The sequence below is a fragment of the Cantharellus anzutake genome (assembly GCF_015039405.1).
Source record: "Cantharellus anzutake strain C23 chromosome Unknown EI90scaffold_175, whole genome shotgun sequence".
Classification (NCBI taxonomy): Eukaryota; Fungi; Basidiomycota; class Agaricomycetes; order Cantharellales; family Hydnaceae; genus Cantharellus; species Cantharellus anzutake.
The window spans coordinates 61,309-133,049 of NW_024067125.1; the positions used below are offsets into that span (position 1 = coordinate 61,309).

Sequence of the window (71,741 nt, forward strand, 5' to 3'; positions counted from 1 at the left end):
GGTGAAGGGGCACGAAGGGTGCGGGGGGCACTTCTGAGAGATTCCTTTTTGAGACCCTAAAGTTGTTTTGGGGTTTGCCAGCAGGCATCACCACTGCCAAAGTGAACCAGTTGTTGTAGCGAAGTGTCGCACACTGGGTTCTCAGAGTAGATGATTGGACATGAAACTCCTTAACCCTGTTACATGTGACTAATTATTTATATTGAAACTGTATCATTGATTGCGGATTCCCCCGGAAAACGTGATTTTTGAATTGTAATACAAAGGGAACTTAGTTGTTTTCTAACATTGTGCAGTGCATGTCCACGAAGCGGAGACGGCTGGGTTTGAGTCTGATCCATGTGTGGTTGTAGTGATTGAGATGATTGAGAGTAGTCAATTGGGCAGATTGGGCAGATTGAGTGGTTGAATTGCTCTCAACCATTTCAATTGGCCTCAGGGGTTTCCTGATGTTGGTGTGACACTAGCCACAGTGGTGCTGGAAATGTCCAACTAGCAAATTTTCTTGTTGATACATTTTACACCAAAAAAACTACTTCCTTGCAGACAGCTTTTGTTTTCAATTTAATTCGATTCCACACAACCACTTAAGTGCCAAAAAAAAATGGTGTTGACAAGGATCATTCATCCCGGATCTTCCACCTCCCTCTGCTCTATCCATACACAACTCCTATGACCTCTGATGCGTGACTAGTCTGGGACTAACTTGATGGGTTCACTATGTGGATTTTTATTGAATTATTGCAAAGGCTTGTAAAGGGTCTCTTGTATCCATTTCCCAGTTTGTTATCCAATACAAAAGATCACGTGTCAGGACATCTCAGGTTCTCATTTCTCCTCACGCCGAAAATTTGCCATATGAGTGCTTTGATCCTCCATGATGCATCATCTCTCAAGTGTAATGAGTATGACAAGAAGCTTGATGAGCTCCATCAGAGTTTGAGACGATTTGAGACTTGCTCCAAAGAATGGATGGGTGCAATATTGGTGGAATGGCTGGGAATTAAGGAGCCCCGACCATGGCAAATTTCACATTCCCTCGACCTATTCAAAGGACAGGAAGTGTTCCTTACATCTAGGACTGGAAGCGGGAAGTCAATCCTCACCCTAGCACCGGTTATTGCCCACGAAGTTGCAGGAAAGGATCACATTGCCATTGTCATCTACCCAACCGAGTCACTAATAATTGACCAAGTCAGTATCTGTCTTCAATATCATGCCGCACTTATGGACCAAATAGAAATCTAGGAGTTCAAGGCACGTCAGAAGGGTGTCCGCTTCATCGGAGTGAGTGCAAGCATCCTAGCCTCAATGGCTGCCAGAGAAGGACGGGATCTGTGGAGGGAAATTAGTGACGGAATATGGGATGTGATTGGGATGGGCCCAGAGATGCTTCAGAGCCCACCAGTGGCCAAACTATTCCACAATGAATGTTTCATATGGAAGCTCGGGTTTGTCTTCATAGATGAAGTCCACCTTGTACTTCAATGGGGATTGTCATTCCGAAAGGACTACTTGAGACTATGTGAACTGCACGCGCAATTACCCACATGCATCACTTTCCTTGCAATGTCAGCTTCCCTTCATGAGGACTCCTGCACCAAAGTCCAGGGGATCCTAGGGTTCAAGAAGAATCAGTTCCATAACATTAAACTACCGATTGACTGCCCTGACTTGAAATATTGTGCTCGGTTCCTTCTCAATTCCACCAAAAGCACAACATTTCCGGACCTTGCTTGGGTCATTCCACAAGTTATCAATTCACCAATTGATCTGACCCCGACCTTGTTTGCATGCCATACCATTGAAAAAGTGATGACACTTTGTCAGTGGCTTGTGGTGGAACTAGTGGAGGGACTACCTTGGATGGATGTGACCCAGTGTCGCAAAGCAGCGACAAAAATGGTATCTCCATTTCACGCAGAAATGGATGACAGTGACCGTCAAGCAGTCCTTGCTGCCCTTTGTGCAGGGACCATTCGATACATAGTGGCCACTGTTAGTGCTAACGTTGGGATTGACATGACCATTAACAATGTTTTCTGCATCGATCTCCCCCAATCGATTGAAGAGTTGTCACAATGGGCAGGGCGAGCAAGTAGAGATGGCAGTGGTGGGGTGTTAGTCATGTATGCAAGTGAGGATCTCCAAGTCATACCTGCAGAGCACTGGGATTTGAAGATGTATATTCCATCAAATGCAAAGGCCCTCACAGCAGCAAAGATCAAGCGGTCTGATAAGGTCCAAGCCATGACACAGCCCGCACTAGTCGAGTTCTTGAATCCTCACCACAGCGAATGTCTATGCATCATGCTATGCCGTTACTTTGGTGATGAGTTCAAGAAAGTCACACACTGCTGTGAGCAGTGTGACCCCAGGCCTCTCCAATCCCACCTTGCAACCGTTAGAGACTACATGGCAGTCATTGCCGGAAGAAAACCAAAAAGGGGCAAGCAGGTCAGCCGCTTACCAGGAGAGAATTTCCGCAAGCCACCCAAGGACCTTCGCAAGCGTGCAAGGGGTGAGCTGCTGCATTGGAGGGATGACATCTGGAGGAAGCGTCCATTCAGTTTTGACTCTCCTGACGATATCTCACCTGAATTTATTGTTGGAGAGTGTGACATTCACAGCCTTGCAGAACGGCTACATACAGTGTCCACATGCGATCGGCTTAATTTTGTGGTCAATGGCTGGATATCGATTGTTCCCTTGTCTGAGGCCAAAAAAGATGAACTATGGGCCAAGGTTCAGGCATTGAACACGGAATTACTGTTGGAGGAGCAAGTCATAACGGGTGTTGTGCACTTTCCATACTTGTCTCGATGTGTATTTACATGTATTTACACCGACAAATATATCTTCAGAGTCTACTGCCATCCCAACCGAGCCGCCGCACTGAGTGGTGCAACTTTAATTACAAGGAATCATCATTAGGCATTGGGAGGCAGAGGCACAGAAAAAGAAGAAGACAGCAAAGTGGAAGCTAATACCAGGCAAGCTCTTGACTCCTCACACAAGCGATGTTGCTGGTACAGCAATAGACAGTGGTGGGCTGTTGGAAGCAACAACTTCCAAGGAGCAGGAGCACACAGGTGGAGAGGGAACGACAACTGTTGAGCTGGGGGAGGAAGGGAGATCAAAGTGCAAGAGAGTTAGGTCGGTGCACGGGCTATTAATGGATGAGGCAACACAATTAGAACAGCAGGCATGTACACAGGAGAGAAAGTCATGCACAGATTTCTAGATTGGGTACTTACCTGTCAAACGACATGCTTATCCAGAAAGTTGTTCAGTGCACTATCTCGAAGTTTGGCATAGCCGCATGAGAGTGCATCAATTGCCAAGTAAGATTGTGATCGGTTTGGACGATAGAGATGGTGTTGCTGGACTAAGTATGAGTGACCCAGCAAGTTGATGTCTGCTGTCAGTTCAGCATCTGTTCGGCTTGAAATGGTTTGGTGAAGACCCAGCCGCTCCTTGATTGTGTTCGCTAGTTGACCAAGTGGCACAACATTCAAGGAGACGGCCTGATGGATGAATTTTGAATCAAATCTTGCCAAGCACCCATTGTGTACATGCTTGATGGCAAGGTTGTGGTGCTCCTGAAGTAGGTCTCTCTCCTTTCGCCCTCCAAGAAGCCCTGATACATTTAGAATGTACCAGTCAAACACTGCTTTCTTTGTCGCCTCGGTGAAATTGAACCATAAGTCAAGGGCTTGATGTAAAAGCTCGTGACCATAGTTGCTTGCCCCAACGCCGAAGAACCACACACACAGCCACTGTGATTTGGTTAGTACAGCATAAACTTAAACTTAAATTTCAACTATGCTCACCTTAATCACTTCAAATGTTCGACCTATGTCTCCTTCCTTCACGCTAGTCTTGAACTCCCAGTACTGAAGGAGATCTTGCCATAGGAACACATTGTTGTGCATCAAGGTGTCACTGATTCCATTGTTTGGCATCTCAAAGGTGAGATTTTCATCCTCGAAGGCCAGGTCAATGTCAGTTGACAATCCAACGTGATCATTGGTGATGCCGGTGTCATCTTCACTTTCATCCCCATCACCCTCACTGTCATTTTCGCCTCGCTCACCGCTTCCCCCCACCAATTCAGATGCAACTAGTGGTCCTTCGGGTATTGGGAAATGTGAGTCCAGCTGAGGATCAATGAAGCGAGCAAAGTGGACCCAAGCATCGCTCACACTGTGTGACACAGCCATGTAACCGGACCGTGTTGAACCAAATGTGTGGTATGTGTCATGAGCGAGTTGGCAAAGTTCCTCGAAAGTGCATGAATGGAGATAGTATCCCTCCTTTGTACATGCTTCCAGCTCTTCCATAAGGTGCATCAGCTTTCCATCTTGCCTCATTGGGAATTTCAATGACTTTTGATGAAGCATATTTCTAAAATCTCATATATGAGTTGTGGAAGTGGAAGTGGAAAGCGGGAATACCTGATGTAATTTAGTGTCATTGCAGTGAGCACGACTTCAACAAGTCTCTCAGCTGGGTAGAAATCGACCTTGTTTGGGTTTAAATTTTGGTGGAGCTTATCAGCAGCAAAGCGAAGGCCGATGTCACCCTTTTCGGTCTGCTCTGGCCAACGCACCTTGATGATACCCTTGAGCATTGCAAACTTCATGTGCCAAAGCTCAATCAGGGGTAGGATATAACGATTGGATGAGAACCAAGTGGACCCTGAAGAAGTGTGACGCTTGAGAGTTCGGATATGTGAGATCGTGGCCTGATCACCAGAAAATGGTATGAGGCGCCCCTCAAGAGCATGTGGAGGGATGCGGAGTTGGCACTCAACAACATCCCGAATTGTCTGTATAGTGGTTGCCTCATCAAAGCCCGATGTCTCAAGGGGAATGACTTCGGTTTTCTGGAGTGGCGTTGGGTGAATGGCAAAAGTGTGTCTGAGATCATCAAAATCAGTCTTGTGTCGCCTCAGGCCAGGTACATGATCAAGTAAAAGGCATAGTATGTTGATGACACAGACATTTTCCAGATGTTTTCGGTCAATGTCCTCCCAGATCTTTGCTAACGTGATGTCCTCACATTTGACATGTTGCCAGCGTTCCTCATATTCAAAGCCGTCAAAAGCCTCAGGAGCCACACCTGGCTGCATAATTAGTGTCGCAGCAGTCCCACTTTCTAGAGATGCTTGTGAAGAGAGGGAAGGTCGCCAGTTTTGGTGGTATTGGTTGATGTTATCATAAACAATGTGAAATGACACAAGTTTGTTGACCCAGTTTACCCCTATAGTGTGAATTCTTTCGGATGCAACTGCACTCATTGAGTACAGGCGCTTGAGTGTTGAGCTGTTTGTGACTGCGAGTCCCATTCGGCCAGTGATTGACTGAAGCGACTTGGAAGAATTCTCGGAGAACATGAGTATCCCCATGATACTCTGGAATTTGTTTAGCCCCTTATTGTGAAAGTACAGTAGCATCATCAGTGCAATGGCACACCCCTCAAACACTGTCAGTTGCTTCTCTGGCAGGTACTGATTCCTTTACTCACTAAATAAGGGTCCCGTACATGATTAGCCCCACGTCCCTTCCCTGAATCCCTGAACTTCATTTCCTTTAGTTGCGCAGCTCTCTCTCCACCGACTGCAATCCATGTAAGCAGCATCCAGGTCACAGGCACAATGCTAACTGCAATCTTCTGGACCACATCAACTGAGAAGTCTAGGACCGTGTCCCAGCTGAATTGATTTGTGGATGTATCCCTTGCTCGCAAGTAAGGGGATTTCAGTAGAACTCTGATTTCTGATTCCATTCGGTCAATGACTCGTGCAATGAAGTAGTGTTGTAAGTCGCTGTATGTGTTTTTGCTGTCCATCTGGGTGTTTGGCTGAGAAAACATTGTTGGAATGGCATATTCTGGCAATGTGTCATAGGGGGGTTCATAGGATTGTTGGGGCCGTGCCCATGGGTGGTTGTATAATGCGTGTACAACATCAACTGGATGGTTCTTCACAGTATGTCCCCCTATGAACCACTTCAGCATCTCCTTTGCTGATGCATTGAATTCTATGGGGTTGCTAAACAGAATAACAAGAAACTCACTGAGTGTGAAGTTCTGTGACTTCAGTATTGACAGTACAAGTTCTACAATTGCGGGAGGCTTGAGCCTCAGCTGATCATTCTTTGGGTATATTTGCTCAACAGTAGAATTGTGACACATGGAACACCTGAAGGTGCTTGGCTGTGTATTGCTCTGCCCTGCCAGTGTCTGGGAACAACTAGAAGCCATTGGTTCCCACATGACAGGGTCGGGCGGATTTTGTTTTCTGGTATGCACTTCTTGGTTAAGCCTCTTGGATGGCGAGAGTGGTTCCAATGTGCCTCTAGTTGACTCCACCTGCTGACCAGTAGCAGCAGCAGCTCCCCTTGAATTTTCACAGATTTTTTTTACTGGGGAATCTTCATCCTCCATAACTTTGCGTTTGGGACAGCCTCGTGATGGGATTGAAGGTGATGCATCACTGTGAGCTTTATTGAAAGAAAATCTTGGGATTTTGACCATGAACAGATTCATTGAAGGACCTGACACACCCAATGGGCAATTTGGACGTGTTTGTACAGTAAACATAAACAAATAATTTAGTTCGTCCTGGAATTCAACCCAATCATATTGATTATGTAAGGCATGGCAACAGCGAAGACCCTTTTCCAACTGTGACAACCATTCAGTAAAAATCCCCATTCATGAACCGAGGGTTGAATCCAGCCTCTATATAATATTACGAAGTCATAGAGGCTGGAGTCCTGCCTAATGCGTCACTACATATTGACCCGTTTTGACCACACTCATCCCCGTGGGAACCAATACAATCGTGGGGTATGCATGTCCCTCCAAACGGCCGTCCGGCCAAAGCCGAGGCACCTGCTCCATCACACTCGTTAGCGCCGTTGTAGGTGATGTGCGCGTCAATTAACGCCAGCATAACATATGTTACACTATAGATACGACTTCAACCCCTGATTGCGGCTCTACATCCACACGTCCCGGTAAGCGCCCACAAAATCTGTCGATCCCACCCAGCTTTACCATCCACCGTTCCACAGCTCAAGGTTGCCACACACGATCCTTTATATTACTACAGCCATATAGGTACGAGTTGAACCTCTGATCGCGGCTCTACGTCCATGCGTCCCGTAAGCGCCCAAAATCTATCGATCCCACCCAGCTTTGACATCGTGCCATGTAAACGTTGTACTCCATTCCACAGCTCAGGGTTGCCACGCACAATCCTTTCCAGCCCTGTCGGCCATCTCTGCACTCATAGAAAACTCCATTTCCGGTTAGTGTTCTCCCTGTTTGCTCTCGGCGTTGCAGCTAACAAAAACTTTCTAGATATCATTGAGGGCTCTTCTCTTCATCTTTAACCGCAGACGACTAGAGGTGCTTCGCGCATCGCTAGTGAATCACGGTTACCGTGAAGATATTTGACTGACGAGGGCCAGAGGTTGTATTCAACACCGCTGGCACTCACGGTCATCTTGGTCTTCTTGCCCACCCCCTGCAACGCCAACCTCCCGTTCTAATCCTGCGCAGTACACTCGACATTCATACCCCCCCAATCAGCTCTTCTACCCAAACGGTGCATTACATCACGCGCCGATATCCAAACTTCTAGTTCAGCATTACTCGTGTACGGGCCCGCAAGTCTCACTGCCTGTGGTTAGGCATTCCTGGCACCGCAGCAAACGTTTTGCGCATCGTCTTTTAACATCAAACGGCACTAACAACCCCACTCGGTGGACATTGTCCCTGCCCTGGATTGTGTACTGTCGATTCGTCCAATCCTTATTCGTGGTCTCGTACTCAGGTTTGGCTTTCTGGACATCACTCGCACACCAAGCGGCGCTTACACGACGTGCCAAACGGTGCGATCAGACACGAACCTCAACCTTGCCCTTCTGCCACCCTCGACCTTCTGCACCCACCAATTGTGCCATCCAATCCGTGTTAGTGGACTCGTATTCACATTCGCCACTTGTGCACCACACGCCCGAAACCCTGTGCTTGAGCGACTTGAGAAACGGCGGTGCAATTAGACAAGAACACCGTGCGCTCGCCACCGGCCTACCCCGTGTACTCCATACCCCATAGCAAATACCTTTATAAGAGTAGTTCCAACGCTACACCCCTCTCTCCCTGTCATTGAGGGCTAACAATCTCGTTAAATTCCTCGCCACCCTCTACCCCGTGTTGCGCGCCACCCTTTATCCAGTCCGTCTTAGCGAGCCCGTATTCGCATTTCATCTGGATACTACGCGCACCCCATCCAGCGCCCAAGTGCTGAGAGAAACGGTACAATTCAACTGGGGCTCCCATCCGACCGACGTGTGCCCCACTGCATATTTGATAGTTCCAGCACCATACCACTGCTCCACTGCCCACCAATTGCCCTGTTTGCCTATTGGTATGCGCCACAGCTACACACACTGACTGAATGTGCAGCTGACTGAGTATATCTTAGACTAGCCACGCAACCGCTGCATACTTGTTGAGAAGAGCCTGTCCTGTTCTTTTCCATTCACCCTATCTCTTAACGGCTACATACCATGCCGAGGCATAAGCCTGTAATTCCTCGCCTTACTACCTCTATAATTTAAGCAAACCCAAAAAATATGTGGATCTCCTTGGTGGCCAGTCTGCACCTGAATCCAAACCCTCAACGTCCAAAAAGAAAGGACATGAGCGCGTTCCAACCGCTGAAGTCCCCATTCCCCAGCCATCGCGACGCGTCGAGATAGCAAACGCCAGCGGCACCATGATGACCCAACGCTGGGGGCCTGGAATCGCATCTAGAGATTGGTGGCCAGTGCCAAATCGCCACGATCATGTAGGAAATGCAATATCAACAGATGCCAGCAATGTTTCGACTCCCCCTTCAATGCCGGCTCTAAAAAAGGAATCACCGAAATGGGAGGCATCACCTCAAGGTTGGCTGGAAGGTATTGCAGAACCCGCTCTTTCAAACCCAGACTCCGCCTTGCCCCCTACACCTTCGTGGTCAGCTTCCCAAAAACGGGCCAAGAGAGCATTACGAAATCCGCAAAAGCAAGCTGCATGGCTCCATTGGCGCCGCGATATAATACACAACGCACTGGAAATCTATCTAGAAGTAGAGGCAAAGAAGGCAGGACGCATACCCCTTGCCACCCCCAGCGAGACGTCATTTGACAGAAACGGAAAACTACAAACACCGGCAGTATCGCTGTGCTCTCACTGCAATGCGTCTCCCCGGTTTCATTCGCTCATGACGATCGCGTTCTCAGGTACGTTTCCGTTCTGATCTCGCTCAACAAACAATGACCCAATGACCCCAGGCCAGGTGCCGTGCGGCGGACGTTCGAATATTGTGAATGTCCATCTAATACTCTCCCGCTTAGCATCATCCAGTCTGGCTACTTTCCGGGGTCACCTGTAATGCCTCAAGTTGCCTTCCATTTCGACGTCCTTTCGCTGTATTCAGCCTTACATGTGGACTCGTATACCCCGGCTGCCTCCTTTCATGCCGCTTTGTTTTCCATGTTACAAGAGAATGGCTACGAGTTCACCCACAACGTGAGATTCATTTGTTATTTGTCAGGAATTGGCACGTTCATGATCTGGCATTCATATAGGACCCTTTTCTCCAGTCGTTTAGTGAGGTGATCACTTGGTTCCAGGCCTTACGTGATTTAGTAGACGTTGAAATGGAGAGAGAATTCCTCCATCCCTCATCCCCTGCGGCGCCCGATGCACCGCTATGGCGTTCCGCGCTGGCCGAGTCCGCCGGGTCCATCCACGCCGTTCCTGCTCACAACGGAGATCCTTCGGTCGCTACGTCCCATGGCATGGTATCTGTTGACCACAGCATCCCAACCTTCACAAAGACATCACAGGATCTTCCGTCGATGGTCCCTGAGCGAGCAAGGCTCATTCGCAACCCATCCGACACCACCGCCAGCCCATACCTCCGTGCGAGATGCCCCCAATGTTTTGGAGGTTTGATATGGGGTAGTTCAGCCAACGAGTTAGTCTTCTCATGGATGTCCTCCGAGAACAGGTATACTAAGTGTTTCCCTAGATGTCCTGATGTCATCGTCGCTATGGATGGTAATATGCAACATAGGCAGTACATGTTCGTTGGAGGAGACATGGTCCTTCCCTGGAATGAAACCTGTACATTCCTCACCGATGCCGAAATTGAGGAAGCTGCCCTCCATGTCTCTGATGCACAAGCTGCATCTAGAGGTTGTTCAGAAGAATCTCGTCCCTCATCCCTTGTACCGGATGGTGCTATTGATGAATGTGAAGAATCACACAGAGCCACAAAACATGGAAAACGGACTGCCTCGAAAATGGATACATTCCGTTCGAAGGGTCTGATGGCAACTGTATGCCGTCATGATATCCCCCTTTTCCTCTGCGATGTACGCACTCCAGGTGAACAGCAGCACTTTTCAATTGCCATGCTCCTTGCACTCAACCGCCAACTACCCTCAAACGCCACCATTGGATTAATGTATGATGTTGGATGTGTTCTCGATCGATCAATTGCCAAGGTATGACTTTGTGTAGCATTCAGGTACAATGTTACGGATACGGAGTCTCCAACGACCATATCCGTCGCATGGTCAAAGACTTCCCCTCTCTATCGCTCCTCCCCTCTTTCTCCTTTCCGTCCTCTATCCCGCTACCCTATCCTCCTTACCCGTTCTACCCCTTTCCCCCCCCTCGTGCAAAGCTTTCCCCATTGGGGTTTTGGTGCTGGCCGAGGTTGTTTGTGTTTCGCGGGATTTCCCGCGACCTTACCATTTGTAGATAGTCACGCGTCATGTACGGAAACCGCCGAAGGCGGTTCCCGCTAACTAACAACTGCACTACAACTGCTTCGTGTACCGTCTTCTGTAACAACCCTCCCTGTGACTCAACTGAACTCGTGTGACTGTACAACTCTCAATATGTCTTATAAGTCTGGGTATATCGAGTCCTCTAACGGCCCTCGCCGCGAGAACTCGAGGTCGAGAGTCGAAGACTCTCGACATGTGTATCGTCCTATTGAATCTGTACCCTATGGTTCTTCATCACTACGCTCTCCCCCCAGTACTCAACATACGACATCCCATCACGATCATAGTGATCGCGAACTCTATGAGGCCCCCTCACCCGCGATGCCGGCACGTTCGCTACGCGAACGCCAAGTAGCCGCCCATCCGCCGTCTGTTACTTCCTTTGCCAGTCAACATGTGTCCCCGCCAACGGTACGTTCCCTTTGGGAACGCCAAGTCACCGAAGGCCCTAATAGTCAGTCCTCATTGCACGCCTATGATATCAACCCGCCACCGGTACGTTCGCACTGCGAACGCCAAGTACCCGATGGCAACTACACGAGGTTCTCGTCCATCCCGCAAGTCGTAACCTCGCACACGGTACGCTCCATTGAGGAGCGCCAAGTACCCGTGGCTGGCCCATCTGTCCTGGTATCTCCGACTACATATCATCAACCCCTTAATAGCTCACTACATCACCCATCACGATCGATGGGAATTCGATCGTCCACTCCCGGGCAAGACTCATCGATTACACTTCCAGTTATGGTACAAACTATACATGACCCTCGTCATCCCACTATAAGAACGGATCGAGGAATGGGGAATTTCCCCCATCCCCGTAACATACAACCTCTTGATATACAAACAAAGTACAATCTCATTCCCGAAATCGCTCCTAGATTGAGCATCGCCGTTTCAGTCTTCCATGCCTATGCACATCAATTCTGTTGTCAAATCGCATTTCACCCCTGGAAACGAAATGGGTTCGGAAAGTCAAACGGGGAAGGAAATGAGTGGCTATGGTCCTTAATTGTTGATACAATAGCGCCTGAACGCATAATGAGTGTGAGTCTCACCAGGCCAAACACTGTTTGTTCGACAACCCTATCTTATCCAAGGTTCTCCCCAAACTATAGCCAGCTAAACGAATCACAACTATTGACCACGGAATCAAGAAGATTGCGATCCGTGGCTGAGACCGTCTTGCTTCATTGGCGAGGTCCAAACTGGCCGCCATTCTCCGTGAGGAGGCGCTTCTGATGGATCTTCTTAAAGATTTGGAGAGTGACAGGGGATTCACAACTCCTTTCCTTCGATCCCAGTGGGAAGAGCAAAAGACTTTGCAGCTCTCCGTTTGAACTTGTATGTCTGTTTCCAATCCCGTGTTCGCCGTTGACTTATGCTGGTTATGGTCTAGACAATGACCAAGCCGGAATGAAAAAGTTCGCGAGACTTCTCGAAGCCGAACGGTCAGCGCAAGCACATTCGGAAGCATTGGATGCTGTAAAGAAGGAGTTGGACCGAATTAGCTTGGCGCGAACACTGTCCCACAGCCCTATCGATCTTGACGAACATTTCCAAGCCGCTCAGCATGTACGGTTGTTGCACGATGAATCTCAACAACGCCTACGAGATCTGACAGCTCAAATTGGCCTGTCCGATTTGAAACCTCCGCGAAATCCGTCTAGCACAGAAAGGGACTATATGGAGAAGTACATCCTGGCCCGATTCCGCAAACATGCCATCCTTATCCGCTTAGCCAAGTACCAGGACGAGATGAACCCTATTCGAAGCTCGCAACGGTGTGGAGGACGACTCGTTACAAAAGTTGGTAAGCACAACCCCGTTTGAGGTGAATGGTGATGTGCTTGAAGGCTTATCCAGTACTTATAGGCTACTCGAAGATGGTCTCAGTGTTCAATAGTGCAAAAGACCGTGCCCGTTGTAGGAGAAATAATATTCAAAGAATAAAACAATGATCTATCAGAATAGTCAACGAACAGGTGACAAGTTCAGACGTTTAACAGATCTCATGATCTTTATGAGACTGGACAGACATTAGAAGATCATTATAAAATATCTACACCCATGTAGTATGAGATTTAATCTACTACAATCATGCCTAGAACTTGACATAGGTGTAATATTCAAAGAATATATCCCTACAACAAGAAAATAGCACATAGACGGCAGAATAAGAAGGAACATTGGGAAAGAAATGTAAATATCTCGGGAACCAGTAAACTTTTGACTGTAATCTTTTTACCATCTGGAAGGACTGTTTCTTAACTTTATCCACGGTTTTGTTTCATTCTAAAAGCTTCAAAACTGACGGAGATATCGCTCAAACGGCGAAACACCTTATAATTCATATATATTTATTTGCTAATTCTTACAAAAGGTAATGTGACTCAAGGGAAATATATTGGCGCCCGGGAGTCTGGCGGACCGAATACCATATGATAGAGTATTCCCCGGCGCGGGCGGACAGTTTTTGATCGCATCAGAAGAGGAGAAAATGCTAAAAAACCGGATCTTGTATATTTTCCCATGATTCATCAAAACTTTTTGATTTTAAGCCCAAATAAATCGGAACAAAGGAATGATTGATGATCTGGATCTCGGATCATAAGCATGAAGTGATTCAGAAGTCCGCGGATCAGTTAATTAATTGGGAAGGCTCTAGAACATTAGTAATGATGTGGCTTCACAAAAAGGGGTCAATTAGAGAACAGTCTAGAAAGTTCCTTTATAGCCGAGTCATTTCTAAAGATAACCGTTCGTAATTAAGGCGGTGTAGAGCATAGCTTCAGCGCTACAAGATCCCGCTGAGATCGGCCCAAAAGACAAAGAAATGAATTACTTATTGCTGAGTCATGTCCTAAGTCCATTATTAAGCTTACACAGCCCAACCCCCTATATCATTCTAGAACTATCTATAATACAAATGTAGCACATGTAACTAGTGCGAGGCGTGGGAGTAGAGAGGCCTCTGAAAAGCATAAAAGGCCACCGCTTCTGCCCCCTCTCAAACCTCAGGTAGAAATAAAAGTTTAATTCTCCTCACCAGTGGTTGGTTCGTTTGCTCCAAAAGATAAAAGCAAATATTAGTTGTTAGCTAATATAAAACTAACACGTCACTCTAAGCGTGAGTTAGGGTCAGTTAGACACAGCTGAACAAAAGTGTCATAGTGAGAATTAGTGAGAATTTGGTGGAGGGACTTCTTAATTGAATAATCTCTCAGCAATACTTGGTTATCACACCACAGGAGAAAAGTGAGCGATCCTGAACCTGCTAGATAACTAGCACGCACTCTAAGCGATAGAAAGAGCAGTTTGGTCACTCCTGTATTGAGTAACATTTATTGCGGAATTATTTTATTAGCAGTTTTCCTTCAGTAAATTATCAGGAAAATCACATCCTACTGAAAAGTGGTAAATATAGGTGTAATATTGACTAGAAATCATAGTAAAGTCAATATAGAATTTTATCCGTAGACGATCTATACATCAGGTGAGATCGTTGGGGGGTGTTTATTGTTGTTTAGACAGTGAACAATCATATATTTGGCAACCAAAACACGGTCAGTACGCAAATCAGCACAAACTCTAATATCGTTATTGGACGTAGGAAACTGGTTACATAAGGTGATCCAGCTCCGCTCCTTCACCGTTGAAGGAGAGAACGAAGGAAGGTCAGTTGGGAGGTTCAAACGAGACCACCACCAAGCTGTTCCCTGGTTCTTTAGTTAGGATGGGGAAGTGTACTAGTGTTGTTTATTGTAAATATAGTACCAATCCGAGTGTTTTGGCTAATTCTATTTTTATGGGTTAGTTTTAAAGTTCCTGGGAATTGACTTACAGATAAACCGAGCCCTGCGGAGCTGTTTCTTTATTGAAATTTATTGATTTGTCTAGGTGTAATTCTGTGTAGCGTTGTTTAATTTGGATTTAAACTTGAATTTAATCTTCTACTTGGTGAAGTTCCAAAGATTCTATTCAGTTAATGAATTTGGATTGTGTCTGGAGTGTCCCTTGAGTTTGTTCTATTTTTGTCTTATTTTATTGCTTGTTTTAACAGTAGCAAAATAACTGTTTTGTGTTTACACTTTGAAATCTGGAGTGTTAACCAGCTCTCCTGTTGAAATATCTACTTAATATTTCTCTCCTTAATTGCTGCCTTTTACTACAGTGGCAATCTTAACTGTATATCACTTTTTCGCACTGGAGTGACAACCAGAAATGCTTGAGAAAAATAATACTCTATTTTCTTACTTCTCTAAGGGGGGCGAAAAGTCGCAGAAAGGGTCTCCCTTTTATACTCCTTGGGTCGCCTTCCTTTTTCACGCTCTACCTTCTATTTACAGGATTTATTTACAGTGTATTTTTCTCAAACTGAATAAAAAGTGAAATTTTCACGCTATAGTTCCACTGCGCTTTGCTGCGCTGAACTGCGGCTCTACTGCGGTCAGACTGCGCCTGGAATCCTTATTGTCCTTCCTCGCCTAAGCTATTTTAATGGTTAATTAGAATTTGTCTGCGCCGCATTTGCCGCAGTTCCCTATTTCAAATTCCCCATATTTCCCATTAAGTTCGCTATGACTCGGTCATACTGAATTCAAACCTCGCATTACTATGCGTGCGACTGTGCTGAGACCTTCAGCTGATTTATTCCAATTTTATTTAGTGACATTTAGTTAAAATGAGACTGAAATGATAAATGAGTGAATTATTCAGGTTTAAAACTGAAAGAAAAAGTTGCTAGTAATCAAGAATTACTCAAACGAATGTGTTATAGCTCTCTACTTCATTAGAACATCGTTCCCTAAAATTCCCGCCATGGTCCGTCGTAGTTTAGTAGTTTTTGTGAATTTCGTTCATATTCCCTGATTCCCCTTTGTATTATCACATCCTAATCCTCCATATGTATTGTTCGTTGTTATAGTAGGTCTTCCTCGAAGATATCATATTTTTATGTATTTTATTTAGGGCTCTAGACCTCTTGAAGCTGTCTTCCCGCGTGTTTTCAGGTTTCTAACTTCATGTCCTTGTATCTCATTCATTTCTGGATGTTTTCTCACGTTCTTGGTATCATAAATTTTCATTTATTCCCACCTTTCCAATGGTACTAAGGTTGTGTCCTATTTCCCTGTATTCGTTGAGTTAGCAAAGTTTCGTGCGCACATTCGGTAATCACATGCGTCGTTCCCATAGTTGTTCGTATGCGGGAGCCGTTTTCGTTTAGTTGTTCGGGATTTATGATATGCGCGGGTGTTTATTTCTTTCATATGGGCTTCTGTGATTTATTTCAGATTTTTCCCTCATGATCTAAGGTTGTTTTTGCACTTTTCGTGCTTTGTTTGACCGGGCTCTTCCTTATTTGGACGGAAATTGGTCTTCGCGATCTGCCGAAGTGCGGATCTCGGTTCCGACGGCCGGTTCCCTGTGCATCGCCACCCTCATGTGTCATTACACATGATGCGGATTCCTATATTCCCGTCATGGGTATAACTTCACAACGGCTGGACCGTTTGGGCTGAGAATTTGCATAACTATAGTTTCCTATTTTTCATAATTTCCGTGTAAATTTCGTTGTATGTTTTAATTATGGATCCTACGCAATCATCGTCTTGTCCCTGAGCTCGGACTTTTGATGTCGCTATTCCCGTTATTGGATTTCTCATTAACGCATGATCCTTTTATTATGGAAATTTGGGAGGATTAAGAGTAGATCCTTTCCTTTCTAATGGGCTATCAAGCTTGTCTCGGTCGTTACTAGTTAATCTTCGCGCTTGCTTTTTAGACATTGTCCTCGTTTTGCAGGAGTTTTAGTCATATCTCCGTCGTTTATGGGTAGTTTCCCCTGTAATTACTCTCATTGGTTCCGTTTGGGTGACATCTACATTTCCTATTATAAACACGACTTTGACTTTTGCATTAGTTCCTGAGGAATCTTTGTTCCGTGGTACTTCCATCCTTGCTACGTGTGCGGACGTGGGAAAGTAGTTTCCGTGGAGGTTCTCTGATTATCTTTATAGTCAAATCTTGGTCGATTGTCCTAATTCTTGGTTTAATATTTGCTATAAATTCCCCCGAGAATTCCGTCTCGTTGATGGTAAGCTTGAAGTATTTTTGTTATTTTTCTTTCTTTCGATTTATCGTGTATAGTCGTAATAATTCGTAAAAATTCGTAAAATTCGTTAAAATTCAGGTCCTTCTATGTTCTCATATCTACTTGTCGTATGAGGTTTTTGTGATTTATCTGGCATATTTCCATAATGGGTTTCCATAGTGTGGCCATTATTTCTCCTACACCGTGTTATTTCCGACCAGGTCGCGCGATATAACGAGCTTGTTGACAGCCTCAAGCGTTCCGATAGGCCCTCCTGGCTCCCGGATTCTTTGAAGCACACCAAAATGGACGTCAAAATACTGCTTAACATGGATCCCAGTGATGAGCAGTGGACAAACATGTGGGAGAGCCTGTGGGTTTCCAACTGGAACCTGGATGAGAAACCACCTGCCTTTATCGTCGATCAGCAGGTTCGCCATGGCATAGTAGCAGTGCTGTCACTCACTCGTATTGAGGAAGAAAAGCTTAGGCTCGCTCGAGAGGAACTCAACGCACGCACCTGGATCGTCCAGTCGGTAGACTCCATGATTCGGACCACAGACGATATTCATCGTATGTCCTACAATTCCCACAAATCACCAATACACTAACATTGATTCCAGCTCTTTATAAATATCGATGGCAACTACGCCTCAAGTTGTTACTCAAGTGCCGTGATGCAATCGTGAACGGACCATTTCCTTGCGTCAATCTGTGGCGTGCATCGACACACTACCTGCTTGCAAACCTAGAACATTCAGACCCCCAGGCTGCACCGAGTGCCATGGAGTATTCCTCCTTCCGCCTTCCCCCCCCTGGTTCCGCAACTCTATCCTCAGGAACACACGGCATAGACCCCGAAGACGATGCTGTAGTCACAAATGAACTAAGTGCACTCACTGGACTTATCCGGATGAGCCCAGAGCCAGATGACAACGACGATATTGATGATATCGAGCCCTCTACTGACAGTGGCAGTGGCCCAGGCGATACTCTCGAACCTGAGATACCCGTAAACCATTCAGACGGTGAACCAGAGATACGACTTGATGAGACAATGGACCCCATTGACAATCCTGATCCACACACTGAACCTCTTACGGACTTGGTTCCTCCTCATAGATTGAGAGATGCAGATAGTCCCGGCTGCAACAAAAGTATTGAGGAGAAGTTCTGGAATGAGAACCCCCGTCCCCAAAGTCTTCCTCCAATTACAACAATCTTCGATGCCATCCGTTCACCCACCCAGTCCATCCAACAACAAAAGCCAACCAAAATTTGGAAGGAAATAATGGAGTTGCTTCTGCCTCAAGACGCCGGAAAAGTAAGAATCCTCCCAGGCTCCCCAGTGACTCATGCCACTGATATCTCATTAGATAGTGAATGAGAGCAAAACAAGAGATAAAGCAAGATATTACAAACATATTGCGATCTTCCCTGATGCATTACCGACAGTCAATCGCCGGCGGCTGATACATGGAGCAATAATCGATGCCTACGTTGAGATGCTGCAAGACCTTACAGACGAAAAGCTACGGGATATCCTCAAGACTACTCACCCCCGCGTGATCATGTTTCCTACTCAGTGTGAAGGAATGAGGCATTGTATGGCAGTTCACCTGTTGGATGTATGTGGGAATGCTTACACCGATGGACCCTGTACTAACCAACCTTCAGCGAGCCACAAAGAAGGTCCGAACTGATCTTTTTGACGCAAGCGCTTGGACAATTCCATGCTACTCAAGGAAGCGCAGTCACTGGCTGCTTGGCGTTGTAAACTTCGAACAACGAGAGCTGCGCTATCTTGACAGCATGCCTCTCCAGCAAAACGCTCATATAGGCCGTCATGGTCCACAGTGGGTGTTTACAGTGCGTTCCCAAACTCTAACCCGCATCTCAGTGTCAATGATACCTCTTTCATCAGATACTTCAGGGACTAGTCAATGCCACCTGGTCGTTCATCCACCCTGATGATGAGCATGGATACAACTGGTCCAATTGGTCCACTCGAGCAGTCACTGTAGGTGTGCATCTCGCTGAATCGTGAACATCATATATATTAAAAGCCCCAGACGGAACCGCGCCAATGGAATGGGTATGATTGTGGGGTTTGGACCATGGCTGACATTCAAGCTATACACATCGGACTTGATGCTGCGCCAAAAGACACGAACATCGACAATTTTCGGGATAGGGTGAAACAACAGATCCTTTCCCTTCCTCCATCGACACCGCGTTGGCAGCCTACCTGGAGAAGCCTGGATCCGGACCTCATTCATGAACTGCGGTGCCGAGCTGCTAAAGTGGCCGCAACATTTCCCGTTAATTATTCCGAGCTCGAAATCGATCACACGGACTTCCCATTAGTGATGGATGATGAACAAGAACAAATAGATTTGACCGACTAGTGGAGTCTATGTATGATGGATTCGTAGTCTGTATCTACTTTCTCCTGAGATACTGAATCCCAACGAAGATGTCCCATTTCGTGATTCGTGAAAAACTCACGGGTATGAAGTTGCTCACCTTTTCGCGGTCATCAGATCCGCTGTACTCAATCCTAGCTGGGTGTGAGTTGATTTGGATCTTGCTATTCACGCCAGAACCGTTTCCAGCGCCGCAAAGCAAGAGACAGCTGTTTAAACAACCACCTGTCCCAGCCGGATCGCGCACCACCACCAATGGAGAATGGAGCCATGATTGCTCATCCTTTGTGGCGCTTACAAACAGCTGTCAAGAGCCTGCTCAGTTTTCCGCTGCACCACGCTCCCTCTCTTCTTAGTAAGGTGTTTCCTCACTCGTGAATCCTGGACTAGCATCCTGCAGCTCCCTCGCAGCCGCTAGACCCAATTGCCTTCTGAGCCAACGATGTCCTCCTCATGATTCGCACCAACCGTCACTCGCCCGCTCAATGTCTGCACTCTCAAACTTGTCACTCCACCTCTAGTTTAGCCGTTTAACACCACCAAGTGCGTGAAGGGCGAAGTTACTCCTCGGTAAGCCCTTACTGATTCCCTCCACAACGTAACCTCATTTGAAGGCTCCAAACTAGTTCGAAAGCTCCTTGTTCTTCATCCAGCACGTCCTCCTTTCTTTCCCCTCGTCGAGACGTCTGCGTTCGATGTGGGTCGGTTCACCATTTAAGACAGATATCACGATGCTGACAAAGAGGCACGGACCCTATACTTATCATCACGAACAGGGCATCTCTAACCATCCCAACCTTAGGACTGATCATTTCGAATTTAGGTGCTCCAGGCATATGGATAACCAGGATCGAGCCAAAATCATTTGGAGCCCTTCGATCTTTGGGATAGCTCCGCCCAAACAAGGGACCGCCCGCCATCACAAGCCCCCTCTGCAAGCTGAAGCAACGAGCATGGAAAGACTCTGACGCTTTTTCAGTCTGAGACATTTACCCCGGTGACAACCTGTTATCTTATGAGGAAAGTGCTTCAGAGGATGACAAACCTCAGCGACGTTCACTAACTAATGCTCAGAAGCTCAACCTCATCCCAATAAAGCTTCGTGGCTCCACCACAAACTATCCCGCTATACATCATCCTTGATTCTGTTGTCATGCTTGCTAGTGGCAGGTCCTCTGCCAGTCAACCCGTGAGACGGATAGTGTGTTCTCATGTTCTTGTGCTGGGCATTGACTCTGCTTTCCATAGGGTGTCCTTTCCGTAAAATGACCTAAGTGATTCGTCCTCACTTACAAAGTACGATAAAGGGTGAACCTCCTATTTGATAAACCCTGTCAAATAGACCCCTCGCATCCGTTCGTTGTGCGCTTCAGCTTTACCTCTTTCTTTGATGTTCATTGTGCTAATTTACATCTACTTCTAGTATTTCCCCTGTTTGCCCAAAACATGTTTCTTTTTTGGCTTGCTTTTCTCCTACTTCGCCTTTCACCGCGTGATATGCTGGTTAGTTCTTCCCCTCTTTTCTTCTTTCATCATTGTACATCCCCGTGCTCAAGCATGAAGTTCTCGACCCGCGCTGCGGCTCTCGCCACACTGTTCCGACTGAAACTCTTGTCCGTTTGCACACACGATGTATAGTAATTCAATGAGGCTGAAATATGTCAGAACAATGTATTTCGGTTCCCCCGCAAAAACACTCGAGGGAGTAACTTCTGGACAGGTACAAAATATTAAGAACAAACTTAAATGGCACAGGCGCCTAATTAGATCTCTGCTTGAAGTCTATGAACTTCGTTCTCCAGTTGCATGCATCTCGATGCCAATATTGCATATTCGTCGATATTGACGCCGCAGTGGGGGCACTTTGAGGATTCTCCAATGGCAGGCCAACGTTCCATAGCTGAAAATGGATCGAATTCGTCATCCATCTCTAGCCTACCTGAATGTGCCTGTTGCGGCGCCGGATATGGTGCCGGTTTGGCCTGTCTTCTCAGTACTCCTTAGTATCTGGTCTTGCCTATTATCATTATGGGGAGATGTCTTACCAGTTAAGTTTGTGGGCTCCCATTGAACGAGTGGCGGATATCTTGGTTGTAGCATTCAGGGGATCCGAGACAGGCCCTGGCTCTCTTATTTAACGTCATGTTAGCCTACACTCTATTTCTGGCTCGATTCACGGTTTTCTCCTACGCTTTGAGTCTTCTACGACGGTTGCATTGTTGCAGTGTATTAGCCGCTCGGCGCTCATCAGGTGTTACGTACAATCGGGGCCGTCCGTGACCCCGTTTCCCCGCAATATCAGCGCTCTTGTCCTATGGTGCATCATATCAGTGGTTAAAGATCTATCAGAAAAGGCAGGTTGCACCTCAGGATTATTCATGACAGCTCCACAGTCACGGTTATTCATGACAACCGATGAGGGTCACGAGCTCGCAAGACCAAACACTATTTTCACCACCATTTATCTTTTCAAACATTTGTACCACTATTCTCTTCCTGGAAAAAGGCTAGCGCATATCTGTCCTTGTTAAGAGCGGTGGCCAGGATTATTCATGACCATGTCACAATTAATTCAATAGGGTCACAAGCGGTGCCGTTTTCAACACCATCCATCTTTTCCGACACTCGTATCACTATCACCACTTCGCCAATATATTATTAAAGTGCCATCAGACGAGGTAGGTATCCCCTGGATTATTTACGACGATGTCACAATTAATTTAACAAAGGTCACGAGCCAGTGGACCCACTCATTTTCAACGTCATTCATCTTTCGCATCACCCCTTTCCCTCATCATCAAAGGTGAGTGCATGCACATCTTTCTTCCCTCAGAGTTCCATCTTCAGGATTGTTAACCTTCCTTGACTTCTATACTCGCCACATTTGGAATATCGAACGCGGCCCCAAAACTTGGCACTTTGAAACCGGACGTCGAACTACGGGCAGCTCGATTCAGACAGCGTGGGAGTGGCAGCCAATCATCGTAAACGTAAGTGCCGCTTTGTGGTTAGCCTGCATACCAGCACCGTTCGATCATTGATCTCATCGATACCCTCTTCGTAGCTCCGCCACCCTGCCCAGTGTTGCACACCTCTCGTCGATCAGAGGGTCCCAGGTCTTAGTGGACCAGGCGTATAACCGCATTGTCAAGTAGGTAACAATTTTACTTAATCTATTCTACAGTTTCCGTTCGAAACAGAGGCGTCGCACCCCACATCATGCTGGGCCGTTCAATTCAGTGGTGTTTGGCATTTGTGGAAAGCAGAGTGTTCTAGTGACTCGCTGCTATTACAGAGATACCAAACGCCCCCAGGCACTCAGGTCGTGCGGGGTGTTTACACGCTGCTGTACCAGGGTGCGAAAGATCTTTCGACTGCGTTAGTCGCCTTTACCTCCCTTCGTTCAGCGTCCTAGGGCAAAGCCCGCTGCTAGGCCACACCCAGCTTTCAATGCAGTCTCAAACCACTCAGGTCATGCAGGGTGCTTACACACTGCTGTGCCGGGTGGAATAGGTTTCGTCATTTCACTATATCGCCCCTGCTTCGCTCGACGCACTGGATATCGTCAAAGTACCGATACGAGCCCGCAGGCTTTCTACACGATTGGCCTAGTCACCATCGTATTCACCCCCTCCTCCACGCTGCTGCACGAGGTGCGATAGTTCTCGTTGTTCCACTCTAGTGCTTGTTGCCTTTGCCTCTGCTTCGCCCGCCATCCTTCGCTAATACTAAATCTTATTAGGCTTGGTTTGCAATTGGGCTTCTCACTACCATCTCCCCCCTCCTCTTGTTATACGGCATTCCCGTTTGTGCATATGAGCCTTGACTCTGCCACGTCGTCCCCCATTCCTGTTCCCAATGCTGTTCGTCTTCATCAAGGCTGGAAGATAAACCGTCAGGGCGTTTTTCATATTCGTGCGCTTGAACTACCCTCACAGGACGGCCCCCTACGTCCCTCCCGCTTCCTTTCAGGACAGGAACGGATTCCGATCGTAGAGGAGGTAGTTAGCCCTGGTGTGGATCACTCACTGGATGGAACGTTTCAGGGGTGCAAGCTGGATTCACCGTACTCGATCCATTATTACTACGCTGCATTCGAAGTATACGTCATTCCATCCGAATGCCTCATTTCCCGCCCATGGCTTCAAAATGCCATTAACTCATGTCACCAGAATGACCCTGAAATTGCCCCTCTGCAATATCACCAATTTCCCCATGATGCACGACGGTACTTGCGGTGTTTTGTCCATCCCATGCCGCCACCTATCCTATTGCCCGAGCCTATACCGTTTACCTACTCTGACACCAAATCTGGGTGGACAGTTGGAAAGACATTGGGTGAAGTCTCCCTCAAGAGGGTGAGACCATCGGAGTGGACCAAGTCGATGAAGAAAGCAACAAAGGGCACTAGCCAGGGCATTGCAGAATGTGTCTGCGTGCAGCACTGGGAACAGCATCTCATACAGAATGTGGACCCCGTAACATCAGGACCAATCGGTCTGGTGCACGAGCTGGCTATCATGTTTAACGACATCCAATATCGCAACCGTTCCAAGCCCGCGGGGCCAACCTACCCTCCTGGAGCGGTTCGCCTCCTTTCCCTTTGCACTTTCACAGCGGATGGACATATCCAAGTGGGATTTCATGTGCCGTTTCGCTTTCCAGAGGACGACGATGGGGCCTCCTCTGAACCAGAAGAATTCCTCAGTGACAATGAGTGGGAGAGCGGAAGGTGGGGGGCCTCCACGTTAGCCTCGGAAAGGGATGATTCCGATGTGCCATCAGCGTCACACGCCTCTCAGCGCCGCAGGAGGTCCATTAAGAAGCGTTTGCCGCATCCACGAGTCCCCTCTCAGAGCACGAGCCTCACACATCAATGGCATCAGCGAGGCCATTCCTCACGTCAACGCTCACCTGCACGAAGAAGCAGATCACCAGAGCATGTACAAAGCTCTTACCATCCGCATGACCTGCGAGCGGTGGAGCAACATCCAGTTCATCAAAGCCCCTGGCCTCCGCGTCCGGTGTCTTCATCCGAGGAATTCTCTCATCATCCCTCTCGCTTCTCAGGCCATTCAGGATCAGGGGGCCTTAGACGCCATCGTGCAGAGTCTCCACATGCACTTGAACACCATCGCCATCTTTCGTCTCCAGGCACGGAAGATGTCCGGTTCCACCAAGCCAGAATGCCATCAGGCCACACCTCCATCCCGACCCCCCTTAATTGGTCAGAAAACCTACGCTCTCGTCCTCCTCCCCTGCCATCCCCCGATAAGCTGCTGTCAGGTGCGAGAGCACCTCGTTATCCCCCAGAACGGCATCGCCCTCGTTCACCTCCAGTCGGGGAAGATGTACAGTTCAACCTAGCCCATACCTCAGCCCCTTTCTCCCAATACACATCAGGATTCCCACCCTCTCGTCCACCCCTGCCATCCTCCTTTGAGCCACCGCCAAGACCAAGAGCACCAGCCTCAGATGTCGCATCGTTCACCTCAGTCAAACAGATCATGGCGCAGGAAGGGGGTACGATGTCCTTGCTGAAAGAAGCTATGATTATTCAAGGTATGCACAGTATATTACGGCATTCTATTTGCCATTCTCACACTACATGATGATATCGACAGGAGCCCCCCCTCTACCCATTCGGCCCCTTTCCCCCACTCCCGAGGCTGCAGACCATGTTCGAAAATGGAGGGAAGGGCTATCTCGTAAGTGGTATACCGTTTTCATTTATCAGGCCATTCCAGTCTAACACATAAGGTTACCTCAGAATCCGCTGTCAAGCGAGCTTACCGTCAGACGGCAATCCGCATCGTGGCAGTAAATACCCGTGATGTTTGTCCTTACAATGGAACATATGCTTCCTGGGTTGATGCCACCCCTCCGGCAAGAACAAGTGTCTTAAACACTTCTCTGAAGTATCGGGAGTTCATGGACTTTTGCCAGAGACCAGTCAGCTTCGACCCACTTCGTCCACACCTCGCACTCATTGAGCGCCACCCCCCATTTCGTTATATCGAAGCGCCGATCCTTAACATTGACTTGCAACGTTCTGCTGATAATCTGAATTGGCTCCCAACGTCTGAGTGGAGGGAACGGATCATGGGCACGCAGTCTGTGCTGAGTCAACTTCTTTGCCGTGTCCAGAGCACCGTCTCTCATCTCTGCCGCGCCGAGATCCTCCCCAAACACCGTGAAACCATGGCGATACTGAAGCCTGAATCGGAAGCCTATCTTCAGAAGCTTCTCCAAGCCCGAATGATTGCGCAGTCCGAGACTTATCACCATGAAACGGTTGGCGAGATTGAACGCCGGATCGGAGAGCTACGAGGGCATTTTCGCTACTGCCTCCTTATTTCCCTTGATGCATGTGCCATATTGGGTGGTAACGAGCTTCCGACCTGGCCGCTTCAGGAAGAGGCCATTGGGACCATCTTTGATGGTTCAGACGGCACCCGTACTGAGGTCCACAACTCCAACCTTAGTGTCTCCGCCCAGGCATATGCTCTCACTCTGGAACGGTGGGGAGTTCCCCATTGGAGAGTGGAACATGGTGACAACCGCTTCGCCGTCTTTCGATCATGTCCGCCCATGCTTGATTCGGTAGCAGAACATGCCCTTCAGCAGGAAATACGGAGCCGCGCTCACTCCAAGAATTTGCAAGGCGCTGCAAGGGGAGACATCACTATAGGATTTGACTTTGCTGTTACAGAAATCATTGCGGGGCCCCGTCCGCCGCAGCAAACCCTGCTCACAGCTCCATCAAATGATTTTTCTGCTCAGCTCTTTGTGATGGAGCAATGTCTCACAGCGCTTGCCCCTGAGGGGGTTCCTATCCCATTCAAGGACTTCTCTGCCAAGGTGAAGAGCGTGCTGCAAGGAGTCTGGGTAGACTTGAAATACGAGGAAGGCCTGCATTCTAGTGCGGCCTTGGAGGGAACAAAATGGAAGACCATGAGAGTCCCGTTCCCCATCGGCGCCCATGCTCCACTGAAGGCGGCGTTTGTCAGAATCCCTTTCTCGTACTACCAACCTCATCATCCTCTTCCGCTGTCATTTCAATCCATACCTTGTATCGTCCCGCCTAGCGCTACTAAGGAGGGCCATCGTACCCCTGATGTGTGGCTAGGCACATCCATACAGCTGTCAGGTCCGGCAGTGGAGCTGCGCGATGATTTGGAGGCTGTCAAGCGGCGGGGCGTTCTTGCGTATCGAGAAGTACGTGACCACACTGTGAACCAGGAAGTTGTTGGCCGGGCTGGTATGACTCGTTGTCTTAACTTGCTCTGCAAGACACAGGAGGGAGCTCAAAGCCTCAAGCGATACCTCCAAGCAAGATACCCCGATGCTGTTCTCAAAGATATTGAAATGGAGGACTATACGCCAAGCGGGTACACCGGTGTCTATGAGCTTGGATATATCAGCGAGACCCTTTCTCGTGGGTTTGACAAGACCACAGTCATGACTCTCCTAGATCGTGCACCAGCCCCTCTCATCCCTCAAGGTCCAGACACCATGCCTAGTGAGATAGCCAAACTCTGGGCCCGGATCTACTCGCAGGACCTCTTCGAATACAATCGCTTCCAGATCATGACGACGACAACCAACTCAGGACGCATATTGTTCAACGTGATTGAGGTGACGTTCAGATCTGATGTGCTTGAAAAAATGTGCCTGCATAGGCCCCTCGAGTTGAGTGAAGAGGAATATCTAGGTCTCCTTCGTTTCTGCCTCATCCTTTGTCGCCTTCGCCGCTTCAAGCGTGCATTCCGCCAAAGGATCTACCCTGCAGAAGGTTCTATCTACCCCCATGTTGTTCGTTTCATTGCCGATTCTGCAAGGCACCTTTTTGAGGGCATCGAACTTCGAACAACGGAGATGTTGAAGAGGTCAGGAAACCCGCCTCAAGATGAGTTTGAGTCTATTCGCTGGCAGCCCAAAACTGGCCTCTTTGCACTTAAAGTGGCAGAGAGCCCTCCTGCTCCCCCAAACAGGCCGACTGTGGAAGAATTACACTCCCATTTCCAGTTGTAGACGCAGTGGCCGTCTGTGGCCGTTTCCTATGTACGCTAAAACCTGCAAGCTGCCCTACTCCCGTTACCTGTTGCTCAGCCCATGGGTTGGGTTCTATAACAGCGTGTTTATTGTAAATAACTTCGAAAATACAATCTATTACTCTGGCAACATGTAGGCCCACATATTGATAATGTCTTCCTCCTCGCCAGCCTCGATCTCATCAAGCAACTGTAACACCTGCATTGCAACGCCCCCGCCATCAGCACCCCTTTCGCAAAGCTCCTGTCCAGCAGTGTGAACCATTCTCCAGTGTTGCCCAATGTTCAAGACATTGGGAGGTGGCTCCCTCTCAACATACTGGGCAACGATGTCAATCCTCACAAGGAGTTCAACATCTTCCGCCGCTAGCGCCCGCAAACGAAGGCCTGGAAGGATTCTCCGTGCGCTCCGCCACACTGAGTGGCGTGCACACTTGAAGAAGGCATCAAAGGTAGGAACCTCGCCACTCATGCTCGTTGTTGAAGACGGTGCCTCCGATGGTTCACGAGCCGCTGTCCCTCCATTCACAGCAAGGTGTGTGCCTCCGTTATTTATGATCCTTGACACCTCTCGAACCCCAACAGGAGTACTAGCCACTGTCCCTTCGTTCACAGTGAGGTGCGCGCTTCCAGTATTTATGATCTTTGGTGCCTCTTGAACTTTGACGGGAGTACTGTGCGGCGTTGGATGGATTAACCTAATAGGCGGGATGACCATTGGCGTAGGCGGCTCCATATTCGTTTTACTGGCCTGTGCTGTGAAGACGTCGTTTTCCGGTTCGTCAGGGAGTCGCGGCCCACATTCATGCCAGGGGGCTTGATGTGCGGCCTGCGGAGATCCAGCTAGGTCTTTCACCTCCATTTTTACTGGCGAGGAAGACATGCTCAGTTCAGGCGAGTGTTTGGGCAGTGTTTCAGGCACTGTTCCCTCATCCTGTGGACCCGACGCCTCGCACTCAAGTAGGGCAGTCTTCCTTGCCTGTTTCTTGGCCCTAGGTGTCGCACGAGGACGTTTGGTTGAGGTGCGCGTACGCATGGCTCTAGACCCCCTTTTGATTCGCTTAGGAGATGGGGTGGGTATTGTGCCGTCTCCAATTGAACCTCGTTCCATAGACACAGTGGTAGGGTCTGGGGTGCTTCCCTTACGTTTGTGGGATGATGCCGGGATGATGGCCATTTTCCCAACTGCTCTCCTTACTTCATTTTGAGGTAACGCATATTTACTGACGTTGCCGTTCCCATCCGGTGCATAGTGTAACACCTCATGCTTCAGGTACTCATCTGGTAAGCCCATACCCATCAGTCATGCCTTTTGAGTTTCATTGACATTCACTGTACCATCTGTCATGTGTTCCACCCTTAAGGTCTGCACCGGATCCTCATGATCGAACTGTAACATGCACCGTGCAGTTTCGCGTGGGGTCCAATCACACGGAAGCCCTCTGTTTAGGCGTCGAACACCGCGATGCCAACCGGCAAAACAGAGACGGTGTTCAAGCAAGAACGGAAGTATGTTGACGCCTCTCCAGTTGTGCCCAAGGTCCATTATGCCTGTCGCCTCCTCTACAAGTAGACATCACCAATGAGCAAAGCGGATAGTGCTGCAAAAGTAGGACATACGAATCATGGCTTTGAGCTTCCCAGCACAATCAGTGCGGCGAACGGTATGCGCCCCATATGCCCGGTCTATAGTGCTCAGGCCTTCCTTCATCTTCAATAAAGGTGTGTGATAATCCACGTCCTCTGCATCACACTCAACCTCTGATTTCGCAGTAGTGTTACCCAAATATCGGTCCAGATCATCACTGAAATGGACGCTTTGCTTCGCCTGCGTCACAATGGACTTCATGAGACCAGAGGCCCCAAACACCTCGCTGGTAGACGTTTTGGAGTTGTTAAATGCTCCAAGATGATTGTCAGAGACTGGATTTTGTCAGAGGCTGGGATATTTTCGGTGTCGGAGATTGTGGCAGAGGTCTGTTGGAGCGCGCACGCGCGGATATGCGGGCGGAAATATGCGGCGCGTCCGGAAGCGCTGTTCAAGGTTAGCAGAGTGGGATCGCGGCCTCAGCGACTCAGGTGGAGCGCTGTGCCCTGAGCTTGACATTTGGGGGAGATCCCGTATTTACAAACTGACACTTACAGCGGACTTCAAACCAGACTTGTGGGCGGAGCGGACCTGTAGGAGGAGCGCGGACTCCGCGAGCACGGACTCAGAGGGGGGAAGCCCCCTTTGCAGAAGGAGAGACTCAGACCAGACAGGGGGGGTACTCTAGTTGATTTCAGACTGGGGTCCCCGAAAGTATTTACAAGGTATATAAATAGGCAAGAGGGAATATAGAAAGGCCGGTCAGTCCGGCGCGGTCCGGCGCGGAGATAAGCGGGAATTGTCAAACTAAATAAGGACAAGAGCCCGGGAACTGGAAAGGAGGAACAGATCACTAAACAATAAGTGGCAAGGGTTATTGATGAATAACTGAATGAGATCAATGACCTAGTGCCAATAAAGAGGGGATCAAATGCCGATATTGGCAGGGAAGCAAACAATAAATGGCACTCGGCAAGGAATGAATGATAAGCTGCCAAGTGACAAATGGCCAGAGGAAAAGCGGAGGTCAGCGCGCGGCGCCGATACAAGTCCGCAAATAAGCGGGGTCAGTGCGGTGCCGACACAAGTCCGCGAACAGAAGTTGATCTGCCAGCACTGTCACACAAGGACAGCATGAAGGCCAACAGAGGTACAGAGGGGAGTGGGAGTGTTGACCTGACCAGAGGTGTCAAGGGCAACCAGAAGTGGCCAGAAGGTGCAGAGATGGGCAGAGGGTGTGGAGTGGGCAGAGGGTGCGGAGTGGACGGAAGCGGGGCATGGCTGTGACCACATAGCGGGAAGCGATGAGTGTGGTTCAGATGGAGACAAGGCAGGCGTGACTGAATGCCGGGAGCGCCAAGGGCTCAGGAACTGGAGGTAAGGTTGGAATACCGGCAGGGTCTAGGTTCTGATTCTTGGCCAAGTCTCACGCAGTAAGGCAGGGGGCCAGACATGGGGTTGGGGGCTGGTTAGGATGGGTTTCGGGTCGGCGGATTCGCCTATTGGCATTGGTTCGCCGCTGACAGAGCCCCGGGATTTGTCGGTCATGACAATGATGAAGGAAGTCTCTGCAGCAATTTCAGCCTGTGCAGACTGCGAGGAGAAGTCACTCATACCTCTGTTTGATGGCGTCAGGTTGATATGGGCTGAGGGGATACAAGTAAGCCAACAGTACCCTTCTAAACATAAACCCGTACCTGAATGCCTTTATTCCATCGTAAAAGTTTCTCATCGCCAATGCGGCATCCTCTGCAAGGGGTAGGCCCATAGCTTTGACCATTTCCGCGATCATCGGAGAGCTGGTAAAAGCGATAGTCGAGTCTCAAGGGGAAAGTGTGTCGTCTGCTATGAATCCCACTACAGCCACACCAATGGGGTGAATGGTGCTGAGTGCGGCAAGCTACCGCAAAGCCTTAGTTGAACCAAATCTAGTAGTCCCTAGAATCCTGTCCACTGTACCTGAGCGGCGTACTTTCCAGTTACCTTCTGCAACAGATAGAGGCCTTCGTTGGGTTTAGCATCCCTTTCATCCTTTGACAAAACAATGTCTCCACAATGTATCAGGACTTTTTCGTAAAATGCATTCACCTCTGCCGCGCAATCGGGGTAGTGCTTCTCAACAGCTTCTTGGTGTGATTTATGCAGCCTTGCAGCCTCTTGACTATCAATTCCAGCTGGGAAACAATTAGTCCCGAATATGGGCTGCAAGTATTACGGCTAGACTTACGGTGAAGCTTGAGCCATGCCTGCCAGGCCGTTTGGCCCGCTTCGGAAGGATTGTGTAATCGGAAACGTTTCATGACTTCTTGGGGTGACCTCTCCCTTTTCTTGGCATAGCCTGCGATGCAAGCTTCCAAAAAAACTGTGCAGTGGCTTCTAAGTGTTTTTAAACATTCCAATAGGTACAAATGTACCTTCGAGGCTCAAATCATCTGTGACGTGTCCGTTCTCTAGAATCTCGCCAATATCATCAACTGTCTGAACAGATGAATGACCCCATATCTTCTGCACAATCTCCTTCAAAATTTTCTCCGGGGGGGCGAGGGGTTGAAATCGTGGTCTGTTTGCAATTGAAGTATGCTGCATAACTAGCTCTTTCAACTCCGCAAATGGACCCTCTGTAGCTCTGAGGAATTCATTGGCAGTGGGAGCTGTTGTCAAAAGGGTGAGGCCACTGGAAAAGTCGGCCTGAAGGGTGAGGATTGACGCGTCAAATGTGCTAGAAGACGCATTTGTTGGAGGAACCGTGTGCTATGGGAGGCCGGACGAGTTTCCGTACAGCCACATTCCCGCGGTAGCGTGACTATTTGGTCACAACACCTTTTGCTTCTTACTTATTTTGGTCACTTCGGACTTATCCGCAAAGACCACAAACTATATTCAATCTTTTGAATTAGTTTCCTTTTCCCTCAGTTCTCGCGCATATTGCTTGAGACTGAGGTTAGTTACTCTCTTTCATTTCTTATATCTTGTAACTTATTGTATATTACCTTACAGCTATCTACTAGGTAATATAATAGTTCTCGCGCATATAGTGAGACTGAGCTTTACTACTAGAGCAAGCGGTTATTCCGTTAGCATTCTGCAAGGGGGAGGACATTCTGGTGATCTCTTGTCTTAGCGGCTGCTAGGTCAAAATTGCATCCGATCCATCAAATTAATCAAGCTAAACAAACATAAAGGTAGCTGCCTGTATCCCCACCGTTTCACCCTCTCCTGCCCCGTTCAATACACCCTGTATACTGCAACATTGTAGACACAAACACCGAATAAAGTATTTGCCATTCTGCCCATCCCTGCCCATTATGTGGGCCACATCCATCCGGAACCATCCAGTAGCCGATTTCCACCCCAGCTCCCCGTTTGACTTGCCTGGAGTGTTCAGTGCCCTGGGTAGAAGTTCTAGGTGGCGCCCAGGAAATTTGGTAGGCGACGATCAAAGCCGACATTTGTATTCTGAGAATGTCGGGGATTCGATGAAAATATTCTGTGTGCGCACAATATTGCTCCTGAGTCCTGCTCATGTGAGTTGATACAGGCCATCTGCCGTGGGGAACATCTTTCAATGAGCCAAACGGCGGGATCTGCGGAAGGCCTGCATGCGGTCAGCCTAAAGCGCGGTGGCAGTGCTACCGCCGTTTGACCACATTCATACCCCATCACTCATATATCACGCGACCACATGCATTCCCTCCAAACGGGACAATGCCGGCTGTAATGCGTGACCGGTAATTGGTCGTGTGGGTATAGTACTCGACCAAGTTAATGGGGTACAAACCCCACGCAATGGGGTCCCGTCCCAATGGAGTTGAGTCCTGGCAGCGCGAATCTTGAGGGGTTCATCTCTTTCCATGATCCGCCACGGACCAGCGCCGTCATTATGGGTTCACAATCCATATATTATGGAGTTGATAGGATCGTCAGTTCATAAGACTCACGCTTATGCCGTCCCAAATCGGAGCCATTAGCCTTGCTTACCTTATCTGTTAGCGCAACACTCACTTAACTAATGTAGATCCGTGTGATATCAACTGACCTTCATTTGCGAGGCCACGGAGAATTAATGAACTTGTTAGCGAAACCATACTAGGCTCATCGGACAAACATGACAGCACATTCATCTCGAAATCCTGCAACGCAAGGGATTCACATTCAGGCTTATAGGCGCCTAACTGCTAGACATACAGTAGTAAGGATTATATTCCAGTAACTAATGGCCATATATGTTTGCGCAGCAAATTGCCCAGGATAAATGGGATCCATAATGAGAAGTGGAGATACAACAGTTGGAGATGCATACGAGTGTGTGGGGGGATCCTTATGTAAGACTAGAATGAAGGTGATGATGTTGTTGGAAGCGAAAGGAATAAGATAGTGTACGAAATGTGGAGAGATTATGCTAAAGAGTGTCGACCAGGTTTCTGGTGGTTATACTTAAGTGTGAATGATCTTTTGTGGTGTATACGGTGAAGGTTCAGGAATTGCGCCCGCTACTGAGATGTCAGTAGGTTGGCCGCTTGGCAATGTTGGTTTAGAGGTAGGATTTTTTTAGTTCGAAATAACAATAGGACTAGGGTAAACCATCGAATTAGTCTCAGTGCCAAAATGCTCTGCCGTACTGGACGGGGGAAGCTCCGCTTACTGTTTTCCCAATTTCTTCAGGTGGACTGCGCTAGGAGAACTTGTTATCCTAGTATCTCGCTTCCCTTCCATAATATCGAAAAAATGTCTTGCGTGATCGACTTCCTCCAGCCATTCCCCTAATCCATACCAAAAGGTTTGCTGCTTTTTACTTCCCGTCCAAAGCGGCATCAAACTCAAGTGATGGGCATCCTCTACTGTGACGACGTTCCATACACCAGGTCGCGGGACTAATTTGGCACGCAGATGATCAACTGGCAAGCGAGCTGTGCCCGAGAGTGGTGGGTAGTGAATGCAATGCTCGGAAGAACATGACCCAGGGTGCCACAGTGAGAACACAGGAGCGACACCATCATTCGAATAGTAAGCCTCTCCTAGTTCAAATGGGTTTTTGAGCTCTCCGCCTTCAGTAGCCTCATCTTCATCGAGGATCCTCTCCATAGCTAATGAAGTGGGGAAAGGAGTATCGCCGGTGACGGTTTCAGCGTCTGAGTCCTCGTCGACTGAGAAGTACTCAGATTCGGTTTCAGAGTCATAGGCAGATGATATCGAAGAACCCGAAGGAGAGGGAGGCGAGGAAGGAAACTCAGATGAAGAAGGTTTGGTTCGGCGAAGAAAGGACGGGACCGGACGGATGGTGGAGAAGTCGTAACCTCCAGTGATGAAAGCTGACAACCACATAGGAGGAGAAGAAGCTATTCGGCGGAGGAAAGGCACATGGTATGGTTCTACGGGGTCAGCACGATTCGTCTAAAATCGTGATGAGGTTTTGGTCAAGGTCGAAGCCATATCGGAAAGATACCTACGAATGTAGTGACGTACGACCTGTACCAGGTCTTCCCCAGGGACGCCCCAGTTCTCAGATATTCTTCGTCGCGCTCCTCTGCGGCTTCAAAGGTGCAGTCCCATGGGATACAATCTTTGCCTCCACTCCAATCTGATTTCCATAACTGCTTCAAGAACTCGACAGGCGATATTTCACTCATGGAGACTGGACGCGCTTCGCAGCAGAAGTCAGGCAACAACGACGAAGGCAGAATAGGCGAGAAGTAAGTCGCAGCATGAACGAATTTGGAAATTAACGAGGCCAACTGCGTGAAAGGTCTGGCGTCAGGGGCTTTGAGCCAAGTAGCACATAAAGGAGGACGCACAGAAATGGGATGATGTCCCTTACCCGACTCATTCATACCTATCATCCAGTAAGTAAGTTGCGTCCCTCGGAAGGGAGAACCAACTAACAAAGGGGACATAAGTGATCATTCAAGGGGAACGGATCATATTCTAACCCACCACTAGTGACGGATGCGACCATGTCCGAGTGAACATCGGGCCCGAAGAAACCATCTCGCATGAGAGTCATCATCTTCACGACCGTTACGCCGCCCATACTGTGGCCAATGAAATGCAAGGGGTGTTCCACAGACCACGATGGATATAGTCCAATGGAATGATGTCGTCCAAATCGTCTGTGTTTGTGCTTCTTGGCGTGCTCTTCGCCGTAATCCACGCTTCCACCACGAAGAAGGTAGAAAAGCTCGCATGCACGGTCGTGAACCGAGTTGACGGGGCTCACACGAGCGAACATGATGTGGCGGCGCTTCTTGCTACCTATTCTAGCGCGGTGAGCATTTAAATGCGTTTCAAAGTCGCCCCTGAAACACAAGGAGCATCGTGTCAGGCCATGGTGAATGGATGCGTAGAGTCCTGTTCCAACTCACCAGAAATACTCTGAAGTGTACGACATGAACCCTGAATTGAATCACTCAGCGTCAGAGAAAGTCCAAGGGCGTGAAATGATCAGCACTCACCCTCCACGAGCACGAGAGGCGCCGTCGACTGAGCGGGTTGGGGCAGGGGTTTGTATTGCGAGTTCATTGGAATTGGGGGCGCAGCATGTTGCCCAGAAAGATCCGCTACGGCCGAAGGGAGAAGCATAGCTGGGTATAAATAAGCTGGAATGCGGAAAAGGTGGTAGGGGTAGTGAACCAAGTAGATAGGGACAAAGCACTCAGTCTTTATGAGCCTTGACAGGGAAGTAAAAGGAAAGGTAGACTCGATCGGTGGGCATGACGCCCATGCCCTATATATAAGGGCAAGGGCTGTGGTCCCACACGGCGCATAATATCGTGTTGTACGGAGCTCGAAAGACCTGAGTTGAGCAGAAAATTCATCATTGGGGGGAAGGCAAAATGATCCGTATTCAAACTGTCACGTTGTCCATTCAGATCGTGATGGACCTGTCACAGGCTCCGATGGAGACCACGGTCCTCACGTGACTAATCATCAATTCAGTTTGTTGCTGCGGAGTCGGCCGACTATTAGGTTGTATCAGCTTGAAACGTTTCAATTTGCGTTCTCTCCGGGTGCCCTGCTCATATCGTACTCCGCCACAACTTTCCTTGAGCGGTGTCGACTGAGCCAACCAGAGCTGAGTCCAAGTTGGCCCGGCATATTTCTTGCAGAGTATCCGTAACACGGCCCCGTTGTCCTTCCAGGGCAGTGCACCTTCGGAAGCACTTCAGTGTTGTCATTCTCACGGCCCCCCGGCTTATGAAAAATGTCAATTAAGCTCAGGAGGATCAATCGTCCTGGTACTCTTTAGATGCAATCATCATCCTTGTGGCCCTTTCCTTCACTCGTTTCATCTCCTGTTGAAGCGGGCTTGTGTTGTCTCTCATTGCCCCTAACGTTGCGCGTGCTAATTTTTGAGGGTGATCTGATTCCATAGGACGTGTGTTTCGGATACCCTAGTCATTCCCTCCAACCCCTCGGGGCGACAAACCATCAGCGATCCCGTCTCGTTCCGCACTCTCGCAGGCTGTTACCTCTCTTGATGGGCGCCGTTGTTCCGCTCTCGTACTGTTTCAAGTTTCACCGACTCTATGTGAGCAACAAGTATTGGGAACTGCAATTCATGCAAGATTCCGGCGACCATTCAAGCGCCTGCTATCCCGCCTTGTCGCTTCACCTGGATGGGATGTGTAGTTTTACTTTGAGTCGTCCAAGGAGTTGCCGGCGCTGTCTTTCTGTTGCTGGTGTGTTTTTGCTTGGCCCTCATCACTTACGGTTCAAATGACTTTCCCCCCGCCAAAATTTCCGCACAGTGAAGGGTGGGCCGCCACCCTGGGTGGCGGAACACCGATCAACATCGCCCATCATTTCCTACCAGCTCTCCCACTGATATCTGTAGCTGACCACCCACGCTCACGGATGCTCGGCACGCCGTCGTGGAATGTTCAGTCATGCATCTTCCCAGTTGATTCATGGCTCAGGGGAGGGAAAAAATATGAAAATGTAAGGGAATGCAGTCAACGTACAAGAATGGAGCGGCGTTGCGGAGTGCACTGCTTTGCCGAGATGGTGATGTCACAACTCACCGGGTTCTACGGTCCCGATCGACTGCTCCCCGCGGCTGACCCACCTCTACATAGTATGACACTGAATGCCATTGTACCTCATTTCCGGACTAACGTAACGCTTCGCTTATTCTTTGACTCAATGTAGGCTCCTGTTAGGAGGAATGCCGCTTTGTCCCGACGAGGGCGATCTCGGGGGCGACACCGAAGGCGCCTTGATTTAGGTTATCTGGGATGGGATCAATTCGGAGAAGGCCCCGAATCCCTATACATCACACCTGAGTCTGCCACCCACATTTTCCCCTACAAGTGATGCATTTTTTGTTCTCAATATCTGATGACCGGTGCCTTGTTGGATAACCCTTCTCTGACGGCGTTCGAATGGCGGCAGGTGACTCTAAGCGTCAAGTTTGTTGCGCAGCTGGCACCCATGACACTCCGGTCTGGCCGGCAGCAACAAGCGACCAGTTGCTTTTTTTGTTTTCTTTCATTCGGGGCAGGATGAGCACAGCCTCCAAGCCCACTGATGCTCATGGTCGAGCCATCGGGTGGCGTTGTAATTAAAAGCCCGATCACCAAGGGCACATTGAATAGTCGAGGACCATCAATTGACCAGATGGCGAGGATTAAGCTCTTGATACCTTCAAATGGGTCAGGTGGTACGGTTTGTTGCCACCTTGGATGCACAACTTCTTCATCCCTCGTATAGCCTTAGCTCCGTAGCGACGCCTTTCCGTACATTCTGGAACATACCTAGGGGAGAGTATATTTGATCGCGATATCACATATGCTAACTCGCTGTACACGGTAGTCTACTACAGAGATCAACAAAATGGGGGAGGGATCAATAAAGCATGTGCACGCCACCCCATAGCGGCCGAAAGCCACTCTAAGCGTCCTAGGTAGCCGCTGAATTTCCAACATGGCGGGCTTGCGGCTGGGTTGGCCAGGCCCTTGTCTGCCCTAGCCGTGCTTAGGACGCCACAACTTGGAATTGAACGGGGAGTGATAGCCTCTCCCCGTAGCAAGTCGGTGGTTTCTGCGAATGGTTCATTTTTTTTTGCCCCTGGCATGGTCGGAAGTGTATGTTAGTAGGCGCGGGCACACAGTCGCTCGGATTTACTGCCCGACGGTCGATAAGCTCTCGTCCCGTGGGGATCTACTTCTACGTTAATCTCATCCTGTTCGCCCCTTGAACCAACCATCCGACCCAAGCCGGGATTTGCTCTATCAGCACACCGACCAAGTTAACTTGTACAGTGATCGACATTTTCTTATGCATACAACGTCTAAGCGCCCATGGGTGCAAAGTTCTAAATTCTTCATCATGCAACACTGAATGATCGAACACACTGGGAAAAGATGCAACAATTGCAGGGCGAAGTACCACAGACAAGAGATACAGAAGGCAACATGCAGGCTAGTCATGAAGGGACTCTGGGGAAGTCCGCCGCAATAGAATGCATGCATTGTGAAGGGAGGAGGCTGAGGGCCCTGGGCAACACGCGGCAAGGAATTTGTGGGTAGTTGATAAAGTAGACTTGCGGAAGGATGGGAGCTAAGCCAAATACACACTGAAGCTAGGATAGTAGAATACGACAGTTATTCATGAATACTACGGTGGGAAGAAGCGGTGGGGACGGTGGGTAGCTAGCTAGAGTACGTTTCATGTTTGCTTTTACTCTTTGTTCGACAACCTATCTAGCTCACGTTGGCGGCGTATAGAAGGGTTTTGGGAGTCCCATCCCTTGGATCTCCAATTCGAGACTAGACTGACGCAGCATAGTCTTCATATTGAAAGAAGCGGCTGTATGAGTAAACCCAACGGGACGTGCTGAGGGAATGTTTTAGGGTTAGTCTAGTGCTGTATGTACGTATTCTATCTACTTGCCGTACCCCATAGATTGCTAGACTTTCCTCATTTTGCTACTAGACTAAACAACCAAGATGAATTCGAGGTCGAATTGGCCGAACATTTTCTTTATCATCTATACTGCATCTATGCACTTATATTCGAGTACAGGTCTATGGCCTAAATCAAGACTCTCTGTCTAAGAGCTGCTCCATCGGGCTCCGACTAGGCGGTCACAGGAAATGAGAGGAATGGGAGAGGGAGCATCATACTCATTGTTGAAAAGGGGATGGGGGATTATGGTTCTTCGGGGCGAACCAATATCCTTAATAATAGGATGCATTGTGGAAGGAATTCGATGGGATATGGACTGACTTGAGCGAACGAGATGTGTGAAGATGAAGAGTGGAAGGGTTGAAAAAGCATTGATAAATCCGCGCGTAATCCAAGTTTTCGATATGCGAAGGGTCAGGTTCCATCGCCATGACCATTATTACCGGGCTTCGAGAGGCAGGGAGCGGGAGCGGATACAGGTGCCATTGCTTAGAGGGGCCACAGAAGGTCGCACATTGCAACACCAGGCGCTTTCTTTCCGTTTTCTCTCCACGTCCCTCTCCCTCCTTGCCTCATCCACAACCTCGAGCCACTCTCCCAACTCAGACCAGAACGCCCTCTGCAACCTCGAACCTCTCCAAAGTGGCATTATACTCAAATGTGTTGTATTCTGCATATAACAGACATTCCAAATACCCGGTTTCGGTTTCGGTTGCATGGTGGGGGAAGGGTTGGAAAGCCCAAAATGGAACGGGCCCGGGCCTGTATGAGGGTTTTGGATGGATGAATGGTGAATGCAGTAGGTGGGTGAGCAATCGCCTGGGTGGTATTGACTAGGTAAACATAGCGATATGAATAATCCAAGTAATCGATCGAGCAGGATCACAATGGATTTGTTTGCCACAAAAAGGAAACAATTGGTCGCGCATAAACATTCTGAAGTCTCGGAAACTCACCTAAAGAGAGGCACTAGCCCATCACTGGCATAATAATCCTCCGGAAGGTCAACCTTCACACCCGTCCTCCCGTATTGGCTCTGACTTGCCAAGTCATCCCCTGTACCTTCCTCCACCATACTACTGCCACCCGCAGCCCCATTTAGCGCATGTCCCAACATCATCTCACTCTTGCCCAACTCCTTGCTATTCCCCAGTCCACCACTCCCTCCACCAAGACAACGACCACTGCTTACTCTCATCCCATTGGCACGAGACGGTGGAAATTGGACTTGAGGTTTCAAAAACGACGGAAGGGTTCGAATAGACTGGTAATCCAAATTTCCCAACAGTTGCGCAAAGCAATAATAGATTATTGACTCCAGCACATGCGACTTCCATGAAATGACATGACGCGTCGTTTCGGGGTTGGCTCGGCGCGTCTATGAATAATCGAAGAGGATTCAGCGTTTACAAGGAATACGTTCTACCAAGGAAACCATATTTAGCAACTTACCATGCAAGCAACATAAGACCGGAAGTACGTTGCCGGTGCCATCTTTTCTCTCCTGTTCCAAAACTGCTCCCTCCCGACTGCTCCTTCGAACCTCGAATCAAAAGTATACGAATCACTGTTGTGCTCCCAATCGCTCCTCCACATTTGCCGTAGAAACGTCCAAAATGAAATCTGATTGAACGTCATCGGATGCGCATCTAGATGCCAATCAGGCAAGGGGATCCAAGAAGGGATCAATGGAGAAAGGTAGCAGTATGTGTACATAACTCGGGACATGGCGGACTTTAGCTGGAGATGGTCAGTAATTCCGTTTGTCCATTGGTTCGTTCAGTTTGTTACGTTCGTTATCGGGGGAAAGTCAAGTCAGTTCATACTTCACCCATAAGGGGGGGTTTCCATACCATTTTCAGATTATGGCCCCTCCCCTTCAACAGAAAAAAAAAACTCACAAACAAATAAATGCCGCTGAGTGCGCCCTTCCCGTCCTTGCCAAAAACATGTACAATCCCTGTCCCCTTAAACGGAGCTGAAACAGCCGAAAAGCTTGCCACCATATCGGGATGAATGCCGTCTTCAAATCCGAAATGTCCCTCCTTCATCAACTGCAGCATAACAGCCACCGTCGTTCCCCCCAACGAATGCGTGACAAAATGAACAGGGTTCCACTTTGACCAGGCTGGGTATGCCCCCGTGGCGTAATGCCGGCCATATCGAGAGTGATGCGAAGATCGAGAGTGTGCTTCGCCATAGTCGACCGTCCCACCTTTGATGGAGTAGAAAAGTTCGCAGGCTCTGTCATGCAAGGAGGAGACAGGGCCTACTCTGTTTGAAGATGACAAATCAATCGCCAGGCAAAATATAGATGGTTAAGATTCGAGTCACACACCTAGCAATGATGAGCTTTCGATGGCGTTTCTTACCCAATGAGTCTCGATAAGCATGGAAATACTTGTCAAATCCACCCCAAAAAAGACGGGGGACGAAGGAGAGGAAACCCTATTTTAATTCATTTTGAGATTAGCACATGTCGGAACGTGCAAAGCGTAGTCAACCATGATGGTGAACCAATAAACGTACCTCCAGGATAACGAGCGGCGGTAACTCCTGTAGACCAGTGGGATGATCTTCATCTCCAAACTCACTCTCTTCCACTTCATCCGCACCCTCTTCCAGCGCCCTAGTACTGCAACACTGAGCACTTTCAATGAGACCATTCAGGCGGTTCGTCAGCGCTTCCTCATCCCCGAGCAAACGATGTCTTACACTAGTGTTATTGCCAAGGCTGCTACTCCGCAGAGCAGTATTTGCACTAATAAAGGACGCGATTGAAGGTGAATGTGTGACCAGTGAAGACTTCCTTGATGACAATGATGATGAGGTGGAGGAAAGCGAAGACAGAGGAGACAAGATACCCAGCTGCGCACTAATGTCGTTCTTCATACTTGGTTGCATGGTTGAGCATGCTTAGACGTTGCAAAGTGGGCAGCCAAATAGTGAGAGAAAACCTGGGGGCAGGGTCTATCCGAGATAGGAGATAGGGTCCCATTGCAGGGATCGCGCTCAAAGGATAGCCTCGTTTGACTTGTATTTTGTGAAGTCACAGATAGTTGGGACGCGGTGACAGTTCCCTGCAGCATGAGGGTCATATTCAAATTTAGAATTCTATGTGGACGATTGACTCCGAACGATTGCACTGCCACCCTGGCCCAGTCGGTGCTACTTGTTGGCGCACGATTAGCTTCAGCTTATTGGTATGATATTGTACTGTGTTGCGTTGCATTGAGGACCACATAGCAACATGATAGATACGAGGGCAATCCTGTTACAGTCAGCACGCTCAGAGGTAATACATCAATTAGTGGCTTTGAACTTCTGCCAGCCGAACCCTATCCAGTGTGTCCGCGCTGAAAATGTGATATTTACATTCTGCACGGACTCACCGCTGTCTGTTGGTTCGTAAATCTTGGCGAAGCCAGCTATGGAACAGTTGAATCCATCCACCCTGTGCGCACACACCGACATCCCGTCTCTTGAACACGCCATTGTGCCACATTATCCCGGTCGCATTAAAATCAGTCCCCACAGTAGCGGTGATTCATCACCGAGTGCAGGGACTTCTGATACTCCGAGAGCGCCTGTCAGGGTCCTCCCGGAAGCCCAAAACAACCGGAAAGTTTCTCCCTATGGACTGACGGAAGAAAGCGGGTCCAGGCCGAACACGTGGGCACCTAAAACGAACCTCCGAAGAACTGGCATGCTCTGGCGCGGTGGAGAACGAGACGATCACAAAAACCAGCGCCAGATCATGCATTGTTCCGTACCTTAAGGGCGAGCCTGGTACACAGTGAAGCCTTAAATACCTTCCAAATTCGGAGTGGCATCGGAGAAGAAAAAAACTGATTCCCTTGTGAATCATTCCGAGATACTAAGCAGGATACCGGCCTCTATTAAAATAGACAAGATAGTGCGTGGCAACTAGGCCACGTTGGCAAGAAAGTTGACGGGACTGAACACTAGTCTGACGACAAGCATGGCGGAACTCGATCTTTTGATTCGATGGCTGAAGGTTCCATGAATTAACATTAACTCGGCCCGGTTTGGTGATCGGTAGACTTCGCCGGACGTGCGGAGGTCGGTTTTGGCCAGGTGTAGTAACCCGGCATTATTGTTACGAAGTCATTGAGGCTGGAGCCCTGCCTAGAACCCGGCATAGGTCTGGATCAGAAAAAAAGACGAAATTTCCCGGCAGAACTGGAACAATAGTAAATCAGGGGGAGTTCACGCTGGAAGGTCTTGCCGGAGTTCTTCCGCCAAGAGCGCCGTCCAACTGTGTCCGTGACGCACTGTCGAACTAGGATCCCGAGGAGATTGTGGCTGAGGGTGAGGGGTCGTCGCTGTGTTCCAAGGCTCGAGTCTCGGCCGGCTATGTTCGAGCACCCTTGAAGTCAAGGCTAGCGTACGATGATGGCAATAGACACGATCTGTGGCGGTGTGACGTTGCGATATAGCGAGTTAAAGGAAGGGCGAACGAAGGAAGTGCAGGGCTGCAAGCTAGTTACACTAGCGAGGAAGCTGGTCAGGGGCAGCCAAGTACCCGATGTGCGCGGTCCTATGACAAGGGAGAACGCTAGACGGGGGGTTGGAGCAGACTTGTTCCCGATTAGCTAATCCACCAAGCGAGTCTGCAGATCGACGAGGAATATGAGGAGAACGGTCAGAGAGCCAACGTCAGCTAGATAATCCTTCAAGTACCCCCACGGCAATAGATGGAAATCTCCCGCTGGCATACATGCAGCAGTGGGCGATACACTACAAGACAATGTGAACGGTTATTCCGCTTGCCCAGATGACGGTCAACCCTCAAGATCTGTCACGCAGGGAAGAAACCGAAGCAGCGAGGTACCGGAACCCTCCGTCTTGGATGACCCCAATATGTAGGCTATCGTGATGGTAGAAGGAGTACATAATCTATTAGACACCGATCGAATCAAGAATACAAGTGCACGATATACATTCCACATGCCTGCGCAGCAGAGGATACCTTCGCGTTAAAAGTCAATCCACACTGGGGGAGGTGAATGTAATGATGACTACAGCTTGGGAAGGCCAATGGTACCATCCTCCGCCTGCAAGCCCCTTGGCTTTCCTTGCCTATTTGCCTCATCCTTCAAAATGAATGCATCGTGAGGTATAAGTGAACGCTCTAACAGTATTTTGTAGGATTCGCGACCCACTTCTTGAATCTGCCTGCATGAGAAGCCCGCGAGCCAGATATCAAAGGTGGTAAGCCCGCCGAAATGGTGCCGCGAACCTCAGGCCGTTGCCTGAAGACTACGGCAGGCATTGGAGAAGCCAAAGCAAATGCTATTCGGATAACCGGCTTCGGATCCACCGTTTTTGGCTCCTTTCGCTGCCGGTCCACCTTTTTCTCAGGTTCCGCCGGCTGTGTGATCTCCAGCTCATTCGAAGTCGTAGTAGCTGACTCGGAGTCGGAATCAGAGATGGAGGCAAGTCCGAGAGTGGAAAATATTGCCGATTTGACAACAGGACCCATCGCGTCAAACAACGTCGGAACGGATGTCACCTTGTAATCCTGCGCATTCTTCACCTGGATGACTATGGCCGTGAATTAGGGTTAAGATTTTTTGGGTGGCAGACGAGCAGAACAGTATCAGCACCTTCTTGATTAGTCGCACACAACATCATCGCCCCACTGTCATGGCCGTGCATTCCGGCCCGTTAGCCGCCCGTCCCGATGCCGCCCGAGCCCGTTACCGCTATGCGAGCGTGAGCGCGAGCCCCGACCTCAGCCCTATCCTCCCTGAGGGCTCCCTGCTCACTCCCCCACTTGCCCCTAGGCTCCCCTACACTTGGCCGACTCCCCCACAGCCACACCGACCTCCCTGCCCCGAGTCCGCCTCTGGTACCGACCTAGCGTGACTCCGCGACATCGCCTACTCCGCTATGATACCATCGCCGCTATCGCGGCCCTACACCCCTTCGTTTATTTATCTGTTATTGTTTGTTTTGACCCTCGGTCATTGCCGGCCGCGGTGCGGCCAACCCCGCTCTTTGTTCCTATTTGCTTCCGGACCCTTCGGCCTTCGGCCCGGGTCCGCTTCTATTCATTTCACCTTCATATATATATCCTGTATACTACATTATAGTACCTTAGCTCTAATATCAATGTGACCACGACCCCTAAGTCCTGACCCCAACAAGGCAACCCCAGTGAGTCCGAAATGAGGGCCAAGAGACAACTAGGGGGCACAGCGCTCCTTTAGAGTCGCTGAGGCCAAATGCCCTACCCTCGGGCCTTGTCTAAGGCATCGCAGCCATCGCGGCCAATAGCGGCCCACATCGGCGACCATCGGTGCCGACCCCGGATCAGTATCTAACACCCACGCGAAACAAATTTCCAGAGATGGTCGATTGATATCACCTCCTTTCTCTCGATCTTGATGACACGGTTAAACCACATGCCATAATCCTTGAATGTCGCCTGGAATGTGCTGTCGCGTTCTGTGGGCCCGCCCTTCATGGGCCAAGATGTCGGCCCGGATTGGAGAAGCCTCTCATGGTTCGACGCCGGAAGTAAGGCCTCCACGAAGTTGACCACAGACACCCATCTTCCACCACTGACTGCCCATGCTGCGTCGTGATCAGTAGGGCCCCAATTAGTTCGCCACGCTGCCCACGGTCGATACAGTTCAAATCCGAATGGTTCGCCAGATGGTACACCGCGTTCCTCTGCGTATCCCTCATCAGTTGGTAGGCGGCCTCAGCCAGAAGCGGCTCGGATCCAGAAATAGTGATCAATTTTTCGAATCCAGCAGTTGCTGTGATGCAGAGTCGCACATGCTGTTCAACCTGTACAAGGCTTACGGCTCAAGCTGAGATGTCCATGTTGAACTCCAGCGCGAAACGTGTGGAGAGGCAAGCCAGGTGCCAGCCGAATCACCATCTCTCAGCCCAATCGGCCCGTTCAGCAGCTTTTGCTTCACGTAATCCATGATCACTGGCTCTAGTTTGAGTCACAGCGGCAGCTTGTCCCAACAAGCCCCGAATCTGCTCGAGGTGGTAAGAAAGTGGCACCCTAAAGGGACGACTGGGGTGGGGTGGACATACAATGGACAACCAAGATGGGAAATCCAACCGATTCCTACCACTCTGGAAATTGCAACGGTATCCTCCAATGCCGGGTATGCGAGGTCGTCAAATTCAGAAATTGGATTCAGGGGATGATAGTCGGGTTCCCTGGGCCAGGAGGAAGGATCGAAATGAATCTCTGGGGAGAATTTGTGGAAGTGCCCCGCTGTCGAAAGAAAAAGCGAGAATATCGGAAAATCTTTAATTTGTCGTAGAATTCGACGCAACTCCGAGAACAAATTCCAGTCTTGCCTGTCTGGTTTATCGGTGAGGACATGGGCCTTGTCGAAAGCGAGGATGACCAGAGGTCGTCGTGGACCTTGATCAGAATCTAAAATATTGTGTTCGTCTATGAAGTGACAGAGGCTTTTTCCTGCATCTTGTGGGCCCTCTCCTCCTTCTTGTTGTCCCTTGCATCCTAAAACATACCGGCCATATTCAAGTTCACTTCTGTCACTGACCCATGCACTGTTTTCCGCAAACTTGAGAAAAGAGTCATTCTCACAAAAACAGCGATGGACGAGAAACTCACCTCCTTGGCCAACTTGATTACCTCATCATAGAAAGATTCTCGATGGAGGCCCGAAGCATTATGTGATTGTCCCATGACCATATACTCGCGGAAGGCAGATGCCAACTTCCTTTGCCGATCTACAACCAATGACCCGTAGTCTTTCCTGAAAAGTGGTTCTTTTGACAATCGTCGAGCACCAAGACTTGGTAACTTGGCAATATCTGTAGAGCCATTAGCAAATTATCCAGTGAGCAGTCAGAAGATAATGACCTTGTTTCTCTGACGCGATGATCTTCAGTCTTGTGAGAGTGACCACTAAGAGAGAATACATAAATCCAAATAGCCTCTTCTGCACAGTATTCCTATCGCCTATCTCAGAAACAAGCCAATCGCGTAGTTTCCGATCAGGAGGAGGCATTCCTATAGGGTTCGGATTGTAAACAAGCCATACATATGAAGAAAAAAGCAGAACGGAGAACCTTCGATTCCTGGACGTAAACAAATAGGCACTGTGATAATTTCCGTCCCAAGCTGGTCCACCATACGAGACTTGCCGGTTCCAGATGAATTTATGATACTCGTTAGCCTCGCATAGGGAGATTTGTGCCTGTCCCTGGCAAGGTGGTCTGCGATACTCTCGAAAAGTACGTTGGCAGAGTCGCCTTTGAATGTAGTGCCCCACGCTTGTGTGGTGGCTGTTATGGTTATGCAAGTCAGAGAAGATCAGTAAAAAGTGAATTCACTGCGCACCCAAAGCCATGCTCAAATCGTAAGCGGTCTCTCGCTCAGGCTTTAGGAATGCTTCTTGAGATAGAACATGATAATCAGGTGCTTGGCGTCAAAAAAGGCAGAAAGCAATGCACCGCTTTTGAACAAATCACTCCAGGGAACCTGGTTGTTTCCCATACTTCCCAGCAGGTTGATAAGTTCCTGCTCTGCATTGCTTCCAGGCTTAATGTAAGCCTTGAATTCGTCCTCGTTTCTAAGACGGTCCTTCATTTCCGGACCCCCGGCCTTGTTGACGGCCTTGTGGACGGCATACCAAGCATGGTCCAGGCGCTCCCGAATCTCATCGATACTATCATCGGGTTGAAATCCTCGCGGAAGATATCGACAAGCACTGTCAATATCCTCCTCCAAGGGCGACTTAGTATTTGTGGGCTCAGATTGATGCGGTGCAGATGGACCTCCAGGCGTTTGTTGAGGGATCCAGCTGGTGGACATGAATATTTTCTTTTTTTGGGGGAGCATGGTTTGGGCCGGAGGGGAGTGTAAGAAACTAGCACTGAGAAAAAAAATTCCATGAGAAAATCCTCCGTGAAGTAGGATTAAAGTCCCACTGAGATACAGGATTTTGTCTAAATTTTCCATGTTGGAAAAATCCTGCTGCCGTACATGATTGTGACCAGAATCCTGTCAAAAAGTCCTGCTGAATAACAGGGAATAATCCTTTTATCATGTAATTATCCGTAATAATATCCTAGGAAATCATGCTCAAAAGCGGGTCAAATCTTGTCTAATGACAGCTTATGTCTGACTGGATGAAGGATTATATATTGACTAGTCGACACGATGATATGGGACAATATGACTGGAGCGCCGCAAAAACATAATGAAATGACAATCAAAAGTGAGGGGTCATAAAGTTGTTGCAGTGTCAGGAACTTGAACAGCGAAAAAGTTGAGGCGAACAACGGGGGGTCAAGAGTGCCGTGAGCGTTGTTGGAGAAAAGCATAGGGGTGAGGTTCAGGGCGACATATTATACTGCGGTTTGCCTAGCACCGTTACTAGTGAGAAGCGCATGGTGAGATGTTAAGCACTCACCTGTACATGTTGGATTATGAGTCTTGTCACCGTTCAGGCAACATGTCCCATGCACAGCGCTAGCGTGCAACATCCCAAACATGCGACACTGCCTTCCCGATTGGTCCGTGCACCAATCACCTTGTAGCATGGCCTAGATACAAAAAGCGCCATAGTTAAATGCAATAATAGTCAACTTTGGTACTTACTTTAGTCCCTTGTTATCTCGCGAGTGCAGCCGCTGATCACCACAGTCTACTCATAACAACAGTACGTGGTAAGAATGTACCCAGTAATGGTTGGCCACCTTGCGATTTCTTGCCAATGCCCTAGTACCAGTGACAGGTTTTGAGATCGAAGCGACAAGTTGGGGGAACCTGATGGTATCTGACCTGAAGGTCATCAGATTTGATAATATGAGAGGGCTTACGCACATTATGGTCAATCTCAGAGCCGCATGGCATTGGAATCGGCCCTGGACGCGTTTCTTTGACTCTAGTCGGTTTTTGAAGACAAAAAAACAGTTTAAGTAACTCCTTACACGTGTTAACTTCTGCCAGGAGCTCTACCCATATTATGAAGATGGCACAGTCATGGCACGAATGTGAACCACACATAAGTGCATTGTTCCAAGAGAAAGGGCACACCTTCATGTGCCGCTTCTAGGCTCCCCTGCCCCCGATCAATTGCTCGCTTCTGGCTAGATTGAGGCATGGTAAGTGAGTTGTGTTCACGGAGGGATTGAAGTAACCCGAGGGCCAACATAAACAACACCAAACACACCGACACAACGCGTCGAAGTCCCAACTCCCTCAGTTGCAACATCCCATTACTATTGGGCCTCTGCTACTCTGCTTCCAGCATTTACATCTATTAATAGGCCCAAACTAAGGCCTCCATCATTCCTATGGACGACAGCTTCTCTGGAACGCCACAACTCGTAGATGCCCGCTAGCATTTTTGTATTCCCCTAAGTCCAACCCGAGGCGCCCTTTTGGCTCGTGGCCTCATGATTGTTGTGAAGTGATTTTGCGGCGAGTTGCTATATCTTTTGGAAGACCTTCTGGGCGCTTCGGGCTCGATCGATGAGGAGTGGAGTCTGTGACGATGGGGCTTCTTCGTGCAGTCCCTTTGCATTGATGTGAATGGATCTTGAGGGTTGGATGCGCGAGTTTTGGTTAATTGGTCGATTTTAGGTGCGTTCACGTTGTTGTTTCTGGCTTTCGTCTCCCACCTGAGTCGCCATTCTGACGTTCTGTGACGCCCTTAGATTCATTTCCTACACCCCATTTCCCCTTGTCATCGATTTCCACCCCGACATGTTTGCTACTTCCTGTTTCGAAAAACTCAACATCGCATTCCTTCGCAACTTGCACTATCTTTTTGGGGGGTTTCAGGGACATGAGCGTGAAGAGCCGAAGAGAAATGAGGCTTGGCCTCCTTCCAAAGTCAACGTTGATATCAAAATGCGCTGTAATCGCAAAACCAGACATGATGTAATTTCTGAACTAGCATATTTAAAAACAGTTTCATACGTCGAGGTTGTGGATCTAGATGCTGCGTGTACCGTTGTTGGTCGACTCAGGGTTGGGGAGGTGGATCCATGTGGGCAGTTGTAGATCGCAGCGGATCCTTGAATATATGTCATAACATGCGTTACAAGATAGTAATATTATGGCTGAAAATTATAGCGTATACAAGTTTTGATGATAAAATCCTCCTTGTGCAGGATTTTAGATAGCCTGGAACCGCAATCCTGTCATGCAGCAAGATCGACGGAAAATCCTGTCACGGAGAATCCTACCCCTTGCCAAGATTTTCTACGAAATCCTCACGTCCGCATGATTTTGTCATGGAATCTTTTTCCTCAGTGCTAGCGACTTGTAAGCGCTCAGTTCAACGACAGTGTAACTAAAATGGATTTCAACTTTACTTAGCGGTAAGCACTAGATATTTACAGGTCTCCTTAGTAAGTCACCAAGACAAGAACAAGTATCTCACCTCAGTTCACGACAGTGTAACTGAGGAGAGAGAAAGATATCGCGACGAGTGGCTTTCAAGCCTACAACGCCGCCTTATCGATAAGAAAGATGAAACGGGAATAGCGGAAGATCCGTTGAATTACTTAAATGGGGGTTGGGCAATATCTACATCTAATATCCTATATCTCTACACTAGAGGCTAGTTACCTTCCTATCTTATGTCTCAGGATTCAGCGCTCCGGAACCAAACGTGGGGTCAAGTCGCGTTTTGGTCCGTTTGCGGCTTATCCAACGCGAACAATACGCATATTCAATTTGAACTTTGTAGTTACACTGTTTGTTAGAAGGGTTCTCCTCAAACTGAACGACTGAACTTGCAGCACAGCGCTGCAAGCTTGGCCATCCAGTTTAAGGGAACTCTCATAACAAAAGTAGCCTAGTTTTCAATCCGGGTCACTTAGTGTTTTTGTACGATATTACCGTTAGTTGCACGCTTCGCTAGTTTTATCGCTGCGCTCAGAAAGTAAGAAATTTTGATGGCACGCACGACTTGGTGAGAGGAACCAACAACACCCATAACACGCATTCAAGCACCAGAGATGAGTGTTAATTATGATTTAAAAAAAAAGCTGGTTGTCGTCACCGCACCAACGCACTTCAAGACAGAGAAGACAGAGACGTGAGCACACATACACACAGACGTTGCTCTCTCTCTCCCTCAAAGGGGCCTCGAAAAACTGCGCACAGGGACGACAGGTGCCCTCTTTCCTCCAACCTTCTCGCTCGCTTTCCCCTCAACATCGCTCTCCATCCTCGCCTCATCCACAACCTCAAGCCACTCTCCCAACTCAGTCCAAAACTCCTTCTGCATCCTCGTCCCTCTCCAAAGAGGCATCAAACTCAAATGCGTCGTGTCGGGCATATAACAAACGTTCCATATACCCGGTTTCGGTTTCGATTTCGGCATCGCTGCAGCCGCCTGTGTGCCGGGGACGAATGGGGAGGAAAGTGGGGGTGAAGTGGGGGTTCCAAAGTAGAAAGGGTTTGGATGTGGATTTTGGATGGATGAGTGGTGAATGCAATGTGAAGGCGAACAATCGCCTGGATGAAATTGACTATGCATATACATGCCCACCGTAAGAAGAACAAAAAAGGAAAAAAAAATTGACGTGACTGTCAACCACACGAAACAACAATTAAGTCCAAATCTTTAATGCTCACCTAAAGAGAGGCACCACTCCATCATTGGCATAGTAATCCTCCGAAAGCTCCACCTTGGTACCCGTTCGCCCATGCCAATTCTTCCTCCCCACACCTCCTTCCAAATCTCTCTCCCTGACACAAGCCTCATTCCCATCCAACACCCCGCATCCAAACATCGTCCCTTCCTCCTCTTCCTCTACCTCACTCCTACCCAACTCCCTACTGTTCCCAGGTCCGCTGTTCCCACAACTACGCGCTTTCACCACACCAGCACAAGACGATCGTGACCGAGGTTTCATAAACCACGGAACTGGTCGAATAGACCCGTAGTCAAAGTCCCCCAATAGGTGAGCAGAGAGATAAATGAATATCGACTCTAAAATGTTCGACTTCCACGAGCAAACGTGACGCGTCGTTTCAGGACTGGCTCGTTGTGTCTAAGATATGGCGTCAAACAAACAAACAAAAAAGATTTCCGCGTTGCATCAGCCAGGAGATGGGAGACGATGACACCACAATAAGCAAAGAACTCACCATACAAGCAACATAAGACCGATAATACGTCCTCGACTCTTCCTTCCCCTTGACCCCTTTACCCCTCGACCCATTCCAAAATCGTTCCCACTCAACAGGGCCCTCATACGTCGCATCGAAACTAATCACATCTTTCCTCTCCCCCCAATCGCTCCTCCACATTTGCTTCAAATACTCCCAGAACGAAATCTCCGTCATCGTCATTCGGCGTGCGTCTCGATGCCAATCGGGTAGAGGGATCCACGATGGGATCAATGGAGCAAAGTATGAGAGGGTATGTACGGAGCGGACGATGAAGGAGTTTACCTGGATATTGAGATTCGTTAACGAGTGAAAAGGGGAAAGAAAGATAAATAAAACTCACGGAGAAATACTCGATTTCAGGCGCACACTTCCTATCCTCACCAATAATATACGCGAATCCCGTCCCCTTAAACGGAGCGCTAACAGCCGTTACGCTAGCCACCATATCAGGATGAATGCCATTCTCAAACCCAAAATGCCCTTCATTGATCAACTGCTGCATGACCGTCACGGTCGTCCCTCCCAACGAATGTGTGACGAAATGAATGGGATTCGATCTTGACCAAGATGGATAAGATCCCGTTTGGTAATGACGTCCGTATCGAGAGTGGAAGGAGGATTTAGCGTGGACGTAACCGTAGTCGACTGTACCGCCTTTGATGGAGTAGAAGAGTTCACAAGCTCGGTCATGCATTGAGGAGACGGGTCCTACTCTGTTTGGGATTAGGATTAGTAAAAGAGAAGAGTCCGAACGGAAAGGAAAAAAGCCTTGGTTGTTGTTGTTGTTTTCAAGGGATGACAGTGACATACCTTGCGAGGATGAATTTCCGATGCTCTTTCCTACCAAGAGAATTCCGATAGGCATTTAGGTACTTGTCGAATTCACCCCATAATCGACGATGGAAGAATGAGAAGAAACCCTGTTTTACGGTGAATTCCGAGGTCGTGTGGTTGGACGGACGGATGGTCACGGTTATGAAACGGCGTTGGGGGTTGTAGCCCAGGAGCGAGAACCGATAGAGTTGAAAGCCGTGGATGTCGGAACGTCGGTTCAAAGCGAACGGCACATGTGTAAAATGCGGTCACACGAAAAAAAGGTTTTTCCCCAGTCAGCAAAAGAGCTCACAACAAACACGCGTCGGAACACGAAAAAGCGCGCGGTCCAACTGCTGAGGAGCAATTGAAACGTACCTCTACGATAACGAGCGGTGGTAACTCCTGTGGACCAGTGGGATGATCCTCATCCCCAATCTCACTCTGGTCTCGTTCTTCCATGCTCACTCGTTCTAACCCATCGAGTTCCTCAACTCCACCACCCAATTGACCATCACTCCGAGACTCAGCCGCTTCGATAAGATCATCCAAATACTTTGTCAACGCTTCCTCACGCGTTGAATCATCCCCATGTAAATGACGAACGTTGTTGCTACCACTCCGCAAGGAAGTATTAATGGATGTTATTGAATGTGAAGGGGAGAATGGTGAAGAGAATCCTGATGAGAAGGACGATGATGAAATTGAGGAAGGAAATAAAGATGAGGAAGGAGGTAGTGAAGCTGAGTATAATGGAGTGCTAATGTCGTCCGAGTTGGTTGTAGGCGATTGCATAGTTTAGTTCTACGAGTGCGTTTAGGTAGACGGTCTCTAGTCGGGTCGTAAAGTATAATAGTGAAGGGATAAGGTAGAGGCAAGAGGCAAAACTGCCTCCACAGTCGAGGGAGCAGGCAAGGGGAAGCGCGTGGGCACATATATAAACAAGGGGGTCATGAATGAATGGATTGGGGATTGGGGAAACGGGAAATGGCTATTATACAAGGCGAATTCTTCGCTTGATTTCATATGCGATGCTCGTTTCAAAAAGGAAAGCCATGTTGTGGCCCCTTTCAACTCTTACCCATGGACATAAGGGGGGGGGGATCTCGGGTCTCATGCTTGAGCACGAAAAAAGAAAAGATCACGGATCTACTACAACTGGGCTGCTTTGCTTGTCAACGTCAACAGAGAGAGAGAGCGAGAGAGAGAGAAAGACCGGAGGTAATGTCCCGTGTAAGGCAATTTATCTTGCATACATAATACGGCGTCGTGAGCACATGATGAAGTAATTCAGCAGCACCGGAATCATGTGCCCTTCTCCCAAGCGGTTTTGGACAAAATGGACAGCCTCATGACGCATCCACCACGCCCAATTGAATTGACAAAACACTAGTACTCTGTCCGTCCTTCCCCGCCATCGTCAGAAACTCGGGTTCACGAGGTACGTACAAACGTCCCATCACCGCTATACTTCTCTCTCCCTCCCCCAACGCCCTGGTAAATCACAAGCTTTCCTCCTATCCATTATACCCACACATTCCAACCCGAACTTTCACGAGATTCTTTCCGGTGCTTCACAGCTTTTTGTCCATATCAGAACGTCCAATCCTCTCCACATAGCCCCCCTGCAACCCGTCACCGTACCCATCGTATGCGTAACAACCGTTGATACTGCAGTATAGCACTGGTGTTCATGCATCGATTCTACCTCAATTGCCTCGCACCTCCGTCTCCGCTGATCAAAATCAATGCGGCTTCCTATAATTTGGCATATGACAGAATAATATTATTAATATTATCACTCAAACCCCTTATGTATGCACTCAAGAACGCAAAGGGGGGCCCTTTCTTCACCGGAAAAGCCCCTGCCTCCCCAGCCACTTTTTACCCCCAGTTGTCTTATGAATTCCCCTTGACATTCCATGACAACACCCAGCTGTGTATACCTGTCACTACCTAATGTGCACAATCACCACGCGTACCCTCTCCTCCCTACATAACACATGCACGACCGTTATGGAAAAAGAGCCTCGCCACGGCCACACCATCTCCGATCAGTTCCCCGTCTTCCCCCTTAACTACACACCCCCTATTCCCTGTGTCACATATTACCCAATGCCATGGAGCAGACGATACAGCAGTGCCTACTATAACCACACATATATGTGTAAAGTATACCACCGACGTAATCGCTAGAGCTTAAACTACGCACACACACATATATCTATACCCCAATATGTTAGAGCTCCCCTGTTCGCTCAGAGCGAGGCTAACGAGATTATGACCGAGGCGTGATATGATATGATCCCCCAATCTTTCGAATCGGCTGTCACCAGGACGTGGACTCAGAGTCAAGGTCAGACAGTCGATCATCAACGACAGAGACGCAAGCTGAGACGCAAGACTGCCGCTTGAAAGTCCTGGCACACACAAGTACATGCCAGTGTTGACTATTGTGTCCATTAACTTCATAACCGATTAATGAATCGATGATATACACGAGCACTCATGGATCCGATCAGGCCATTGCTCAAGCCGCAAGTCGATATATTCGACAATTCCACGCGTGTACCGTACTATCAGCCCTTGTCATATGGATGGATGGATTTCCCTTGCTACAAATTTACAACCAAAGCCAGCATATGGATACGGGCGATGTTCGCGATCTACCGGCGCTTATCTACTGAATGTCGAGGAAAAGTGTCCGAGCAAGATAGATCCGACGAAGCGCCGGCAACACAAAAGTCGAGCATTGGACAGTACTTGATCCAAGCTATTAAGTCTTTCCTGCTCACTCGCCAAAGTAGTTACGTATTTCGTGAAGCATCCAGTACAACCAACAAAGTCAACACCTCAACAATCGATCTGATTTTGAGTGACAATGAAAAGTTCGATCGTTCATCAGTAGTATGTAGGATATATACGGGCCGGCCAAGGTCTAATCTGACCAGAAGTGCCTTGGCTGTTCAGGGTTTTTGACCCCGGCTGGGGCCGCCTTTGCCCCCTGACCACGCAACAGTTCCTGAAGGTTAGAGCACCGATTCCGCAGCACAAAGTTACTGTCCAGATTCCACTCTTCGAACTGGTTGAGTGCCACATATCACACAATTGATGGCCCGACGCCCCAGCAGGACTTCAGGCTGTTCCCGAGAACATATGAGGCTTCGGAATAGATACACAAAAATTAGCCCGATCTGATGGTGTGCCGGTCCTCCAAGTAGTACCCGGATCATGCTCCATTGACGATTCATTTACAGACACGTTACAGGTGGTTTTTTTTTCCCACTCAGGACGAGTGCCGTTGTGGGGCCCAAAAAAAGTAAGTTGAAAGATGCAACAATAAACGGAGAATTAGGGGACACGCAGTCCCAGGCATTGGAGTCGGAGCGGAGTTTTAGTAGAGACCTGGGATCCTGGGGTAGACAGCAGGAAATCACAAATTGGTGCAGAGGGAGTGAACGTCGGCCATAAAATGAGATAGCGATTCGAAAGGGGATCCTGGAACTGGATCTCGAATGCATCGCTGTTTGAGACTTTGAATTTGGAGAGCACCAGCGGCAGTGAGCTGAAAGCCTGAAAGAATGTCCCAGGCAGGGGAGTCTACCCAGACAACTCAAAGTGACAGCTTTTTCAAAGAACCCAATCGACATACGCTAATTGCCGGGAGTCCACCTCTTCGTCTTGTGTTCTCGCTCAAGAGTCAAGGCAGCGCCGCTTGCGCAGTCATTCAATTCCAAGCGCTGTCACAACAACTGTTGATAATGTGAATACAGTACTGCTTCAGGGCCCGCCTTGAAATGGACTCAATATTCTCAAAATCATGATATCTCCTCGCTCGCTTAAAGTCGCCTTGGACAGACCTGCAAGATGCTCGGTTTGTTCGCTAGCTCAGGATCATCCACGCCCTGGTAACCTAGCTGCTTCTTTCATCCCCAACGTTTGATGGAAAAATTGTCATAAGAATTTGTGGGATACTATGACATGACACGACCCTAAACACTTGCTCGATCGACCTGACAGCGCCGCGCCGCGGATTTCGCACCTATCAGGCGTCGCATCTTTGTGCACAGTTGCCGAAGCTCCGATAGGGGAGCCTTCGACACATGCAATGGAAGCGGCTGATGGATACGTTCAGCCCGTCCGCCGACTGATTGTCTCAGAAATGGCAAGTACAGTGCTACGCTGATAGCTCATGTGCCACTACCTAGTGATTCGGTCCGAGCACTATGGCTCCGCCGATCAATAGGGTGATCTGGCAGTGAGAAGAGACTTGTCGGAACATCCTTTCAATGTACAATTCACAATGTTCCCTGGTGGCGTAACTAGTTACTAGTGAAGATCTCCGAAGAAATCGAAGTACTGTACATTTAAAACTGCACACGCGAGGATTATACTATCATCCTCGTTGAAGTCCCTACGGTACTGCGAGGACTGTATACTCTGCGTGAGTATTCGGAACTAAATGGAATTCGGATCGCTACAACTCGCTCAGGCAAGCCGATTGGCTGCAGAGGTACCGGAGGATCGAGATAATTCGGCCGAACTAAAAATCGATCTGGAGCCTTGAATGGATCAGTGCATGATAGGTCAGGAACTCTGGCGGTCATGCATGCGCATAGGTGAGGCGACACTCAGACCAAGAAAAAAAGTCATGATCGTTGATCGGTCTGCGTCACTTTTTGAGAGCTATTCGCTTTGTTGCTACTACCGCTGTTGATAGTACTATAGACATCTCCCGGTACTGTAGCAATGACAGTATCAGCATGCGCAGCGCACGCGTACAGCCGAACTCAGCTCAAGCTTCCTTCCTCCGCATCCATGCGCGCCGAGAACCGGTCCGGGTTGGGAATGGGGTTCCAGTAAGGCTCTCAAGGCGTGTCCCTTGGGCTGGGTACTGTAACGTAACCCCCACATTGCCATTCAGGAAGAGGGACGTTATACCTTGGGTGGCACGAGATGCATGCGCCGAGCTGCCTTGGCCACCAGATTGAACTATGCGTTGACTTCCGACTGTCTGCTAATCCCCGCATATTCATGAACTCGTAAACTTACCCAATTAAGGCTATCAACCAAATGAAGTCCGTACACTTGGACACTGGTGGTTGCCCAAAATCGTGTACTTCTAGCCTCCGGAAACCAACACGCGGGCCCGGAAACCCTAAACCTACAGATACACATGTGTCCACTACATCCGAATGGGGGTGGTGACAAGGCGTGCCCCAAATTGAGGAATCAGGATACGCCCTTGGTACTCACAACACAAGCCAATGTACACGCCTCCCCAACAACAAAAAAAGACTTCATCGGTGAAAGATATTGAGATAGGACGTATGATGATTAAATGACATATGTACTACAAGCTGGTCAATCTTAGGCAACCCAATGGGGAGGAGTCGATTGATCTCATGATTCCTTCGCCTATCGATGGCACCGTGTGAGAAATCGATGTCAAAGGATCCTTCGATTTGGAGCACCGAGTCAAAGTTGGTAACCTTCTAGAATCGGGATTCCCGAAATTTCTTTCCTCCTTATCGCGGAAGAGGAGCCGCATACATAGGTTAAGCTCTGCCGAAACGATGACGATAGGTCCCCATCTCTCCACATCGTACATTGCATTCCCAAGGACCAATATCGTGTTACGCGCCATCTAGCACTTGAGTCCCCCCCACTTCAAGTAAAACCTGGTTCAGGTTTGAATTGGATCAAGACCCAAGGTGGCGACGCGACATGACAATCATGATGCTCCGTGTATCAATCAGTTCATTCCTCCAAGGCTGCTAGACTGTAATGCCACCCAGTGCGCGCATAGGTATCTATATCTCGGGGGGCTTGGCGCGGAAGCCTTTTAAACCAGTGCTGTGATGAGTCCCCTGCGTCTAATGAGCTATATGAGCCATTGAACAATGTAAGAACATAACGTTGCAGGGTTGGCTTGCAATGTATAATTCTTGCAGCGGGTTTTCACCTACGTTGCAAGGACTACGGATAGCGCCAGCTAGATGAATGGTTCCATTGCATGGAAAGTATCTGTGCCATTCCGAAGCATGTGCCATACTATATACAGTCGTTAAATCATTGGTGGATAGAGGTTTTTGCCAAAAGGGAGAATGGTGCAGATGGTATTAAACGCTGGGGACGACGAATCGCAGTCAAGTGAAAGAGGCAGTAATAAATACAGGGGAAGGGTGTGTGGGATAGGCCGCAGTGGACCTGTGGCTTGCTGCCGTGCGCTTTGTTCGGGCAGTGGTCGGAGTGATTGTCAGCGGCTTTCATCATAAAGAGCCATCATCGATGGCTTCAGGTAGCGACGGGTCGGAGGACAGACCCATTTACGCAACTGATGGTGATATACAGTAGAGCCTCGTCACGTCACCGAACACAGTTTGGTGGATGGAGGAGCAGTTGGAGGGCGTGAAAGTCTACTGGTAAAGCGGCGGAAGCAAGCTGGGAAGGGCGCGCACGATATTCCGGTAGGAGGAATTTGCTCAGATGGGCCGACCGAAGCCAAGCATGATTTCTGTGGCGAGGAGATGGGGAGTGAAGCTCATGGGAACGCGATGCTACTGCGTCTTCGAAGTCGGCGCGCACAGGCTAAGGTACCAGGAGTCATTCCGAGTGCCTCACTACTACTGGAGAGGACTTAAAACAACTTTCACGTTGAGCACTGCTACCCGATGAAATTCGACATTGGAGAGCATTGGAGAGTAGCAACACAGATATCGATTCATTAGTCCGGAGCAGTCCAAATGGAGTTCCGACATGCTCGCTAAGCGCACACTCCGCCCTCCGGCCTATCTTGCCGAACGACATATTATTTATCATTGATTCACTAGCACCACGGTTGTGTTTTACATCCCCGGGAAAACACAAGCAAACTGAAAACTCCTCGGAGCCCCAAGCTCTAACCGAGCGTTTCATGTAAGACAATTCCCACACTCATGAAACTACAGCAATCAATACCCGAAGTCGCTTACCACAGTTTTTGAAAAAAAAAAAAAAAGCATCATAGCACTATTAGCCAAAGAATACTCTTAAGGCGAGCTGAAATGTCGGGCAATGGAGCGCTGCCGAGACTGATCGGTGAAGACAGCTGGTTGAATTATCATGCTGGAAACTATAAGATAAATTCGTCTTTACTGCGGTAAAAGAACCCTTGAAGTGATCAGATATACATAATGGGATCAGACCCAATGGACCACAGGCAATAGGAGATCCAATGGTTTTGCCAGACTAAGAAACACCCAAAGTCGGATTAATTTGAAATGAGGGTGAACCGATTCATCGGGTAAGAGCGTAACTGAGAGACCAGCGTATGTTAGACCGAAATGTCGCTAAAATGTGATCAGGTCGCGCCAGATAGTTTTGGCTAGTTAGAAATCAGTGGGTAATAATAAAGGCGATGAGCTAGAGTGGAACTCCCGGGAAATAGACATTGCCCAACTTGGAGGATGAGGTGAAGGCTGAAGTATGACTGCCCAATGATAATACGGCCAGTGTCAAAGGTTCTGAGCCATTTGAGGTCCTTCGAAAAGAGACTCAAAAGGCAGAGTCGTCCGACAATGAATGAGGATTACTATAACGAGCATTGTCTCAAAGGGACCGATCCATGTTCACATGCTTATCTTAATGGTTGCGGTGTCAAAAGCCGTCTAAGAGAAGAAGCGCACGGCTCGAATCTCGAAGAACGAGATGGGAACACGGATGCCCTTGGCCAACAGTTAGCAGCCATGTTGAAGTAATTTCAGCGGTAAACACACTATTCTATATTCCAAGCCCGCACGAAACGAAAGGCTCGAAAGGGGATTTATAATAATCCTAGTTTCGCATAAAACGCTGCTCAGGATTTTGGCAGGTGGTAGACGGCGCAAAAATTGAACCAATTCCTTTTTGTGCAGTCACTCAGCATGCATATCCAGTCCCCCTTTCTGTCTTCTCGGGGGACAGCGGTAGCACGTTTGGGATGCCAGGCTCACGGACGAAGATCATAATCCTCGACTGACGAGACAGATGCTGTCTCCGCGGATTTGGACTAGCCGAGATCCCGCCCAACTGCCCAGGCCGAGGACTGATGTGGGCGGGGAATAGAGCATTCTCCCAAAGCTCAATTATTCGTATCCAGATTAACATAAACCAACTCGGTTGACCAACGTAGATCTTTTTAACACTTGGACGAGACCAACAACGAGCGCTCACCGCACCGCACTGAATTCTTTGAATTTTTGATCAGGTTGGGAGCGTCCCAAGACGCCATATGGTTCCCGGCACCCTGTGCAAGAGTCACACGCATGTCTCCGAAGGTGCATGGCCGAGCGTGGTCGACGATCTTTCTTCGTTGCTCATCTCTGGAGGGAAACCCCAAACAGCCAGTTTAATCAGTGTCGAGATCATGCATCAGAGACGACATCGCGTTGGTGTCTGACCACCATGGTTTGTCATACTTACAAAGCCTAGCGTGCCGATAAGGCCAGGGCATGAGTATATGCCGTGGAAGAAACCCCTCATCGCGGGCAGACATCATGCACGTCATGGCCCTCGAATATTGATCGTAATTATGCTTGTTTGTGCCGAGACTTCATAACGTCCTCGACCGAGTACTTACTCCATGCATGATCGGAAAGTATTCTAATGCGTGTGTGTGTATAGCATAGTCAGTGCGTAGGATGCTTCGGAATTGTGCACATCAACCTCCACGACAATATTAATAATTGGCCTCGCCCATTACTGATGCCGGTGCACTGACGGCGATGTGACACATGCACAAGGGCGTGTCATCGCGAATTAAGTGGCCCAGATCGGCCGCCGGACTTACACCTGTTGAGAGATAGCATCGCTTGACTCGCCGCTCCTGTTCTATGGTACCCGATCGAACTCCGTGCCGGTGAGAAGCCCAATGGTTTTGTTGTTTGATTCTGATATCACTTTACACATTCGTTTGATCTATTATTCCTTGCTTGACGCCTCGCTGCGCTGGTTTCATCCTACTCTTATTATATTCGAACAAACGACGGTTAAAAGCTCGATGTTGGCCCTCTGACGCCCTCAGTTCTCTGTGCCTTCACGCTTGGGACCGAGTACCGTTTTCCATAGCTCACTACCAGTCTACTTTAACACCCAAGAAGGTTTGCCAGTGACAAGGGGAACTTGCACCCCTCCTGTGTTCGAGTCAAAGCAAGTGACCAGATCCACTGCGCTTGTTCCCACTGGTCAATCTCTTGCCCAATCCAGTTCGCTCTACTGAGATTTTCGTCGGAGGGATTATCTATGCCTTGTATGGAGGAAAGCATTCCCTCAACCTAAAGTAAACCTGAAGACAAGCCAGATTTTCTCGTCCCCAGATATTTCATTCCGATATTTTCGTCTCAATATCAAATGCGCGGCAGGGATGGATCTCGTGGCGACGAGGCTCCTGTCTCACTAGATTCTGAAGCGTGACCTGTGGATCTTGCGCTTAAGTTCTGGTCCAGACTTGGGCACGTTTTGTTAATATTCTTTAGATGCATAGCCGAAGCGACCCTTCAAACACTTCGAGAGCCAGTCACACAAGCTTGGAGATATTCCAGTCGCTTTGGTGCTATTAAGCGCCCAACCTCGAGGCTGTTCATGGGAGTCCATCAATCTGAGATGCAACTGCCCAAGCAACCACGAGACTGGACCTGACGGCGTGGCGCGTGCTGAGGCGTCCCATCCTCGGTGCTGGAGGTAACCAACATGACCGTGTTTCCACCCCCTCAGAAGGAAGAATCTTCGAACCCAGATTATTTCCTGGTATGGAGATGATGACCCAGCCAACCCTATGAACTGGACGCCCACGAAGAAGGCATTCGTCTCGTTCTGTTTGTGTCTCCTTACTTTTTGCGAATCTGCTTTGAAGTTTCATCCCTTCATGCATCCGTTTCCGACGTTCGGATAGCCATTTACATCGGAAGTGCCACTTATACGCTCGTACTTCGCTCCGCTGAAATCCCAATTCTAACTGATCCCCATCCAAACGGGGAGAAATTGGTCTGGCCAACTTGGAATTTGGCGTCCCTCTTACAGATGCACAGCTCGGCCTCACACCCTTCATTGTTGGTTATGGAATCTTCCCTTTTCCTCTATCTGTGGCCGCAGCAAACCGTATTTGATCGCTCTTCTGATTTTTCCTCTTCTCCAAGTTGGTACTGCTCTGGCGAACGACTGAGGGTTCTTGACACTGAGGTTCCTGGCAGGACTCTTTGGTTCTCGTAAGTGATTTTTGCAAAGTTCCATCTCGGATCGGCTGGTTTGAAATTGCTTCGCAACCGCTAACGGCGCCGCTTGCTACTGCTGGCGCCATTGTTGCGGATATGTACAGCCCTAAGTATCGAGCATACCCAATCGGAGCCTGGGGTCTTCCAGGTGAGGGATTCTCTCTACCCGCGCATTGAGATAGCCGGCGGCGGTAGAAGTAGCGCTTCAGATCCCTATCAACTGGGTTTAGACGCACGTTGCCAGTGGTCCAAGGTTGTTCAGTAGCCACTGTCACCGACTACTTCTTATCGCACTTGTCCATCGAAAACAATTACCAATGTGTCCTGCTTCCATATGTGGTCCAGTGTTGGGACCCATTGTTGGCGGGCTCGCCTATGATCGGTTTGGCTGGCGTTGGACGATTTGACTTTAACTCTTCCTCACTTTCGCGTTCCTTCGCTCGCGCAGTTCCTGAAACGTCCCCTCTCAACATTCTCGCGCGTCGCGCTTGCGGCCTATCACTGGCTTGAGCGTTGAAAAACTTACATTGAAGGGAAAACTATCCAGAGGAGCCTGACGGGAAAGGAAATTGCCCTCACGACCCTTGTGCGGCCATGGCTGCTCATGTTCAAGTGTTCTTGAATTTGCAGATTGGTTTTGTGTACGCTGTACAGTACACATGGCCCGAAGGTGTACTTATTTCCATTGATGGGATCACTCCTGCGGTAAGCGTGGTGTATGGCTCAACCTTTGGCATCCCTACTCGTCTTTGTTGATATTCATGGGTTTAATTCGGGTCAATCCCTTTCATTCTGCATTCATGGGTATGGTGCTTAGGATTCTCTCTACGATAAGAAGGTGCTTAGCCCCTTTCGTCTTCTTCATGAAGTTGGCGCCATCATAACTTATTCCTCCTTCGCTATTTGCCTCAAAACGGCATTGTTCGACAGAAAGCATGGAATGATTGATTCTGAGGATCGCCTCCCACCTGGTATGGTTGGAGCTATTCCCATATGCTTGGTACGTATTCAACGGAGCTGTGGCCATACCAACATCCGATATTGACTAACCGGCCACGTTTCGATCCATAATGAACTATGTACATATAGTTTTCATTTGGCTGGACATCAACCTCCAGCATTCATTAGATCATCCCCATAATTATGTCGTCGTTCTTCGCCGTTGGAGCATTTCTTCTGTTTTACTCGGTGCTCAATTTCCTGGTAAGTATAAAGTACCACTTCCCTAGGTCATATAGATGCGTACCCCGCCTCGGTACTTACAGGGAGTCGTTCTGTTCCTGTCTGAGTGGAACTTTTCCATGTATGCTAATTTCGCTCATCCAGTGCACTTCTGCCCAGCCCCGCCGAACCCTTCATCTTATCTCCACTCTTCCCCATCGTGTTTTCCAGGCCAATGTTCATCAATTTGCAAAAAAAAAAAAAATCGGCCCTTCAGGGTTCCCTATCCCCTGGGGATGTATGCTTTGTGGGTTATATCGCATTGCCGCTCCGTTGATGGCGTTTGCAGACGGGCGTCGTCGAGATGTCTTGATCTATTTGATCTATAACTAACAACAAATCTTCGCGCAGTGGGTTTGTATTGGATTGGCCATGGTACCCCTTCCCTTTATGGTGCCGGGATACGCAGGTATTCCAAGTACGCTACAAGTTCTAGACCAGATGAGAAGCAGACACAGCGTGTGTGATAAGAGAAAAAGGGTTTTGTGAGGATTCCTTTCGTTGCCGCGACCCGGAACTTTCCTCTTTGTTATTTCTCGGGGAGTTCATTGGGAGTTTATTGCGTAAATAACCCCTTTTGTTCACCATTCCCAATTCCGTTATATAATTGAGCTCCTGTTTTGTTCGATCCGTCGTGGTCATGGATCAAACGTCCTGACTCACCACGTTCCTGCGTCAGTCCAGGAATGAATTCGGCTAACTCCGTTGCACAACCAATTGGCATTTACCAGGTGAAGGCAAGACTGAATTATGTGGACTGATTGTATGTACACATTTTGCTAAGGCACCCCATGTCTATCATCTATAAATGAGCAAACGCGGATGAACACAAGCAGGGTTTGTAGGGGGCAGTGCCACGCGGTGCAGAGGAAGACAACTACTTAAATAATTGCAAGAAGGAATGGAAATCTATGATCGGCGACAATTTACAAAATTGTCAGGCAAGATGCGAAATGTCGGCCGTAGCCGAGCCCGAATTTTGATGAAGGCGGAATGCCGAAAGCGGAGGCGGAGGTGGCGCGGGGACAATTTGAATGAAAGGTTGCACTTGGACTGCCCGGAACAAGACAAGAGGAGAAAGCAGCGGGAAAAGGGAAAGACATCAAAATCAAATATCCATTTGGGGAAATGGGGATGGGGTTCCTCAATTGGCGTTGAAGACAGAGACTGGGTGACGGTTCACATTTTCTTCGATAACATCCCAATGCTCACTTCCGGACATTTCCAGTTCCAGCTCGTCGAAAGCAGCCCACCAGTGATGAACGAGTTCGTCGAATTCTTGTTGTATCCTCCTCATGGCGGCTCCCTCCAGCAGCGAGCCACCCGCCTTGCAGGATGCGAGGGTCGTCGATAACTGAGTTTCCCGTTGAACTCCCGAGGTAGCAGATGGGGGGAGGGGACGATACTGCCATGGCTTATCCATGACATAGTGCAGGCATTTGATATCCGCGTCTCGCCAAATGTCCTTGTGTGCGATGCGCATGTGCTTCATTGCGTTGTAGATGTAAGGAAGGGGCACCCATTTGTTTTTGAAGACATCCGCAAGAAGGTCCTGATCTGGGAAACGGTATTTCCTGATGTGAGGGGAAGTGTATAGGGCATTTTGGATGTGGCGTGCCATCTCAAGAGAGGGATGGAGTAGGACGAGACCTCCATTCAGAAGATGGTGGCATCGGGGGGAATTTTTAGTCACGGCCGTCGCCCGGTCTAGACACGATGGCCAGGTAAGGGGTGTGTAAGGGCAATTCGCGGGAACCCTATCACGTACAAGAGCGGAATGGACAATCATGAATTTGACAACATAATGAAAGGCCTCAAAGCAAAAGTGGAAAGTGGGCTCACCAGTCACTAGGGTAATGTCTAAACTTCATCAGGTTACACGAACACGCGTGAGTGGCGGCTATATGATCATGGGGTATCGACAAGTCGAACAAATCATCCATGTTCTTGAGCAGAAGCATATCTATGTCACGTAGAATAACGCGCTTTTGGAATGCAATTACAATAGAAAACGCCAGATAGAGTGTCAACATTTTCCGACTTTGGAAAGCGTGAGTGAATAAAGCCGCTAAAGCTCACCTCGTATTCAACGAGTTCAAAAACCCTGTTTCCCAACCATCGTTTCGAAATTCCAACCGTCGGTATCCAGGGCAGAAGAATGTACAACACAAATCCGACGAACCTTAGCTTTGCCCACGTCTCGGAGAACCTCTTATCATAATCGTTAAGCTGGTGCTTCGATGCCGGGGGTCGCAAGTATTCTATATCCTTCACAATAATGCCACGACTTTGAAGTGCGGTCCGCACACTCTGGTCCACACCTGGCGTCAACATCACCACAAAGGAATACCGACTCTTGGTATCAAGGTGAGACTTGTGCATGACGAGAACCCCTGGCAGGTACTTTCCATCCGTTAAAAGATGGACGTAGGCACGTTTCGAAGTCGATTCTAGTATCCGAACAGGCATAGTCAAGGCGAGTAGATGCTTGATGGTCCGAGACACTCAGGACGAAAGGATGAAGTGGGTTGAGGATGGAAAGAAGGAAGGGGAGAGAACGACGAGTCTTTATACCTCTGGAAGGTCAGCAGGGCTTCTCAAGCAAAATATTGAAAATGGCAGGGACCAACATGCCCCCAGAAAGAAAAAATGGTCAAAATTCAGAAGCACGAGGGCAGACAAAGGGTTCAGACGCCATGCTACGTGTAAACTTAAGGATCAGGCGCTGGATGTTGACATATATGGCCCGATCCCGGAACGCCTCCTCAAATTCATAATAAAGTGGAAGCCAGGTTCATCATGATGAAAAGCGCAGTTTGACGACCCTAGCCATGTGTGGCGAGGAAATAAAGTGCCAAAGCGAATGGGAATGAGACAGGTTAGAGGGTGTGATTGATCAGAAATAACCAACCGACAACTAGTGGAAGCAGCCCGATCACGGCTCCCATATGGTACAACAAGGAATTACCCGGCACCCAACGGCACTTGTCATCTTTCCATCTTTCCATCTATAAGAGTCAATTTCTGATTTTGTTCCTGTCGCATACTAAGTACTTTGTTATTTGTGGCCCACCAGGTTGCTGAACGCCCGTGGGAATCTGCATCAATTGTGTGCACGGATCAAGGGCTTCAACATGACCCCACCATAGAAATCTCATCGCGCAATACATGTGTTTTTGGTCGCAACAACGCAGACCCCTTCATTCGTGGTAAAAAAAAAAACCATTCGAGGAGCATTGACCCGGAAATTCACCGGGAAACCAATAATCCTCACCTGCTGCTCCGTATCAAGCTGGGAGATAGCCGCACCCGGGGCGTCCCACATAACGATATTCACGCATCGAGGCTCTAGAAAAATTGATGTGATGTATAACGGATGTGGAATACAATTCTTCAGCATGTGAAAAGAAGACAAGCAGGTGTCCATGTCGCAGTGAAATGTAGAGGTTATTGGATAACAAGCATTACTCCAGCAACTACGCCAGCTACCAGCGCCCCAAATCGGATAATTGGATCTGAGTATACCCGAGCAACGGATCCGTTGGGGTTGGGGGGCTGGGATTGTCCCGCGATTGATGTAGTAGTGAGTAATGGAGTGGGTAATGGGGTGGGTGAAGAATATGTAACTCCGTTGAGCTGAGCTGCAACTTGAAATACAGATCCACCACCATATTCATAGAACTGCATAGGACGGAAGCAGTCGCATGAGTCACTTGTCCACACTCCGGGAATACTCGCGCAAAACTAACGCTCATCACTCACATCGACAAGCATGAATGTGGGGTATTTCTGATACTGGGCGCCACACTCTTCGGCTTGTAATCCCAAAGAGCCCGGCCCGCTCACGGCGTTTGTTTCGTTCAGCTTTGAGGTGTCTGGCACCGGAAATGTGATTCCGAACAAGGTCTCTTCTTTGTCTAAAAAGTGGTTAATCAGGTACTGCGCATGCGTAGGGAGCGCGGGATTCGTTCACGCAACATCAGTGATCGTTCCGATCAAGCATCAGGGATATTTTAATGGGTATAATTGAATGCGTTGGACTGACCATCTTATTTCCCGCTTCACCAGTGCGATTGACGGCGCAATTGAATGTCTGGTCCGTCACGTCGTAGGCGGTCTCCCAGATATTAGAGAATTCTTTTTTTTTTTCAATTGTCGCCAAAGTGGCATCTTAGGGTCGGCTCCTGGTTGGTAGAATATGAGGACATACCATCAATTATGTAGGCTACATTTGTAAAATCGGCGTGATAGTCCATGAACGTAAGGACCGTCTTTTTCTGATCCTAAACTTGCTGTCAGGGCCTTATGCCGCAGATGGATGGATATACCAACGATTAGGGTTCCAAGGGTAGGCCATTGAGATCCATCAATGGTAGCCGAGGGTGGGGAGTAGGAATATACATTAAGACCCGCGGCTTTGTAAATTTGGTCGTAAATAGTGGGAGCTATACTGTCTGAGTTGACAATAAGGATCGAAATAACTTCTGTTGGGTTTGCTTCCACCCATTCCTTGACAGCGGTCAAATAATTGACAAATGGACCAGCATCTAGTAGCGACTGCCGGTATTCATATTTCAGCGAGGGCTCCCTGAAGGCGTAAGGGCTGATTTACTCACGCAGCTTGTGTGGCACAGGTGTGGTACGCCCTTTGAATCGTGAACCTGAACTTGCAACATTCGGATGCCATCATTTAACTGAGTTGTGACATTGTAATCCTGATTTGCGGAAACTTGTGGATGGATCAGAAGCGTCAGGATAGAGGGAGAAGGAACATACTACTTCCGGGAGCCACAGCGTAAGAATCATGCGCCCCAACGTATGAAACATTACCGAAAGTTCGACTACAGAGCTGTTCAGGGATGGGACATCAACCATGTGGCTCTATGATGGGTTGGAGGACGGCTTACTTCAGCATACCCGTTGCAGACGGATGTGCCACGGATTGATCTAGCCGCAGTTAAGGGTAAAAGAATCGAAGTTACACAAGAGTACACAAAAGCGGCCTGCGCCAAAGTTAACATTTCAAAACCAAAATCTTTGAGCCTAGGGAGAGCAAGGTGAGGAGGAGGCGGAGGGAAAATATACACGTAAGAGATCGAAAAGAGTGGCACGGCTTTGTCATGGTTGCAAAGCGCAGCCTTACATATCCTCATTAAGATTCAGACTATGTACATATGTTACTTTATTGCCATTTAAGTAATGTAAGTCACACAGGTACCTGTCACAGTCACACCTCGCCCAAACAAATGTCTCTCCTTCTCCCTGGACAGCCGCTTCCTAACCCAGGCCATGGCGCAACATTACAGTATGGCGGAGGCACTTATGAAAGAGATGGAATCCCTCGATCCTCTGTCGTGGGTGAGATTGAAAAAACCGGCGGAGTACACTTCAATGGCTATCTCGAAACATTTGTGCCACAAATCTGACTTGGTTCCTCTACGTAACTGACGCTTTCGGGGATGTGGTTTTCTCAAGAATGTGTCTATTTCGCTTCCACGAACCAGACCTAGTCCTCCCAACCCGACTTCGGTAGTGTTAGGAACCGTTATCCGATTGTCGCCGGCCCAAGCGACTGTCGCCATTTCTGTGGTGGATGGCGTCCCACTTCCTGCTGGAGAGGAGTTCACAGGTGATGATCATCAAGGCTGGGTCAAGGAGTTTTTTAGTCCAATTCTGAAGGGGGTAAATCCCTAGGTGTTATACGCGTGCAGGACGTGCGAGCCACGGAGAAAGACAAAGTAAAAATAATGGACTGCTTCAGAGGAGGAGACGTCATTCGCGGCATTGTTGTCAGTACACAGACCAGGTTTCGGAGAAGCAAATGATTTGAATAGGGGTTCTAGATATCGTTGGGAGACGCGAAGAGCTACTACTTGACAACAGCAAGAAATGATCTCGGAGTAATTTTTGCAACCAGTGAAGCTGGTGAGTTGATAAACAGGGATTAGAAAAACTGCTCATTGAATACATTATTATGTTCAAGGTGCCACGATGGAACCTGTCTCATGGCAAGAGATGAGATGTCCTCGCACCGGCCAAATTGAGAGACGTAAATGCGCTAAACCTGATGGACTGTGATGTTGTTGCAATGGATACCTACATATGCACTTGATCGCGGGTTGCACATCATGACAGAAACGTGTCGAGCAGAAAGCATGGCCATGCATTATTTCTGGCAATTTTCAGGTTAGACCGCCAATCCCCGAGTTGCGGCGTAACGATAGATGTGAGAAGTACTAGATGGGAAGTTCCCACGCAGCACAGGACGCCGGGAGGTTCCTCAAATCATAAAAAGTGGTGATGTCCGCATTTGGGGTGTGGAAAATTTCAAAGTATCTCAGCACCACTCAGTATCCCGGCGTCTCTCGATGCCAGCGAGTTTAGGTTCAGGCATGGATAGAGAATACAGCTATGGGATGGGAGCGTTAGGAATTAAAGACTTTGAGATGTTTTCCAGGTCGTTGCCGTGAACTGTGACTTAGCTTATGGCAATACACTAGGATGAAAAAAAATAATCAAAGGGGGGAATCACATTTGAACAGAGCTTTGGGTTTCGCCTCTTTGCCAGCGAACGACGTCCTTTCCCGTCCGCTCTGCGTCAAACGCACCCAACATCGTCGTTGTTGTCTTCGCCGTCCTCGACGGTTGGAGTTCGCTCACTGTCCCGACATCGAGACTCAACGCCAGAGCAAAGACGGTTGAAATAATGTCGCTACGTCGAATTCTCAATGATTCTGGTCCAAAGTCTCCCCCAACTTCCTCCTCAGCCTATGTCTCCGACATGGCTATTGACCCGGCGCTTATGGAAATGCAAATGCATTCTGTACATGCCTCTTCATTAGAACCTCCGTCCTCGGCAACAGCTGGGCAACTTCAAACCCACGAACATCATCACCATTCACCTTCTCACGGCGGATCGCCGTCCTTTACAACATATTATCCTCAACATTCTGGCTATCCCTCTGAGCCTTGGCCTTCGCAATCTTGGGATGCATACGCCTCCGACGTATGGAGTTCACAACCAGAACAAAATACTTCACGTCCACCTCATCATGATACTTCATATCCATTAGACCATGATAGTTTACCTCACCCTCCACCCCTGTCAGGACCAACTCCGGCTGGTCAAGTGTTACCATCTTCTCAATCCTCTGCAAAGCCTCCAAGTGAGCATAAGAAACGTAAACGGGGAGAGCAATCCATGGAAAAACGCGTCCGTCCCTATTCCATATATTTCAACTGCGTCATGTTTACTGACAACATACTTCAACTTGTATATTAGGCTCAGCCTACACGGTCTGCAAAGCAGAGCAAGCGGTACGCGCGAGACTCGTCAACACCGGATATGGTGCCACAGGATGAATCAGAAGATCGGAGGCAGGATCAGCG

General features: G+C 48.7%; 7 protein-coding genes across 7 annotated transcripts; 3 read left to right on the forward strand and 4 right to left on the reverse strand.

Moving 5' to 3' along the window:
* Window positions 1–7,399: 7,399 nt before the first annotated feature.
* EI90DRAFT_3022798 (uncharacterized protein) lies at window positions 7,400–8,759 on the reverse strand (the record flags this gene model as incomplete). The annotated part of the gene is made up of 6 exons (XM_039057813.1): window positions 7,400–7,467; window positions 7,511–7,564; window positions 7,691–7,856; window positions 7,923–8,051; window positions 8,194–8,429; window positions 8,585–8,759. 6 exons carry the CDS (start codon window positions 8,757–8,759, stop codon window positions 7,400–7,402), a joined length of 828 nt encoding a protein of 275 aa, XP_038908193.1.
* Window positions 8,760–9,926: 1,167 nt separating this feature from the next.
* Window positions 9,927–10,580, forward strand: EI90DRAFT_3184699 (uncharacterized protein; the record flags this gene model as incomplete). The annotated part of the gene is made up of 2 exons (XM_039066375.1): window positions 9,927–10,042; window positions 10,097–10,580. Coding segments are annotated over 2 exons (600 nt in total), but the record flags the coding sequence as incomplete, so codon positions are not given.
* A 1,131-nt stretch (window positions 10,581–11,711) lies between these two features.
* On the forward strand, window positions 11,712–11,903 carry EI90DRAFT_2891083 (uncharacterized protein; the record flags this gene model as incomplete). The annotated part of the gene is made up of 1 exon (XM_039053989.1): window positions 11,712–11,903. A coding segment is annotated over one exon (192 nt), but the record flags the coding sequence as incomplete, so codon positions are not given.
* A 5,358-nt stretch (window positions 11,904–17,261) lies between these two features.
* Window positions 17,262–19,364, forward strand: EI90DRAFT_3159800 (uncharacterized protein; the record flags this gene model as incomplete). Its single annotated transcript, XM_039066247.1, has 6 exons — window positions 17,262–17,529; window positions 17,580–18,280; window positions 18,333–18,584; window positions 18,634–18,825; window positions 18,881–18,976; window positions 19,029–19,364. 6 exons carry the CDS (start codon window positions 17,262–17,264, stop codon window positions 19,362–19,364), a joined length of 1,845 nt encoding a protein of 614 aa, XP_038908196.1.
* Window positions 19,365–28,739: 9,375 nt separating this feature from the next.
* Window positions 28,740–29,285, reverse strand: EI90DRAFT_3022801 (uncharacterized protein; the record flags this gene model as incomplete). The annotated part of the gene is made up of 2 exons (XM_039057814.1): window positions 28,740–28,999; window positions 29,057–29,285. The coding sequence occupies 2 exons, from the start codon at window positions 29,283–29,285 to the stop codon at window positions 28,740–28,742; spliced, it is 489 nt and encodes a 162-aa protein (XP_038908197.1).
* Window positions 29,286–30,846: 1,561 nt separating this feature from the next.
* Window positions 30,847–32,694, reverse strand: EI90DRAFT_3294597 (uncharacterized protein; the record flags this gene model as incomplete). Its single annotated transcript, XM_039067438.1, has 6 exons — window positions 32,291–32,694; window positions 32,201–32,259; window positions 31,439–31,743; window positions 31,252–31,386; window positions 30,984–31,198; window positions 30,847–30,924 (listed from the first exon to the last, which is right to left on the reverse strand). Exons 1-6 carry the CDS (start codon window positions 32,546–32,548, stop codon window positions 30,847–30,849), a joined length of 1,050 nt encoding a protein of 349 aa, XP_038908198.1. The 5' UTR covers window positions 32,549–32,694.
* A 15,706-nt stretch (window positions 32,695–48,400) lies between these two features.
* Window positions 48,401–49,060, reverse strand: EI90DRAFT_3022806 (uncharacterized protein; the record flags this gene model as incomplete). The annotated part of the gene is made up of 5 exons (XM_039057815.1): window positions 48,401–48,500; window positions 48,556–48,587; window positions 48,636–48,738; window positions 48,781–48,841; window positions 48,994–49,060. 5 exons carry the CDS (start codon window positions 49,058–49,060, stop codon window positions 48,401–48,403), a joined length of 363 nt encoding a protein of 120 aa, XP_038908199.1.
* Window positions 49,061–71,741: the final 22,681 nt, after the last annotated feature.